We start from the raw sequence: 72,089 nt of genomic DNA, 5'->3' as shown, positions 1-72,089 counted from the left end.
TACCAAGCAGACGATTTACTCCCTGTGGGTTACACGGATTCGGACTTCCAATCAAATAGGGACAACAGTAAGTCTATATCAGGCTATGTGTTTACTTTAGGAGGTGGAGCCATTGCATGGAGGAGTGTTAAGCAGAAATGCGTCTCAGACTCAACCATGGAAGCTGAGTATGTGGCAGCCAAAGAAGCTGTATGGCTCAGGAACTTTCTAATGGACTTAGATGTGATTCCTGGTTTGCCCAAGATCGTCACAATTTATTGTGATAATAGTGGAGCAGTTGCAAACTAGAAGGAACCACGAGCTCATAAGGCAAGTAAACATATAGAGTACAAGTACCACCTGATACGAGACATCGTCAAGCGAGGAGAAGTTGTCGTCGCCAAGATAGCATCAGCAGATAACCTGGCAGATCCTTTCACTAAGGCCCTTCCGGCGAAAGCTTTTGATCGGCATGTGGAGGGGATGAGAATCAGATGTATGGCAACAGATATGGCAGCTTAGACTTTTAGTATAAGTGGGAGATTGTTGGAGTGTATACTTAAAAGTTTAGCTTTTGTACACATTTATAAAGAATCACATTGGTCAAATGTTTACATTTATTTGTTAAATGTAATTGTTCAATTAATTTATATAGTAGATAACATGGAGTGTGGAGTCACACTTAGAAGATCATGTTGTCGGTTCTCTATAAATTATAAATAGTTACTCACGACTAAGATGGAAAGGAACAAACCATCAGAATAGACGTAGTGTAATTAAGTATTAGTTTATCTTGACTAATAAATTACACTGATACACTTTAAGTGTATTGAGTAGGATCATTTAGGTAAGTTCTTTTTGTACTGACTTAGTAAAAGAACTAGACCTTAGTTATTATGGAAGTGTGTGCTCTTAATCCTAATATAATAACAAGCATGTATATTTAATATTTATTTCTTTGACTTATCAAAGGATGAGGTTTAGCTCGATAAATCAATATACCCGATAAGTTGAGAAATGATATTACTTATAGTATGTGTTGTTGATTATAGAAGGAATCTGTGTCCTAATTATCTAGGTTGAGAATGCCCCCAAGAGGAGCTCATAAGGATTGTCATGTTAAACCCTGCAGGTGGACCTAGTCCAACATGACAATAAAGTTGAGTGGTACTACTCTTGGAGCTAGATATTAATTAAATGAGTTGTCAGTAACTCACTTAATTAGTGGGCATTCGTAATCTTAAACACAGGGAGACTAACACACTCATGATAAGAAGGAGCCCATAATGTAATTTGGGATTGGTGCGGTAGTGCGGTAATAACTCTCTAGTGGAATGAGTTATTATCGATGAACTTGAGTTGTGTGTTCGGGGCGAGCACGGGATACTCAAGCTCATCGGAAGGCCAAAACCAATTTCTCCTCTAGGTCCCTGTTGTAGCCTCAATAAAGCCTCAAGTCCATCCAAAGAAAAGCATATCTTGGTGTCCAAGAAGGAGTCGGTTCATTGCTTGGTGACCAAGCAATGGCCGGCCACATATTCTCTAGAAGTGGCCGGCCCTTGCCTTGGGCAAGGGGACCGACCGCAATATTTAAATTAAGAAGGTTGTTTTTGAATTTTTAAATTTCCTCAGATATTTACAATTTGTAAAAAGAGAGATTTTAAAAATTTATAAAATTTTCCTAATTTAAATTAGGTCACAAGGTTTTAAAAGAGAGTTGTAAAATTTATAAAATTTTCTTTTAAAAAGAAATATTATTAGAGATGTTTTAAATTTTAAAACTTGGTTTTAAATTTTAAAACTTTCCTTTTAATATCCACATTAGAAAAAAAAAGAGTTTGTAAAATTTTATTAGAAGTTTTCTTCTTTTAAAATTTTATAAAAAATTTTTTTCTTTCTTTCCCTTTTAATAAGTGGCCGGCCACCTTGCTTGGTGCCCAAGCAAGGGGCCGGCCAAATAATTAAACATCAACAAATAGTTGATTAATTAATAAATCAATCTAGGATTGATTAATTAAAAGGAAAGAAAAATTAAAAATTAAAAGGAAATAGGAATGAGTCTAATTTTTTATAAAACTCTTTCCATAATTTTCCATTGGGAAACTAATATAAAAAGGGGGGAAGGGGAGGCCTTGAAAAAAAACATAACAATTGATATTGTGTTGTTGGAGATCATCAAGTGGCCGGCCCCTCTCCCTCTCTTCCCTTTGCTCTCTTTTGCTCCTTTGTGGTGGTGGTGGCCGAATTCTAGAGAAGGAGGAGAAGCTCTCCGGGTGGTGTTCGTCTTGGAGGATCGTCGCCCACACGACGTCCAAGAGGAGGCGAGGGATACGGCAGAAGATCTCGAGGTTTTTAGCATACAAGGAAGAGGTATAACTAGTATTTAATTTTCACATCATACTAGTTAATTTTTCTTTGTATAAATACCAAATACAAGAGGCATTCGATTCTTGTTTTTCGAATTTAATTTAGATGTTGTGTTCTTTTTATTTTTTCCTTGTGATTTGATTGTTCCTTTTGGTTAACCTAGAGTTATATAAGGAAATTAAATATTAACTTTCCTTAAAAGACTTTGTCTAGTCGGTGGTGGTTGCTCTCATATCCAAGAAGGCCAAGTGCCTCGCCATGCAGTACTGGAAGCCAATTTTGGAAACTAATATTTAATTGAATTTATAACCTAGGTGATTTGGATCAAACGTGTTAAGTTCCGCAGGAGATCTAAATCTAAACCTAAAAGAACATATAAGTTAAACTTGGAATCAAACGTGTGTAAGTTCCGCAGGAGATACAAGTTTAACTTAAAAGAACACATGGTAGCTAGGAAAGGTTCAGATCACGTTCAAAATTTTTGTACAGTGGAGTCATTGCGTTTTCTGAGTAGCAACCAACATTACCATTGCTGGCAAAACATTGGACAAAAGGTAGACAGTTAGCATGACCCTAGCCAGTGATCTCATTCTCCTGATCAACCTTGTGTCAGCTCCTGACTACAGTAGGAATCAGGTCGAGAGAAGGGCGACAATAAAAAGGGAAAAGGTAAAATTGATCCTCTAGGATGATTAATATGATTTTTGGAGATCTAACAGATGGTGCTTCCACTCGGGCTCGAAAGGCCCACAACCGCCGATTGGAAAGCTACTAGCTTATCTTGGCTCAGGGTATGACTAAGGGTCCTGTAATCAGCTTTGGGCCTAGTGATTTTGAGGGGTGGAAATTTCTTATGAAGATGTTTAGTAATTCGGGTTCTTATAGCCAACTATATAGTTAAATGGGCATTCATAGACATAGGCAATTCTGTTAACATCATCTTCAAAGAAGCCTTTGATCAATTACAACTAGACGGGGAGGAACTGCACCCTATGAACACATCTTTGTTCAGATTTATATGACATCAGCTGCAGCCTATGGATCAAATCCATCTTTTTGTTCACCTAGTTGAAGATCCAAGGAGAACCAGACACACACTTTTCCTAGTCATAAATATAGAGTTGGCTTATAATGCTAGATTGGGGAGACTAGCATTAAACACTTTTCAGGCTGTTGTTTCTACTTTCCACCCGATGGATAATCAAATTAAGGAAGTAAAGGGAAGTTAGCTGGCAACGAGAAAGTGTTATATTGATGTGATTCAGGTTGATTCTCAAAAAGCTCGCTAAACCCACAACACTTTCTTCCAAGTTACTAAGAAGATACCAATAACTCGATTTAAGGACGGTCACCAAGATGCGCAAATTCATCCTACCTAACTAGGAGGGGTCATTCAAGTCAGCACAGATATCGAGTCAAAACTCATAGGAGAACTAATTGCTTGTCTTTCACGCAATCACGATGTCTTTGCCTGGTCGGCTAGAGAAGTTACAGACATCTCCCTTGGTGATGATTCATTGACTGAACATGCTTCTAGGGGCTTAACTTGTTTGGCAGAGAAAGTGAAAATTTTGACCTGAGCAAAACCAGGTGATTCAAGCAGAGATGGAAAAATTGTATGAAGCCGGACATATATTGGAAGTTCAGCTCCCGACTTGGTTATCTAACGTAGTATTAGTATCTAAACTCGAAAGCAAGTGACGGGTCTACATCGACTTCCAGGAGCTCAACAAAGCATACTCGAAGGATTGCTATCCGCTTCCATGTATCAACCAAGTGGTGGACTCGACTTTTGGTTGTGAGCTCGTATACATGTTGAATGCTTATCAAGGTTATCACCAAATTCACTTAGCTTTGGAGGATCTGGAAAATGTTAGTTTTATCACTTCCAACGGAACCTTTTGCTAAATTATTATGTCATTCGGTCTAAAGAATATAGGTATGACCTACCAACGACTTATAGATCGGGTTTTTAAGTATTAGATTGAAAAAAATATGGAGGTATATGTGGATGATATCTTAATCAAGTCGGTACGAGTCAGAACACTTATATCAGGCATTGAGGAAAACTACTGCACCCTAAGACAATACGGGCTTAAGTTGAACCCCCACAAATGTCTCTTCGGGGTCAAAAGTGAGAAATTTTTTGGATACATCATTATTAAGGGAGGAATTGAAACTAATCTCACAAAAGTTCAAGCTCTCTAAAATATGTTACCACCTCGCAATCTTAAAGAGGCATGACTAGTCGGCTGCATTACAGTGTTGTATCAATTCATCTCCCATTGAAGAGTCTACCTTTTTTTAAGATATTAAGGAAAGCTCATAAATTATAATGGGATGAGAAATGTAATCAAGCCTTTGTGGAGTTGAAGAAATATTTATCTTGACTCACGCTCTTCTCTAAACCACTGGTAGGAGAAATGCTGTGGGTATACTTGTCAGCATCCAATAGGGCAGTTGTCGTGGTCTTGTTATGGCAGGAGGCACTACAACAAAATTGTTAAAAGATAATACTATAAAGACAATGATTTTAGAAGGAACTATTGTTAATTTGGTAAAAGACAATAATTTTTGACAAAATCTTCGTCTTTGAGCTTCCAAAAAAAAAAAAGATAATAGTTTTGTAAAAATCATTGTCGTTGAATGATTTTTTTAAAATCAGTAACGTATTTTACAATGATTTTCTAAAATTGTTATTTTTAAGCACTTTTTTAGGGTTACGACAATAGTTTTGTAAACTGTTGTATTTTTTATATTATTTTATATAGTCAAAGACAACGATTTATTAAAACTGTTGTCTTTGACTTAATTCTTTCACTTTTTTTCCCTTCAAATGTCGTGTTTTACTTTCGCTCTCCGAAAATTTTGGATGCGTGTTTTCCCCCCTTTAGTCTTCTTGAACCCTAGCCTTTTGTGTCTTTCTCCTCTCCTCACACGATCTCTTCACGTTTCCTCTCCTCACACAATCTCCTCTTCACGACCTCCTCACACGATCTTCTCCTCTCCTCACATGTTTGTGCCTTCCACCTCTCTTGACGAACCCCTCTCCTCAAAACTCCTCTCCCTAAAGTGATAGTTGTTTCCTCATACTTAGTCACCACTCCGAAGTCGTTGTCGATGGCCTAAGAAACCCTCGACAAATTGCTCCACTAATAAAGATTGGGATTCCGCAAGCACTTCTCGGTAAGTCCCTTGAATTTGAATTATCCTTATTCTACTGTCGCTTCTATATCCTCCTTGACCACTGAGCTCAATGCTCTCTAGATCCTATACCTCGGTGTTCTCGGTTGATATGGATGGAAAGAGCTGTTGCATGTTGTGGCCGGATTTGGGTGTTTCGTGGCTTGCTTTGATTCAGAGTTTAGATCTTTGTGGTTGTCTTTCTCCTTATCCATAAAGTTGAAGAGGAGCTTGTAACTTAGATTTTCTCTTTTTGTTGCTTGATTGGAGCTTCTTTTTTTCTTCTTTTATTGTGCCCTGTGTGATTTATTTAATCAACGAGCAGCTAGGCGTAATTGATATCCTATCACGGTTTCATGCACGAGTAAGGAACACACTAAGCTAATATCTCTAGATGTATTGCATCCAGAACAAGCTGAGACTGAGTTATTTAGAACATGTTGACTTCTATGTTTTATTAAGTGTCTTAGGAAAGTCCCAAAAGGATTTGATGGTGGTTATTGATTTTGGTTTGCTATGGGAGAGTCTTGGATTTGTGGTTTAATTAATAGGTTTTGGGATATCCCTAACATTCTGACTCTTAAGGCCTATGGGCAATTGTGCTGTTGCATCAAAAGATGCACATCTTAGAGGATAAATAGAATTTTACCATCTGATATATGGTTATTACAAATAAACTATAAAAAGTTTTGTGTTTGAGTAATATACAAATTTCAGATTGCATTTTACTATCATAACTTTGAGAACTTTGATATATTATATTGGCCATTTCTTGGATGGTTTCTACTTGAAGCTTTGCTTTTATAACTTTATGGCTAATATTGCTTCGTAGTTGTCATAATTAATATTAATTTAGCTACTTTTACTATAATAATTAAATAAAATTAATAGATATATTCTAGCATAATTCACCAGTATAATTTTATATTGTTCATATCACTGCTAATTTAATGTGTCGTATTTTTATAATTATTTTGAAGGATTTAACTCATTGTTGGCTGCTTAGTTGTACGAGTGATAAACAAAGATTGGAAGTCAACGAATAGGTTATCACATGAATATGAGATTGGGGTAGAGTCTTTCTTGCACTTTGCAACACAAAATGCTATAGATCCGAATGCAATACCTTGTCCATGTGTAAGATGTGATAATCTAAAGAAGAAAGATGTTGACACTATAAGGGCACATTTGTGTTGTAATGGTATAGATTTAACATATCATACATGGATTTAGCATGGGGAAAGATCTAAGATCGGGAACTTAATGAATGATCGAGTAGGCCAAGATGAACACAAATCTTTTGCCGAGGAACCTATAGATATGGTACATACTGCATATGATAGTTATGCTGAGAATCCAAACCAATTCCATAAGCTACTTGAAGATGTTGAGAAACCTTAATACCTAGGATGTACTAAATTTACAAAGTTATCTTCATTTGTCAAATTATACAACTTGAAGGAAAAATATAGTTGGAGTGATAAAAGTTTCACTGACTTACTTAGTTTGATCAGGGAAATACTTCCAGATAATAATGAATTGCCTTTATGTTTGTATGATGCAAAGAAAAGCTTATGTCTATTAGAGATGAATTATATGAAAATTCATGTTTGCCCTAATGATTGTATCTTATACCAGAAGGAGTATGACGATTTACCAATTGCCCTATTTGCGGGATGTTAAGGTGGAAGTTGGGTAAAAAATCTATGATAAATGGAGTTCCTGTAAAGGCCCTTTGGCACTTCTTACCTATTCCAAGATTTCAAAGATGGTTTAAGAATAAGGTGATATCTAAGGAGTTAACTTGGCATGTTGATAAAAAAAATTCGTGATGGATGCTTGCGTCATCCGGCTGATTCACCCTCTTGGAAAGTGGTGGATTACAATTGGTCAAATTTTGCTTCCGAGCCAAGAAATATAAAATTGGCCATATCAGCAGATGAGATTAATCCTCATAGTTCAATGAGTTCTGCATATAGTTGTTGGTCAATTGTAATGATCACTTACAACCTTCCTCCAAGGTTATGTATGAAGAAAAAATCTATGATGATCACTTTGATAATTTCTAGTCCCAAACAACCGGGGAATGATATTGATGTCTAGTTAACACCTCTAATTGATGACTTAAATGCTTATGGGATATAGGTGTTGATACATATGATGCATATCGAGAAGAAAATTTCTTGCTTAAAACAGTTTTACTATGGACATTCAATGATTTTCTATATATGGAAACATGTCAAGTTATATTGTGAAAAGATATCATGCATGTCCAATATCTAGTGAAGAAACATATTCAAGAAGCATAGTAGAAAAATGTCATATACTGGCCATAGAAGATTTCTTCCTAGAAGTCATCCTTATCGAAGGCAAAAGAAAGTATTTAACAGGAATCAAGAGTTTAACCTCACACTAAAACCATTAACTGGCCATGGAGTATTAAAAAGAGTTGAAAGTATTAATTATCATTTAGGAAAAATGAGTGAGAAACTTTAGTTAAAGGATGTTGATGAAAAGTCATGCTGGAAAAAGAAATCCATATTCTTTGAACTTGAGTATTGGAAACATCTACATGTTCGACATATTTTTGATGTGATGCACATTGAAAAAAATGTTTGTGAAAGTCTCATTGGCATGTTACTTGACATTTCAGGAAAAATAAGGGATGGAGTAGTAGCAAGACTAGATCTTATAGAGATGAATGTGAGGATTGATTTGACACCAAAGATGTGGGAGAATAGAATGTATTTGCCAGCAGCGTGTTTTACACTAAGTAAGGTTGAGAAAGGAAAATTTTATAATTCTTTGTTAGGAAGAAAGGTCCCAACAGGTTACTCATCCAATGTTAAAAACCTTGTATTGATGAAGGACTTGAAACTTGTTAGCCTTAAGTCACATGACTATTACACTTTGATGCAACAATTACTTCTAGTGGTCATCTGTGGTGTCTTACCTAAACATGTTAGAGATACTATCACTCAGTTGTGTGACTTCTTCAATGTGCTATATAATAAAGTGATAGATGTCTCAAAGTTGGATGATTTGCAAAGAGAGATTGTGATGCTATTGTGCTTACTTGAAAAATATTTCTCCTCATCTTTTTTTGATATAATGATTCATTTAATTGTTCATCTTGTATGGGAGGTGAAATTGTGTGGACCGGTATGGTATAGGTATATGTACCCATTTGAAAAATTCATGGAGATTTTGAAAGTCTATGTGTGAAATCATAATCGACCTAAAGGGTGTATAGCCGAAAGTTATATTGTTGAAGAGGCTATGGAATTTTGCTCATACTACTTGTCTAGTGTGCATAAAATTGGGATCCCATCAAGGCATTGAAGAGTACAACTCATAAAGCCTCTATCTGGTTCAGTAATTCACTCTGCTAGCCATGATGAGTTGCATCAAGCACATCATTATGTATTAGAAAATGATGATGATGTTGATCCTTATATCGAGTAATTTCTCTAACTTATTAATATTTTCTTGCACTTTTCTTACATTTAATTGGTTAACTTATCCCTAATCATTGCATCAGGAAGCACATGACATTTTTGAATGCAAAATTTCCTCATAAGGCTAAGTCCAAAAGGTGGTTACAAGATGAACATAACCGAACATTTATTAACTGGTTACGCAATCGTGTAAGTTTCATAACTATTGAAATATAGGTTTTTTCAAAGCTAAGTTCAAATTTTATCACATTGTGAAATATAGGTTGCAAGTGCAGTTGGTCATTCCATTAGTCAAATATTAGAAAGATTGAAGTGGATAGCGCGTGGACCTAGCAATCAAGTGTTAAAGTATTCTAGTTATTTGATTGATGGGGTTACTTATCATACAAAAGAACGCAATGATATACGAGTTGTTCAAAACTCCAGAGTAAGCTTAGTCACAAAGACAATACAAGTTGCTAGTTCAAAGGACAAAAATCCAGTTGTGTCAGACATGATATTTTATGGAGTCATTCAAGAAATATAGGAACTTGATTATAAAAAATTTCAAGTTCCAATGTTTAAATGTAGTTGGATTGAGAATAATAATGGTATTAAATTCGATGATCTTGGTTTCATGCTGGTAAACCTCAAGAGAATTGGATTCAAATCTAACTCTTTTATATTGTCTAGTCAAGCAAAGCAGGTATTTTACATTGAAGATCCTCAAGATCCTATATGGCATGTTGTACTTGCAACACCTACAAGGGAGTACATCGAATATATAAATGGTGATGAGTTGGAAAATAATGTAACCCACTATCAATGTTTTACAAGAGGGTTTCTATCAATGGATGTTGACGGAATAGATGAAAATGAACCACAATGTATTTGTGAAGATTGTGATGAGACTTGGGTTGACAATAAATAAGTGCAATCCTACATGGCATGAACCAATAGGTTTTTAGTCTTTTGACTATTGTTCATTAGTTGTGAATAAAGTTCAGTTGTATTGGGATAAATTTTATTTGAACATGAGACATATTCCTTTTTTTTCTGAATGGGAACATGATATTTTATTCCTTATTTTAACATGAGATTGTATTTGTATTGGGATAATTTATTTACCAATGCATTGCATAGTGTAATTTTATAAATGGCTAACAAGTTGTCAATGCATATAGGAATTCTGTCATTAGAGAACTTAACAAGATTCTAGAATTGTATCTCCTTAGTGTTTTGTGGAAACTATGACATCTCATGGAAAATAGAGTACAAGAATGTCAACGATTGCCAAGTCTAAAGAAGTGAATACTGTATATTCTATAAATTATGTAAATTTTAGAAATTCTGGTACAGTAATGGAATCTCTAGAGATCGAAACAACAAGAACTTCAAGAGGTCGTACTCATTTGGATAAGCTAGTTAGGCAAAGGGCCCATGGAATTAGAAAAGAAGTAAAATTCAATAAATTTAGACAACCAATAGGAAACTTTGCTGGTGAAATGCAAAGTTATATTGACATTCTAACTCAAGAAAAGGTTAGGATAAGTTACAAGACATGGAAGCAAGTTCCAAGTGGTGTTAAGGATTTAATATGAGAATCGATTAATGTAAGTTAGAATGTTTTGATAATTTTAATTACCTTTTTGTATGTTTATTCTCTATTTAATGTTATAGGTTAATCATTTTTTACAGTTGAATAATAATATTGGCCTAAGCTGGAAAAAAGGATGTTTGAATTCGACAAATAATAAGTGGTGGCAATATAAAGCTCTTCTCACTCAGAAGTTTATTTTTAGTAAGCTTACTAAACCGGAGAAGTTGAAAGAACCACCAAGTGGTTAAGGTATTATACGAGATGATTGGAGTGTGTTTATAATAAGTCGCATGTTTGACGACTTCAAGGTCAGATTTTTAATTTTCTATTTTCAATTAAGTTGATAACAAGCCACTATTTTAGCTTGAAATCAGATATATATGAAGAATGTTCAATTAATTAGAAAGTAAGTGATGAACAAAAGAAGAGAAGAAAGCAAAACTTATACCCCATCGGCTTGCCCGTAAAGGATATGCACATTTCATTGACGAAATATAAGGTATGACACCCTATATACTTTTTTTTGTTATTTGCTAAAAGATGCTAACAACAAGTACACCAATATAGAAAAGCTAGTATTTGGATTGATTTTGGTTGCTCGTCGATTAAAGTCATATTTCCTTGCTCACCTAGTCACCATCCTCACCGATAGTAATTTGGGTCGGGTGTTGACCAACCTAGAGGCCTTTGGGAGGCTGATCAAATAGACTACCGAATTAAGCAAATACAACATTAAGTATCAATCGAGAACTACTTTCAAAGCTCAAGCCTTGGCCCATTTCCTTACAGAGATACTTGAGCAGATGGCTAAGGGAACGAAGAAGGTTTATGTGTATGACTATTCCACTTGGCAAGGTAGCGGAGTCGGGATTCTACTAATATCCCCCCTAGAGGATATACTCCCTCTTTCCATTTAGCTTGATTTTCAAGCATCCAATAATGAAGCAGAGTCTAAAGCCTTGTTGGCAGGACTTCAGGCAGCCAGATAGGTGGGAGTTGTTGGATCGAGACGCATGTGAGAGGGGGTGAATTACATGGTTTTCAAAAACTTTTATTTTCTTTCTTTTAAAATCAAAGTAAGTAAGTGTAGCGGAAATAAGAATAGAAACAAAAAAAGGATAAGAATGCAAGTGGTTTTATTTGGTTTGAAGCCTTCGACGACTCTTACTCCAAGACTTGAGTCTCATAGACCTATCGATAAGTAAGCCAATAAATATATCCTTTGGAATCGCCGGAAGTGGGGATCGAGTATAAAGAAAATAGGAATAAGTGTAACACGATACACTTTTCCTTTTATAAAAAATAAATACAGAATTTAATTTTGTTACCCAACATTTTCAAAGATGATCGGTTTATGCTCGGTGTTGGATGGTTCCTCATCAGTAGTCAGACGCAACAACGCCATAGTGGAGCAATAGCAGGAAGTCAGGGCAGTTAGAACTTCAAACAGACGCATAGAAGCTCGTAGAAGAATTGATGAAGAATGCTTGGTCGAGCAACACTTTCATAAGGTGTGAAAGGCGCCTTCTATAGCCTTGAAGGCCCCTCCAATGTGCAAAATCTAATCTCAAACAGCTCACTCCTTATCATCGACGAAGTATATTTTTATCCATTGGAAGGGGTCTTCCATAGCATCGAAGACGCCTTCCATGAACAGTACTTAAGGCGCCTTCTGAAGACTTTTGTGCTCCCTTTGCCCTACAAAATATGTTTGTCCAACATAAAAATATTTAACCTACAAAATAAGGTTAGCACAATTATTGATATGATTAATTTATAACTTAAACCATGTCCTCCAAACTAGGATCTAGTTAGAGTCTCAATTTAGATTTTTGAAATAGACCTAAATTGGATCGACGCTTACTGTCCCCTCAACTGAGATGTGTCCTAATTTAGTCACTCTCCTCTAGTAACTTATCTTCACTTATCGAGTGGTGAGTTTCCTCTCCGACATTCAATCTGACCCACCAGGTCTTCCTGCCAAAATCGTACATCCGGACTTCCTTCCATCGAGAATCGAACATCCCAATCTCCTTCCAGGATTATACATCTGGATTTTGCCAATCAGGAATCACACATCCCGACTGAAATTCTTACCTGGTGTCAGATCCTCTTAATCCATCAAGTTAGTCAACCTTGCACACTCAATAAATGCATTAAATCATGATAATACCTAACTTAACTCACTTATCATTTTTTAAAATCTGAGTTAGACCATTAGTGTAAATTACATCGACAGGAGCCTCTCATGTCATAATCCACTTAGACTCCTAGTTAGTAGCTCAAGAAATAGTAAAAATTTTCAAGATAAAAAAATGAACGGCTATAGTGTTATGCTAATGCTTTTGGAGTGCTAATGCTTTTGAAAGACTCCAGACCCACTTTCAAGAGATTAGTCTTCAAAAACTCCTTGGGTAGAGAATTAGAAAGCAGATGAATTGATCAAACTAGCCAACACACTATCAAATTAAAGAACCGAAGATTGTGTGCCCCATGTTCTATTAATCTCATAAATTAACCAAATGACGAACCAAAGTACACCAGCCGACTAGAGGGTACCTATCATCGCCTATCTAGAGCAAGGAACTCTACACGTTGACTCCGAACAAGCCCAATTGCTTAAAAGGAGAGCTCCCCGATTCACTATGATTGGGGATGTATTATATCAGAGGTCATTTTCCCAACCTCTCCTCAAATGCCTTGACCAGGATGATGATGACTATATTACGCGAGAAATTCGCAAGAGCATTTGTAGAGATCATACGGGTGGAAGAACATTAGCTCAGCAAGTGCTACTAGCCGGGTACTTCTGGCCGACTTTATGAGTGGACACGACTCGATTCGTCATTGCTTATCTTTAATTAGAAACACCAGAACCTCTCTCATCGTCTAACCGAATTCTTAAAAGCTTCTATCATGGTCTATCCCTTTGATCAATGGGGCATGAAAATTGTGAGGATATTTTCCATCGAGCAACAGCAAAAAAAAGTTCCTTCCGGTAGCAGTAGACAATTTATCCAAATGGATGAAAGCTATACTATTAGTCTAGATAATTCAATAGGAGATCATTAGGTTCTTGTGGCAAAATATCATTTGTCGATTCAATTTGCCTTACAAACTTATTTTAGACAATGGTAAACAATTCCAGGATCGCCTACGAAAAGAGTGGTGTGAAGCCTTTGACATTTAACAAGCTTTCACATCAATGACATATCTTTCGAGCAATGGTAAGTCGAGATGGTCAATAGGGAGATAGTAAGGGACTAAAAATTAAATTAGATCATGCCGAAGGAAGTTGGATAGATAAATTATCCAATATCCTCTGGGCTTATCGAATGACCCCTCGAGAAAGTACTAGAATGACTCCATTCTATTTCGTCTATAGTATGGGAGGCAGTCATTCCAACAGAGATTGGAGATGAATTTGTCAAAAGAAATATTCATGGGCAAGACAATGATGAAATATGTCTTTTTGACTTGGACATGATTACGAAAACTAGGGAGAAAGTCGTCACATGACTCATCACATATCACCAACGGATGTGCTTTAACTACAATAAAATAAACGGGTTATCCCTTGTTCTTTCTATGTCGGAGACCTAGTCTGGAAGAAAGTAAAGCTAATAGGGGATGTGGGCAAACTAGAACCCCAATGGGAGTGTCCATTTTGGGTAATCAAAAAGCTTGATTCAGGAACATACTACCTTGCAAATTCAAGCGACTAGAGGCTGGATTGACCATGGAGTGCCAATCATTTAAAACCTTATCATTCCTAAGAGCTTTATTATATCCACTTTATAACAAAAATGAAAGTATCTTTTCTCAGATGAGTTCTTCCCAAACTCCCAGACTCGCATATAGTCAAGGTCGAGATTCTTTCGGCTGTGATATCAACCTCCCCTGTAAAAGAGTCAAGTATATATTATATCACACGTATCCTTTTTAGGGCCTAAACTCCCTTGACTTGTACATAGTTAGGCTTGAAATCCTTTCGACTACTATGCCCAAACTCTACTAACTTGGACATAGTCGGGGTCGAGATTCTTCTGATTACCATATCAATCTCCCCCTACAAAGGGGTCAAGTATATATCACATTGCTCATGTTCTTTTCAAAGCTCAAAATTTTTCGACTCATATATAATCAGGGTTGAGATTTTTCTGCCTGCGATATTAACCTCCCGCTACAAAGGGGTCAAGCATATATCGTATCATCCATGTTCTTTTTAGGACCCAAACTTTCTTAACTCAGATATAGTCAGGATCAAGATCTTTCCAGTTGCGATATCAACCACCTATGTAAAAGGGTCGAGCATATATCGTATCGCTTGTGTCTTTTTTAGAGCTCAAACTTCCCTGACTCAAACATAATCGAGGTTGAGATCCTTCTAGCTATGATATCAACCTCCCCTTGTAAAAGGGTCGAGCATATATCGTATCATCCGTGTCATTTTCAAGACTCAAACTCCCCTAACTTGGGCATAGTTGGGGTCAAGATCATTCTGGTTGCAATATCAACCTCCCCCTGCAAAAAGGTCGAGCATATATCGTATCGCTCGTGTCCTTTTTAGGGCTCAAACTCCCTTAACTCAAACATAATCGGGGTCGAGATCTTTCTGAATGTGATATCAACTTCCTTGGTACAAGGGGAGTCTACATCATATTGCCTGTCCTTTTCTAAGATATAGCTAATCCTTAAAATTTTATAATGCTAGTCAAGAAGATGAATCAAGAAACCAAAATGCTTCATTGATGGCTAATTACAATAGTAGATCAGTCTAGGGGAGGAAAAGGAAAAATTCAGGTAAAATTTGCCACATCTTCAAAGATCCTGTCTGAGATCTTTAATAGTTTAATGGTCGGAAGAGGCTTGTCGGTGGGCAGATAGTCATACTCCAGTAATTGTTTCAGGGCATTGTCCATACCATATCATACCATTTAGGCAAAACATGTGCCGACTGATAAGAGCTCAAGTGTTGTACAATGAGTATATCAAATTATAATTAAAGTTGTCAAATCCTTCTATACTAAAGTAGTATAGAGATAACTCAGGTTGTCTCCCAAAGAATGTAACTGTAAGTGATAAACTTAAGATCATATGATATTGCATATGATTTTTTATATGAACATGGGGGCTTTGGAGTTTGGATTCTAAGACTAAGAAATGAAAAAACAATGCATATAATGAAATCTAACCTTAATAAATGAAAGACAATGCAATTAATAAAAATCTAATCTAACTTAACTACGATTGCAAGGAATTGAAAACAATTTAAAGTAAGCATGAAACTAATATGGAGCTAAACCTAATCTATCCTAACCTAATTGCATCCAAATGAAAACTAGAACTTAAAGAAATTGGAAGAACAAGACAAAGAAAGAATTAAACAAACTAAAGTGTATCAAATTAAGCTTAACTAATGGTTTAAACAATTCATCGAAGATGTTGTGTGCATGAAAGTATTTAAGCATAGTACGTGCAACAAACATGGAGAATCAAGTTCAATACAAGTTTTCAATCACAGTTAGGTTGCATTTGGTGAGGGATAATCAGCTTGTAATGTAATCAAGATTATATTATAAGATTGATTACTTTATTTGGTATAATTTTAAACCTGTAATGTAATGTAATCTGGATTACAAAAGATAATAAACTTTTATAATATGGATTATAAAGCTAATAGCATGTAATCTGGATTACATTCCAACCTCAGATTTAATATGCTAAATATACTCTTAGTCCATTTCCTACACCAATTGGTCGTCGCCACTGCCAACCGCTGGCTGCCCGCCGCTGCGGTCGACCATCGTCAAGAGAAGTCACATGATATTTTTATCATTTTATAATAATATGAATTGCATTCCATATAAAAAATAATGAACACCAAATAAAAGAATGTAACCACTTTTGTAATCAAAGATTATATTTATACTATACCACTCTTTCACCAATGTAATAATGTAATATTAATTACATAACATTACATTATAAATTTTATCACATTACAAGCTTGATTACACTACACCTAACCAAACGTAGCCTTAACAAACACCATAAACACAAAACATCCTAGGAAAACCCAACCCATCAACTTCTCTTACGAATGGACTGTGGTTGGGATGGAGATTTGACCTTCCTCTTCTAACCCGAGGAGGAAGGGGGCTGATGATGCAAGGGGGCTGCTCTCTCCTCTTCTAACCTGAAGAGGAGAGTGGATTCACTAGAGAGCTCTCCTCTTCTAATTTAAAGAGGAGAGTGGACTGCCAGATGTGGAGAGGAAGCGGCTTACTCATCTTCTAACTCGAAGAGGAGGATGGAGCTTGGAGTTGGCCATGAGGTTAAGGGAGGAGAAGAGGAGCTTCAGGGTGGCGTCTGACTAATATCCGTTAGAATTGTCGGACTCCTGTGAGAAGGGGTGTGGATAAGAAGATGGTGAGATGGAGAGGATGAGGAGGTGAGGGAGAGCTCCGACCGGCAGTTGTGAAGAGGTGGACCGTCGACTGTGAGACGAGGAGGTGGAAGGAGGAAGAAGGTGGCGTGAGGTGTTGGTGTCGACGGGCGATGTCACGTGAGAACAAGCTATGTGAAGATGTAGAATCCTAAAGATCGCCTCAATTCTTGAACCGGTATAGGCTTAGAGTTGAGCCGATCAATTCCTTCAAATGGACCCTCTCCTCTTAATCATTGAACCAAGTGTCAATTGAACCTAAACCAAATCTAAGATAAAGGAAGTGAGTCGACTTAAAGTTGCCTCTCTATTGATGTGAACCATCTCAATTCTTGGACAAACTTTCCTCAACCCTAGCATTGGGTTCATTTTGTTTGATTAAAGCCTTAATCCATGGTTCATTTTCAATTCCCTACATAACCATATTTAAATTATGAGAATTAATACCAAAAATGTAGAAAAATTACAATAAAGGCCGAAATAGATTCTTACTCATAAACATGAAATTAAGCATATAATAGGGTAAAAACATCAAGTATATGAGCTAAAATAATGTGTCAAAATACTAGTTATCACTGACCATATCATAAATTCCTCAAATTTGAGGAATTCTTTTTTTAATGGACCAACGCTCGTCTTCTCCAACATGATACTCTTAGAGCGGCCGTCAAGCCCTTCAACCGATCCCTCTAGACCTCGAGGGTTGCTTGTAGTTCAACCTTGGAAACTTTTAGTGCTTTAATCTCTATATAGTTGGTCTCAACTTTAGAGCGGGTAGTCTTAAGCTCACAAAGTTGGGCTTCAGCTAATACTTGGCCAGATCTCATCTCTTGATGCATAGGCTTCAATGCTACCTAAAGCTCATTCTCGACTCTTGCCAGAGTATCCCCCATCTTATGGTGAGCGGATTCCAACTCACGCAGCCGACCCTTGGCCAGAACTTGATGTAGGTCCCACCCGATAAGTTGGCTAGAAGGGGGGTTGAATAGCCTGCAAGTTAGAAATTCAAATTTCTTACTACCAAATTTAGCAAGGAACACTCATTAATTTTAAACAAATAAAAACATGAATAAGATAGAGAAGAGACAAAAGATTTTACTTGGTTGACAATCAGGAAGGTTGTTAATCCAAGGTATTGTAAAGCGCACTAAAAGAACTCTTTCGTGAAGGTAGAGTAGCCTCTTATAAATTGACACTTCTACAACTCCTAGTTCCTTGGATGCACAGAGCCCGTTGACTTGTTTCTCGTGTCATCCTTCTTACTAGCTCTATCTTCCACTCAACTTCTTCTGTTCCTAAGTCCCTACACACCTAGATAAAAATGCTTAAAATCGCAGAGCCTAACTTAACTCGATTGATCACATCAAAACCAACCTGAGGTCCTTACACTTTGCTGCACTTAGCCTCCTCCTGAGTGACCTTTAACTCTACCTCCTAAAAGTTAATTCTCTTTTGGTAGGCTTCTAATTCATCCTTGGTGGCTTTAACCTTCACTGTGTCCTCCCCTAGTTTGGCCTCTTCTTTTGCCGCCATGGTTTTTAGGTTCTTTATCTCATTCCAATTTCTTTTCCTCCTTGACTCTAACTCCTTGACTTGAGATTCAAGAGAGTCAACTTGCACTTGCAACTAACTCACCTTGTACTTGGCCTGAATGTTATCCGCCTTCCCACTAGCTATGACTTCTCTTAGTTGATGGATTTTATATAAAGCTGAGGCTGAGTCCTCCTCCAATTCCTTTAGTTAGATGAGCCTCCCTTGCGATAAGGAATCTTTTATTCTAGATGCATCTAGTTGATCCTCTAGCTCCGCCACACGAGTATGCATCTTTCAGTGACCTTACCACATTTCAAGGAGCCACTGACTAAAAATAACCACCTGGGGCATGTGGTGAACCCTGGTCAATAGGAGATCGTCGGCTAGATTTTTGAAGGAGAGGCCCGCTGCCGTCGCTTCATCATTCACCCACTGCTTAGCCACAGGGCTAGTAAAAGTCAACTCTAATTGAAGGTCTTCTAGGGGTTTCTTGTCCTTGGGAGGTTCTTACGCCAGCCGGGGTGATGCCTTCACTCATGGTGGGAAGAGAGCGCCTAATAAGTGTATTATCGGGGTGAATCAGGGGAGATGGTCTAAGGGAAGGCGTGATGAACTAGTCTTGGATCTCTGGGCTAACGGGAGAAAGTTGGGATTATTGCCTCAATAAGGACAGAACCCATTGGATGTGACAGGCTGCCCCCACTAGATCTCTGGTCTCAACAAAGGGCATCGACAGTTGAAGGAGTAATGGAGAAGGGTTGCTAGGGGAATCCAATTCTCACTCAAGAAGTCTATGAATGAAGAGGAGAGAGGGAATCTCGAGCAGGGGATGGAGAGGACTTATGATCAGCTCTTAGTGAGCGACGCCTTTTCCAGGTTATTTGCAAAGGGGTCTCGGATTTCCTTGGAAGTGTCAATTCAATGTCTATTGGACTTGAGTCACCTCTATCAAAACTTGCTTTAATGCGGGTATAACTTCTTCTAAAGGTGCCAGTTCAACATCTATTGGGACTTGAGGAGTTGCCTCTACCAAAACTGGCATTGAGGTAGGTGCAGTTTCTTCATGGATTTCCACTCTCGTCAAGTCAACAATTTCGGTGCTAAAGCCTCCAACTTGGCATTAGTCAGCCTAATTGCCTTATCCAAAGCAACTTTCAATATGGTGAAGGTTGTAAAAAAGGATGTATTTTTAGTTAGAAAGCAAAGTTCGAAGAAGAGAAAAGGGTTTACCAAAAGAAAATTGAAGGAGAGTTGGAAGGGGGCTCAATCTAAACATATGAAGTAGCTCCTCCTCTAGTAAAGAAGTGTTGTCAAACTTCAAGTCCTATAGTTGCTCGGATGCACAAAAGTAGCCTTGTACTAGGTGATTATTTTTTACAAAGGGGGTGCCAGCAAGTCATGTTGCCATTGAGTTGGCCAAGACACTGGACCCGGAGGTTGAACGAAGAAAAATTAAGGTTTCCACCCCTTATGGATGATGAGAGACCCTTAATCAAACAATGACCTACCCAGGAGGAGACAAAGAATACTCTGCCCTCCATTTTTTTTAGGATAAAAGAAATAGTGGAAAAGGTGATTAGTCATGAGAATTCGATACAGGCAGAATAAAATAACTATTTAGGTTAAGATACGGAATGAGTTGAGCCTCAACTAGGACGAAGAAATGCAAAAATATTGAAACACCTCGGTGAAGAAAATAGGAATAGGATAGCGTAACCCACTTATCAGATGACTTCGGAAGAAGGTTACACATCCTAAAGGGGGACGATCAGGATGGTTGTTACCATTAGGGAGTATTATGACATGGTCGGTCGGAATCCCAAAGGTGACACTTATTTGAACTAACGAAACATTACTAAAACTAGATTCTCCAAACTGGTACCAAGGAGTAGACAAAGATCCGCAACCATCACAAGACCAATACTAAGGTACAGGAACTGGCAAGGAAAGGTGAGACCAAATATAGGCTGGTAAACATTCAATAGCAGGAAGACGAGGGACTTACTCGAGGATAGAAACACAAAGAACTTGAAGTGAAGACGAAGAAGATCTACATATACACAAACAAGGGTTTCACAAAGTGACAACAACCCTCGCAATCTTATTTTTATAGTTGGGTGTCTGATTAGGACCCTTGGATCCAGACCATCTTGAAAGCAAGAGAAGATCACCTACTACTCGATCAAACATAGATTCCAACAATTTCTAATAATCATTATACTGAGATAGATAGTCAGTCTTCCCTGCTAAAGGTCACCTTACATTAATATGATATAACCTCGGAGATAATGACATCCTCTAGGCTCAGGAGTCGAAGATGATAAAGCATGCCCTACATTTAATGGGTGTGGCTGCAATTAAAGCATAGATCTTAATAAAGGATGCACCCTAGATTTGCTCTTTGTAACATGTCAGAAGAATCAGGAATAAAAGAAAGATGTCTTACCACATTATACTAGTCGAGTCAGTCAGACTTTTGTCTCTTTTGACTAGACTTAAGGGGATATTAGTGATACAGGGGTAATCAACGAACGCCACACAGCTAAAAAAGTCAACAATCTTACCAGGATGGCAAGCAAAAGTTAAGGAAGTTGTGCATGCTCTCAACTCTTAGCCCTCGACTCCTGACTCTCGACTCTCGACTTCTAGCTCCCAACTACTGACTCCCGGCTCCTGACATCGAATTCGGTTTTTGGACTCCCTTTGGCTAAATCGAAATGACCTCAACTATTAAGAGTTAAAGCAATGAACCATTATTCATGGGGGACGTGGATAACACAACCATTATCGTGATAACGTCAGAAAATGCAGTTATTTACTCTGAAATAAATAGGCTGTAATGATCATTTATTTCCGAGAATGTGGTCACGGTCGTACGAAGAGGTATGCACACATCATTCTCACAAACTCTTAATATTGTTCATCTTCATCTTCTTTACTTCATCGAAATCCTAACTTGAGTATCAGCGTGACATCGCTAGGGAATTCCCTGGTTGTCCCTCTAACCTCTCATCCTTCGATTTCTCCTACACAGGCCTCGACAGATCTCTTTATGGTCTTTGTATAACCTGGCGATTGACAGTCAAGTCTACACCGACGCCTACTCATCAATGATTCACCCATCAGTATTCTCAGATAGGTGATTACAGTCAACATTATTATACAATCACCAACAAACTGACCATCAGTATTCTCAGATAGATGATTACAATCAACATCATTATACAATCATCAACAAACTGACCATTAGTGTTTTCAGATATGAACAACATGCCTTGTACCAAAAATATATATATATTTTTTTTGAATTGGGGCTCAAATGTTAATGGATTAGCTGTGAACCAATTTTGTCAACGGGATGGATAAAATGGGAATTAGAGGTGCCTTTTAGGAATGATGAAAGTTAGGTGCCCTTTTGAAAATTCGACAATTTTAGATGCACTCTTTAGAGAATTGGCGTAAAAGCTTTAGCCCAACTTGGGCATTAAATGCGAAGGAACAAATAACAATAATTGTAGACTTGACGCCATACTTAAAGTTCCTGTTCTTTGTCAATCATCAGGTGTTAAGTTGGTTGGGTTGACAAGAGGAAGGTAGGACCTCTGCCACTTGGCATGGCTTGGGAAGATCGAGGGGGCCATGGCTCAGCCACCTCATCAGATTGGGTCCATTGGTCTGTTCCTGTCTCCCCCCGTCTGTCCAAATCTCACAACAGAAGGTTGTTATCATATTATGATAGATGAAGACATGGATGAAGTAATAATGAGACCAACAACTTGAAGCCTCTGTCCTATATATTAAACCTAACCAACGTGCCATGGATATTTTATTTGGATTATCTTGAATATTGGAATGTTAATTAATCTCAAAAGTTTTGAACCAAACAAGGAGGCAAGCATCAGCCTTAGAAGCTCAATTGGGTTTTATTATACTGTCAGTGATTTCATGTACTATTGAAGACTAAATGTGGATGAGCTCCATGTTACAAGTGCTAATTGTAATGTTTTTTTGTTCGTAGAACTGAATACAGGTACAGCTACGTACAGGAGCTTGGAGTTTATTATTGCTCAAGCATCGGATTTCCGAGTGTATTGATCAACTCTGCTCCATGATCTGCAAGATGAACAGAAATAAGTATTTAGACATACTGGCCGAGATTGACTTTAGCATGGCCAGAAGAGAGAGCCGGAACTCATGGCTTATTATTGCAAAGTAGAGAATAGTCCAACAAGTGAATAATGAAGAAATATTCACCTAAACAAAAGAAAAGAAAAACTTGCATCATTCATCTAGCTCCTAGTTTATAATCTCTTGTTCTTTCAAAATAAGGCTCTCTGAATCTACTCCTATATGAGTAAGAATGTTAACCACTTTGACATTAGAATAAAGTTTAAAATTCAGGTTTAACAAAAATGTAAAATCGCCTAAAATAAGTCACATTTAAGCATAGGGTTGAACTTAAAGGGAGTAGGATGCATGCAAAATTTGGAGTTTGTTAACGATACTAAAATTATGGTAACTCTTTCACAATAGCTTAAGTGCCTGCTACAAGGGTTGATGCAATTTAATATGATATAAAATTTGATCACAAGGTTTTGAGCTAAACCCAACCTAATCGATTCCAATGAGACACTAGGAGTGAGTCGAAGTAGATATCAAGCTTTTCATAAAAGATGAAGTTTTGGTGCTAGCTGACAAACTGAAACTCACATACAACTAGACAACATTATGACTTGTTAGATGGTCATGAGGTCCAAGTCCAAGTGAGCCGATCTACTGGAGTAGGAAAAATTGTCATAAGGATCAGAGTACAGGGAGGTGGTTCCTGATTTGGTAAGACTAGAACAGAGCCATATCATTCTTCATTCTAAGACTTCAATATGTTGTTGGCAGCAGTGTCAATGCCAGTTTCTGGTGAACCTTGACGGGCAACCACTGCCATGTAGTGGAATGTAGGATCACTATTTTGGAAATGATTGCTACTGAGGGGTTCAATTGAGATTGTAGATCTGCATCAATGAATAGGTGAGCTGGAGTATCAGATTTGCATGCATGGTTCCGTGCAGGAGTATCAACAGCTTATACGGGAGATATACCGGCTCCACACGATGAAATTATTTGGTGACGGGGTTCTATTGGGTGGTAAAGATCCTGTAGCAGTATCTTATCTATGGCAAAAAAGTGATAACGCTTACCCTAGGTGGCCCAATATCACTGGCCTCATGACTAGATACAGGCAGGTAAATCATGGAGGGCTTCGCCGAGCAACAGTAGCACATGTAAGGGGGTGAGGTAACCCACAGTGCTTCTGCACCCACTGTAGACCCAGGCTTCTTGTAGCAGCATCCTAGCTAACAGACATAGCGGAGATAGAGACCCTTGAACCACTCAACTTTGGAAATCTTAGGCAATTTGGAAGATAAAACTCTTATTTTGGTTTCTTTCCATATCTCAACTCCCAGCACATATGTTCCCTTCTACAAGGGGAATTCAGACCAATTGGATATACAATGCACCTTTTGTAACACAGCTGAGAAGATGGTAATCATCTTGTTGGTGCACGCTCCTCCACCCTCAAGGGGGTGGTTTGAGTTGCACAGATTAAACACATATCCCCAAGACATATCATTTGCAACCAATGTAGGGAGGATTGGTTCAACCACAAAGACACTGCACCAATCTTAGAGCTAGCAATGATGTGGGTTTGGAGTGTGTGGAACAGAAGGAATACTCTGAAAGTTTCAACAAGAGTTCGTTCATTCAAAATATTTTACACTATTGCTTAGACTATGCCAAACTTCTCAAAAGAACCAAGCTCCTTGAGTTATAGTACATACCAAAACCTCCCATTCCTATGAATCAGCAAGAGGAGCAACAACTTGGCATAGATAAGAATCAGCCATCAGGTTAAATTCACCTCTAGAATAAGATCGTTCGAGTACCAAATTCCATTTTACAGCAAATTGCACACAATGGAATGACGAAAGAACAGTTCCTGCAACCCTTTTCTGCCTGGGTTATCCAGACCGAGTCAAATACCGGCATCAAATGATACGATCCTGAGTTTACTACTAAAACAGATGATCCAAAGTAAAACCAATCATGAAACGCGAAAAATTTGTCCTGATTTCTATCTAGATCCAAAGAAGAAATCCCGCCAAAGATCAAGAAATTTCAACCCACAAGAAGCAGCTACGAATCAATCGAAAGGGGGAACCGGAGCTACCTATCGCTCGAATAAGACGGAGGCACTGAAAGGAAACGGACTGAGGACGAGGCAGGCGGCATCGGGTCTAAAAGGAGAGCGCCATGGCGTTGTAGATGAAGGCGGCGGAGCAGAGAATGGCGGCGACGAAGGAGAAGATCACGAGAGCAAACGCGAGGGAGATGCAGGCGACCGTCAGATCCATCGCCAGGAGCAGCAGACGGAGAACGATCGCCATTTCCTTGTTTCCTCCTCCTTCTGCTTCCTCTCACTCGCCGCTGGAGAAGCACGGAGCTTGATGGAGGGAGTCCAGCTGAGTCGAAGCGGCCACGTGGGATGCGACCTGGACAGATATTAATGTCTTTTTATTTTCTTTTTTAACCTAACATATTCAACAATAATAATAATTTAATTGAATAAAAAAATTTAATTTAAAAAATTAGAAATATTAATCAATTTTTTAAAAAATATTCACAAATTACTGTATTATTTACTACATAATAAAATAATTTTATGTTGAAAATATCATAATTAAGATCAACCTTTTATTCCATTAATTATGAGGATATTTGTAGGGTAAAAATTAAAAGGACATCTTTACATTTATTTATTTGTTATGAAAAAGTGTTTCATTTTGTTATTATATTTTTGACTTTTTTAAATTGTTGTTAATTTTGATGTAGATCATAATTGTTATGTAATTTCAGAAAAAAAAAATATTCTCTTTATATAGGCTTGGGATCGACTATGTGGGATCGCTGATGATAAATTTTATCTTTTTTTTACTATTAAAATTGTTATGTAATTATAATTATACAATTGAAAGAATTATGATCTCATAGTTATTATAACATAATAATAAATTATTTATATTGTAATAGGTATAATTTATAGTTGTTATGATATGATGTTAACTTATATTAATCAATGTTGACCAATATTGATAGTAAATGAAATGTCTATACCATAAGAGTTTTGAATTTTAGGTGCTACAACAAAATATTATTAGGATTGCTTATAGTCAAAGTATCTATATTGCTATAACATAATATATGATGCATATGTTGATCAAAGATAAGTGTTATGAGTTTGTAGCAGCTAAAAAAACATTAAAAATAAAGACATAGTAAAAGAATAAAATATATAGTGACAAAATCGAATGCCCCTTTTAACGATTTCAATAAAAAAATGACATCCTTTTAATTTTTACTAATGTATTGTAGTTGGATAAAACCTCTTCATAATAAATGAAAAAGAGTCCTAATAAAAATTAACTTTCTATTTTTATCCATAATTCTTTACCTTATCCTATTTTATTATTAATAATATTTTTTTTACTGGGCAAAATATTCTCTGAAGTAATATTAAAAATAATAAATTTAATTAATCTCATTAGAGCATGAGGTGAGTGTTATCCTAGATTTTTTTAATGTATTTTTTATTATTTTATAAAAAAATTCTTTAAGATAATTGTATTCAGCGGAAATAATACCTTAAAAATGGTTTAGATGGTAATGCACCGCCTTCTCTCGTGCCGGAGCATCGTTAACGAGGCAGCCCGTGCTCGGTTCTCACCACGAACCAAAGACGAGTAGCGAAGGATTCGCAAGAAGCTTTCTTTCCTCGGAACACATCCGCAATCGCTTGCTCTCAGGTAGAGTTTTTGGTCCGTTCATGGTCTGCAACTTTGCCGTCTATCAAGCAATCGCCCCTTTCTGTTGCATGTGTCGCTTACTTTTTGCGGCTCAGAATTTCTAGGGTTTTTGGGGTGCTAATGTAGTGCAAGTGTCGCTGCATTGAATCTCCTTGCTTTTTTTTTTTTTTTTTTTGCATTCATCGAGTTCTATTATCTTGCATTGTGAAAAATTGTGAACTTTGTTCAGGAAGAATGGAAGCGTTGAAATGTACAAATCAGATTTAGTGCAAACTAGTTTTTTTTGGATGTAGGAGAGGACTAAGAAGTTGTCTTCTAGAAAATAGGATTGGCTGAAAACTTAGTTAATCTCAACTATTTGGGTTGGAAAAATGTGAATAAAAACACGATTTGTGGGTTATTAGTTTAATTTTACAGAGGAGGTGTGAATTTAAAATCCGGGTTACACCAATCCAAGGATTCTGGTGTGAATGTTATGCATGCAATGGATCATGGCCGTGGCATATATAATGTGCCCATAAATCAGTCCAAATTTACCAAAAATCTTTCTCTTTAATGCTCACATGTTATTACACCTGTATGTCATATGGCATTGTATGAACATACCACGTGTGATTGTACGTGCACACCAATTGCCACTGCAGTTCCATGGCTTTGCATGCTTGCCACCAAGTATGACCCATGTCTTGCAAGTTAAAGTCCATATGTGATTGTTGATGACACGTGCATTTGCATGTGAATCGGACCAGGACTCCAGAAGAGGGCATTCCTTTATAAGGGGACATAAGCAAGCATGAAAGAGAGGCAGAAGCAAGTCTGTGAGCCACGGAACAAAGCGAGCAAATTTTTCTTCATACAGAAGAAGGAAGAGAGCAATTGTGAAACAGAGAAGAGAGTCTCTTCTCTGTAATCCTCTCATTTGTCCTCTTTTAGTTTATCTTATAATTTTTTATTTCATAGATATATGTGATAGTGTTTAGAGATATGTTCAATTCGTCACGTCAATCTTTGCTAGATTGTGTTCGTGATCTCGTTGTTTTATCTTAGAAAATAGATGTCTAAGCATGACGAATTTATTTTAAAGAGACTGTCTAGCTACAAGACTCAACGTTTTTATTCCTCGGACGACGCTCCTCACGTAACTCGGACTCAGGCTCTAAGTTTGTTCAGCGTCTGTCTCGAACCTTCGACATCAGCTTCATTCGGTACTCGAAGTACTTGTCGACTTGACAACTAGGTGAACCAGCGTCTCGATAAATTCCCTCTCCGACTCGGACTTGGATAACTCTAGACAATATTAGCGATCAACCTACTTAGCCAAACCGACAGTTTGAGATTATCAACTCAAGCTATCTTGATAGATAAGTAAGTATTGTTCCTCCGGTAGATTGTATCCAATAATCTTAAAATATATTCGTTCTGTTTAGATGGCGGCAAAAGATGTTGAGATGCAACAAACTCAACTTTTGTCGACCTCCTTCGTCCCAATTGGAAATGTTCCAATCAATCATGGGAAAAGTCAGAGAAGTTCACTAGGTTAAACTTCAAGCGGTGGCAACAAAAGATATTTTTCTACCTGACCACATTGAACTTGACACAGATCTTGACTGAGGAGCCTCCCAAATATACTAAGGGTGTAAATGTTGTGAAAAACATCACTAAAGTCGACAAATGGAATCCTATGTCGAAACTACATCCTCAACAGTCTTGCCAATTCGCTGTACATTGTGAACTGTGAGAATAAAATGATAAAGAAATTGTGGGAGTCTATGGACAAGAAATACAAATCGAAGGATGCTGATGCCAAAAAGTTCATTATTGGTCATTTCTTGGACTACAAAATGGTTGCCTCCAAGTCGGTAATCAACTAAGTATAGGAGCTTCAGATGATCTTACAGGAGATTCACTCAGAAGGCATGATGCCGAATGAAACCTTTCACGTGGCAACAACCATTGAAAAGCTGTCTTATGGTTGTAAGGACTTTAAGAATTACCTAAAACATAAGCGGAAGGAGATGACTGTAGAAGAACTCATTGAAAGAATTCGAATTGAGGAAGACAACAAGAGTTCATTGAGGAAATGGTTCTTTTATGCTATTTTAAAAGTCAACGTGGTTGTGTACGGTCAAGGCTTGAAACAGAAGAACCTAAATCTTCCAATATGACACCAAGAGGAGACAGTTTCAAAAAACAATTCTCTGGAAAATGCTACAACTGTAATTGAGTTGGTCACAAAATTTCGGAGTGTAAAAAATTAAAGAATAAGCAGGAGCCCAACCTAAATTAGGAACCAGACATAGACCTCTGTGTCATGGTCTCTGGAGTAAACCTGATAGGTTCCAATCCACAACAATAGTGGATCGATATCGGTGCCATCAGACATGTTTGCTGCAACAAGGAGCTACTCCATAACTTTGAAGAAGTTAAAGATGGGGATAAGCTGTTCATGGACAATTTAGCAATCTCGGATATAAAGGGTCAAGGGAAAGTAGTGCTAAAGATTACCTCTGACAAGGAGCTAACTCTGAACAAGGTGTTGTATGTTCTAGAGATTCGAAAGAATCTAATATCCGGATCGCTTATCTGCAAGCATGAGTTCCACATTGTGTTTGAGTTAGACAGGGTTGTGCTATCCAAACATGGAATGTTTATAGGAAGAGAGTATGTAAATGATGGACTCTTTAGGCACACTGTAATGACCATTCGGCCTAAGATAAATAAAATTGAAAGCTCTTTTGTGTATATGTTTGAGTCTTCCAGTTTGTGCCATAGTAGACTAAGACATATTAACTACGATGTATTACGTAGATTAAGTAACATGCAAAGCATATCTACATTCCACTTTAACTCGGAATACAAGTGTGAAACTTGTGTTGAAGCAAAAATGATAAGGTCTTCCTTTTAACACGTTAAAAGAAGCACTGAACCACTCAGTCTAATTCACACCGACGTGTGCAATTTTAAAGGTTCACTGACACATGATGGGAATAAACACTTCATTACTTTTATATATGATCACACAAAATACGGTATATGTATATCTTCTCTAAAGTAAGGATGAAGTTTCAGAGAAATTTATTCTCTTTAAGAGTAAGGTTGAAAACCAACTTAATAGGAAAATTAAGTTGGCTCGAAGTTACCGAAGCAGTGAATATGTATCACCGTTCACTGAGTTGTGTGCTGAACAAGGAATTAGACACAAAACAACAGCTCCCTATTCTCCTCATCAAAATGGTATTATTGAGTGAAAGAATCATACTCTGAAAGAGATAATAAATGCTCTTCTATTGAGTTCTGGACTGATAGAGCAAATATGGGGGAAGATGTGCTCATTGCTAATTACCTTTTAAATAAGGTGCTCAGAAAGAAAATAGAAAAGAGCTCGAATGAGTTGTGGACTAGAAGACAACCATCATAGACATACTTGCAAATATGGGGGTGTTTTGTCAAAGTGTTGGTTTTGATCCGAAGAGGATTAAGATAGAGCCAAAGACTGTTGATTGCATATTTTTTGGATATACACATAACAACAGTACTTATAGGTTCCTTGTGTTTAAATCTCAAATATCGGAGATACATAAGAACTCAATTATTGAATCGAGAAATACCTCATTGTTCGAATATGTGTTTCCATATAAGACTTAAGAGGAAGCTAACTCCTTAAAATATACATGACACACAAGAAGAAGAAAAAGAAGATGAACCAGTTGAGGTTGAACTCAGATGGAGTAAATGAGCTCGGGTGGAAAAATCATTCAGAATGGATTTTATCACTTTCACGTTAGAAAGTGATCTCTAAAGTTATTTAGAAGCAGTAAGCTGTTCTGAGAGACCTCAATGAAATGAGGCAGTTGCATCTAAAATTGACTCTATTTTACAAAACCACACCTGAAAACTTGTGTCTCTTCCTCCCGGAAATAAACTACTAGGTTGCAAGTGGATTTTTTAAAAGAAAAGGAAATAAGATGACACGATTGATAAGTACAAGGCTAGATTGGTAATTAAAAGTTACCGACAATCAGAAGACCCTGGTTACTTTGATACGTATTCTTTGGTTTCAAGAATAGCTTCCATTAGAGTCTTGTTAGCTATTGCCACTCTATGGAATTTGGACATACATCAAATAGATGTAAATGCCGCTTTTCTTAAAGAAGATTTAGAAAAGGAAATCTACATGGAGCAACCTGAAAGTTTATAACTAAGTAAAGTCACTATATGACTTGAAACAAACTACGAAATAATGATATGAAACGTTTGATATTGCCATGAAGGAAAGTGGATTTCAGATCAATAAATATGATAAATACGTCTACATGAAAAGTATATGACTATTTCAAGTTATGTCTATATGTAGATGACATCTTTATCATTAGGAGTAATGATAAGATAATCAAATTCACTAAAGTTATGTTGAATTTAAGATTTGATATGAAAAAAATGAGCCTAGCCGATGTGATTCTAGGAATTAAAATTCTTAGAACAACAGAAAGACTTTTCTTAGTCAGTCCCATTATTTGGTTAAGATTCTTGAGAAATTCAACTAGAGTTATACTACATTGGCATGGACTCCGATAGATATGAGTTAACATCTATCTAAAAATCAAGATGAGAGTATCTCACAGATTGAGTACTCCAAGGTGATTAGAAGTCTGATGTATTAATGAATTGTACACAACTAGACTTAGCTTACGTAGTAAGTAAGATGAGTAGATATATGAGTAATCTAGTGTTGAGCACTGGAAAGGGATAATAAGAGTACTAAGGTACTTGTGGTGTGCTCGTGATTATAGACTGCAATACACGAGTTATTCTGTTGTGATTGAAGAATACAATAACGTAAATTGGATATCAAACATAAAAGATTCTAAGTTCACAAGTGGATATATATTCACTTTAGGAAGTGCAACAATTGCTTGAAAATCTTCTAAGCAAACCATAATAACTAGATATATAATGAAATTTGAATTTGTAACTCTGGACAAATATGGTGTTCTTAGAAGATGTTCCAGATAATCGAAACCTGTGTCGACAATTTGCATACATTGTGATATTTAATTTGCAATTGGTCGGGTATAGAGCATTTATATAATGGTAAGTCTCGATATATACGCCTTAGACATAATACCATTAGACAACTATTCTCGACGGGAATTATCACTATTGATAACCTAGCAGATTTGCTAATTAAAGGATTAAATAGAGAGTTTGTTGCTAGCTTATCGTGAGGAATGAGCTTAATGTAAGTGTCGATGCCAACTATAGGTGCAAAGGAAACCCAATCTATACTGACTAGAGATCCCAACACCTAGGTTCTAACTGCACTGAAAGGCAATCACTGGGAATGACCCGATGAATTAGTGATTAGATGAAGGGTAAGCATTCTTGCTTTTAATGATCGCAGTGGAATAATAGGAAATACTCTCAAAAGATCACCTATGTGAGAAAGAAGTGGGGTTGTTTCGAAAAGAATTGGAGGTATAATTCTTAGTACTTCTTATAAAATCAGGCGTGTTCATGACCAAGAAAAAATACACTCATGAGATCTGAGCTATATTAGGGAGAGTCTTGAGTGAGATTTGTCCATAATTACACAAACGACAGAACATTTCAAAAATATCGCATCTACTGATTAGCCAATGAGCAAATAGATTTTCAAAGGGTAACACCTATCTATCCTATACACGACTCAACTGCCGAAGGCTATTACATACTTTGTTTCCATTCATGTGGGGATTGTTAGAAAAATGTGAATGAAAACACGACTTGTGAGTTATTAGTGTCACATCGATTGAGTGACATTACAACTGATTGATTTTGCAGAGTGGGTGTGAATCTAGGGTATGGATTGTACCCAAGGATTCTTATGTGAACGTTATTGTATATAGTGGACCGCGGCGGAGGCATATATAATGTGCCCATAAATCAGTCCAAATTTGCCACAAGTTTTTCTCTTGTATGTTCGCGTGTCATTGCAAGTGTATACCATATGACATTGCATGAGTATACCACGTGTGGTTGTGCATGCACACCAATTGCCACTTGCCGTTCCATGGCTTTGCATGCTTGCCACCAAGCATGACACATGTCTTGTAAGTTGAAGCCCACATGTGATGGTTGATGACATGCATTTGCATGTGAATCGGCCCAGGAGAAGGCACTCCTTTATAAGGGAGCATAAGCAAGCATGAAGGAGAGGTAGAAGCAAGTCTGCCACATAACAAAGTGAGCAAATTTTTCTTCGTACAGAAGAGCAATTGCCAAACAGAGAGAGAGTCTCTTCTCTATTAATCCCCTCATTTGTCCTCCTTCATTTTGCCATGTAATTTTTCATTTGGCAGATATCTGTGATAGCATTCAGATATATGCTCAGTTTGCCATGTCAATATGTGCTAGGTTGTGTCCGTGGTTTCACCATTTTATCCTAGGAAATAGACGTCTAAACGCGATCTCTTAGCACCGCCAGAGGGGGTGAATCTGGTTTAAGGAGACTGCCTCGCTGCAGGATTTGTGATCTTTGTTTATCGGGCGATACTTCTCACGTAACTTGGACTCAGGCTCCGGGTTTGTTCAGCGTCCATCTCGAGCCTTCAACATCAACTTCATTTGGCACTCGGAGCACTTGCCGACTTGACAATTAGGCGAACCAGCGTCTCGACAAATTCCCTCTCCGACTCGAACTTGGACAGCTCCAGACGACATTGGCGATCAACCTATTCAACCAGATCCACTACTTGAGATTATCAGCTCAATCCATCTTGCCAAATAAGTGTTGGAAATGTGAATTAAATAAAGAGGTGGAGATGAAGAGACTCTATTGTGCATGAATTTTTAATTCAATATTAGAAGTCTCTTGACTTTATTGTTGGTTTAAATTATGACACACGTATTGATGTTGTAAATATATGCATAGGGAGAGACTCTCTGACGCGTAGGTGCGCAGGGGTGGGTGCAAATCCATGGCTCAGATTGCATTGAACTAAGGTTGACTCGTGTGCGACCACGACCTGCACATGTTGAATGTTGGACCGATAGAGGCAAGATTTGCTTAAGCGAATAAATAAATATTTTGCCACATTTGTTTTTGCTGCTAAGGTGAAACAGATGAATTAATTTCAATTAATTCAATCCAATTGAAACTGTCGACAATTAATGACAATAAATATTCATTAATTCATTCAATTGAAACTGTCGATAATTAATGACAATAAATAACTATTAATCGATCCATTTGAAATTTCTGACAATTAATGGCAATCCATGACCATTAATCAGTCATTTATTACGGCCAAATGTTGAGCCCCTATATAAGAAGTTCAGATCTTAAGCAGAAAATATAGACCGAGAGGAAGAGTAAGAAGTGAATCTCTATCCACCCATGTTCTTCCACAAAACTCTCTCAGTCGTGCATTTGTTTTACTTAATTACTTGTGATAGCACTCAGGTGCATTCTCAGTTCGCCACGAACAACAAGTGCTTGATTGTGTGCGTGGTTCTGCCGTTATATTCTGGGAAATAGACAACCGAGAGAACCTCGACGCACAACCGGAGGTGGGGGGAATTTGTTTCAAGGAAATGCTGATCGCAAGCCTCAGCATCTTACTTGATGAATTCCCTTCCCGACTCGGCAATCGATTCCCGATTTTGCTATGCACCGTATCGACTTCGCGACTCGGACCACCGGAAGCTTGGCAGAACCAGCCTCGTTTGCAACATGAGATTATCCGCTGAGGTCATCTTGACAGATAAGTTAGAATTGAATTTGTGTAATTTTAATTTAGTTAATTCCCCAAAATCTCCGACAGATTGTCCAACAATCTTGAAATAGATTTGGTTCTGTCGAGATGGACACTGAACAAAGTATTGAGATGTAATAGACTCAACACATGAAGGCCCCCTCCGCCCCGATTGAAACTGTGCCAATCAACCAGGGAAAGGTCAGAGAAGTTCAATGGATTAAACTTCAAGAGGAGGCAACAAAAGATGCTCTTCTACTTGACCACACTCAATCTGGCTTGGTTCTTGACTGAAAATCCTCCCAAGCATGTTGAAGATGCTGATGCTCATACCATCAGTATAGTGGAGGCATGGACTTATTCTGAGTTCGTTTGTCGAACTTACATCCTCAACTGTCTTGTTGACTTGCTGTACGTTGTGTATGGTACGAAGAGAACGACTAAGGAACTATGAGAGTCTTTGGACAAGAAGTACAAGATAGAGGATGTGGGGGCTAAGAAATTCATTATGGGTCGATTCCTGGACTACAAGATGGTTGACTCCTAGACAACGATCAGCCAAGCCCAGGAGCTTCAGGTGATCTTGTACAAGATCCACTTAGAAGGGATGGTTCTGAGTGAAACTTTCCAGGTGGTTGCTATCATTGAGAAGTTGCCTTCTGGTTGGAAGGACTTCAAGAACTACCTGAAGCACAAGCAGAAGGAGATGAACGTGGAAGAACTCGTGGTTAGACTTCGAATTGAAGAGGACAACAAGAGTTTGGAGAGAAAATTGTTCTCTTATGCTAATGTGAAAGCCAATGTGGTCGAGCATGGTCAAAACTCGAAACGGAAGAACCCCACTTTAAATAAGATGATGAATGCTCTTCTATTAAGCTCTAAACTGCCAGAGTTCATGTGGGGGGAAGCTGTGTTAACATCTAATTACCTTTTAAATAAGGTGTCCCGGAAGAAAATAGATAAGAGCCCTTATGAGTTATGGAATAGAAGACAACTGTTCTATAAATATTTACGAATATGGGGTGTCTTGGCAAAGTTTTGGTACTTGATCTAAATGGATTAAGATATGACCAAAGATTGTTGATTGCATATTTATTGAATATGCACATAACAGTAGTGCGTATCAATTTTTTGTGTATGAGTCACAAATAACGGATATACATAAGAATTTGATAATAGAATCGAGGAATACCTTATTCTTTGAGCATGTGTTTCCGTATATGACTCGAAAGGATGCTAGCTCCTGGGCATATGAAACACATGAAGAAGAAGATTATGAGGAACCAGTCGAGGTTAAGCTTAGATGGAGTAAAAGACCTCGAGTGAAAAAATCCTATGGAATGAATTTTATCACTTTCATATTAGAAAGTGAGCCCCATAGTTATTCAGAAACAGTAAGCTCTTTTGATGGATCTCACTAGAGAGAGGCAATTGCGTTTGAGATTGAATCTATCTTGCAAAATCATACTTGAGAACTTGTGGATCTTCCTTCAGGAAATAAACCACTAGGTTTTAAGTGGATTTTCAAGAAGAAAATGAAGTCATATGACACAATTGATAAGTACAAAGCCAAATTGGTAATCAAAGGATACCGACAATAAGAAGACTTTAATTATTTTGATACGTATTCTCTGATGTCGAGAATAACTTCCATTAGAGTATTGTTGGCTATTGTAGCTCTATGGAACTTAGAAATACATCAGATGGATATAAAGCCAGTCTTTCTAAATAGAAATTTAGAAGAGGGAATCTACGTTGAGGAACATGAAGGGTTTTCTGTGCCAGGACATAAAAATAAGGTTTGTAGATTGATGAAATCATTATATGACTTGAAACAAGCATTAAAGTAGTGATATGAGAAATTTGACAATGTCATGAAGGAATGCAGATTCAAAATCAATGAATGTGATAAATATGTCTACATGAAAGCCAAAATGACTATGTTATCTTGTGCCTATATGTAGATGACATACTTATCATTAGGTGTAATGATAAGATAATCAAATTTACTAAAGATATGTTGAACTCAAGATTTGACATGAAAGACATGGGTCTAACTAATGTGATTCTAGGAATCAAAATTATTAGAATAGTAGAAGGACTTGTTCTTAGTTAGTCTCACTGCGTGGACAAGACTCTTGAAGGGTGATACTATATTAGTACGAACGCCGATAGATACGAGTCAACATCTATCGAAGAATCGAGGAGAAAATATCTCTCAGATAGAGTATTCTTGAGTGATTGGAAGTCTGATGTACCTGATAAGTTGTACATGACTAGACTTAGCCTACGCAGTTAGTAAACTGAGTAAATACACGAGTAATCCCAGTGTTGAGCACTGAAAAGGATAACAAGAGTACTGGGTACTTGAGGTGTACTCGTGAATATGAACTGCACTATACGATATATCTTGCTATGATCGAAGGATACAACGATGCGAGTTGGATATTTGATATAAAAGACTCTAAGTTTATGAGTGGATATGTATTTACTTTGGAAGGTGCAGTCATTTCATAGATATCTTCTAAGCAAATCGTAATAACCAGATCCACAATGGAATCTAAATTTATACCTCTTGACAAATTTGATGAAGAGGCTGAATGACTATGACAATTTTTAGAAGATGTTCCAAGATGGCTAAAATTGGTGTCGGTAATCTGCATACATTGTGATAGTCAATCACTAATTGGTCGGGCACAGAACTATTTGTATAATTGTAAGTTTAGATATATACGTTGTAGATATAATACCATTAGACAATTACTCCTCACAGAGTTATCACTGTTGATTATATGAAGTTAAAGGATAACCTAGCGGATCCGCTAACCAAAGGATTAAATAAAGAGTTAGTTGCAAGCTCATCACAAGGAATGAGTTTGATGTCGTTGTCAGTGATCAGTGCAGATGACACCTAATCTATGTTGACTGGAGATCTCAAGAACTAGGTTTAAAGGGACAACTAATTTGCACTGACTAGACACACTGTGGGGGATAACCTAATAAAACAGTGACCGGACCAGAGTAAGCCGATGAACTTTTAATGATCAAGAAGAGTAGATGATTACTCTCGAGGGATCACCTATGTGAGAAAGAAGTGGGGCCGCTTCGAAGAGAATTGAAGGCACAATTCTTAGAGCTTCTCACAGAACCAAGTGTGTTTATGGTTAAGAACGAACACATTCGTGAGAGCTGAGTTGTATCAATGAGAGTCTTGGGTGAGATTTGTCAATGCTTACACAGATGGTAGAACGGTTCAAGGACATCATGTGTTAGCCAGTATGCAAATAGATCTTTACAAGGGAAGGTTCAAAGGGTAAAACCTACCTATTCTATACTAGACTTAACTGTTGAATGCTATCATATACCCTGTTTTTTATTCATGTGGGGGATTATTAGAAATGTGAATGAAATAAAGAGGTGGAGACGAAGAGATTCTATTGTACATGAGTTTTTAGTCCCATATTTGAAGTCTTTTGGCTTTATTGTTGGTTTAAATTATGACACATGCATTGATGTTATAAATATATGCATAGGGAGAGACTCTTATGCACAGGGGTGGGTGCAAATCCAAGGGCGGGTGCAAATCCAAGGGCCTAGATTGCACTGAATCAAGGTTGATTCGTGTGCGAGCACGACCTGCCACGTCGAATGCTGGACTGGTCGATGCAAGATTTGTCCAAGTGAATAAACCAATATTTTATCAAGTTTTTTTTACTGTTCAGATGAAACAGATGAATTAATTTCAATTAATTCACAATTAATGCTAATAAATGATCATTAATTCAAACTATCGGCAATTAATGATAATAATGGTCATTAATTCATTCAATTGAAACTACCGATAATTAATGATAATAAATGACCATTAATCGGTCATTTATTACGGCTAAAGGCTCAACCCCTATATAAGGAGCTCAGATCTTGAGCAGAAAATATAGAGCGAGAGGAAGAGTAGGAAGCGAACCTTTGTCCACCCATATTCTCCCATAAAACTCTCTCAGTTGTGCATCCGTTCGACTGAACTACTCGTGATATCACTCAGGTGCATTCTTAATTCGTCACGAACAACCAGTGGTTGATTGTGTACGTGGTTCTGACATTGTATTCTGGAAAATAGACGACCCGAGAGAACCTCGAAGCACAACCGGAGGTGGGGTGAATCTGTTTCAAGGAAACCGCGTTGAGCGCAAATCTCGACATCTTACTCAGTGAATTCCCTTCCCAACTCGATGATCGACTCTTGAATCTACTACACACCGTATCAACTCCGCGACTTGGACTACCGGAAGCTTTGCAGAGCCAGTCCCGTTGGCAGGCTGAGATTATCCACTTAGGTTGCCTCGACAGATAAGTTAGAATTGATTTTGTGTAATTGTAATTCAATTAATTTTTTAAAATCTTCGACAAATGGTCTAACAATGTCCCTCTGGTATATTGTGGATAGAGATCCAACAATTTGAACTTAGAAGGGTCAACAATTCTGGGAATATTTCAAATCTCCAGGTTAGGACATGAAAGAGCATTTGCAATTGACATGGTTGTCATGCCTGTAAAAAAAATTCAAGATGATACCTGAAACAGACAAACAAACCTGTCAAAATAAGCTTGAAGTAGGCCAAGCATTCAATTCGGTTTGGCCGCTTCTGGTGAGACTTTCATGTGCTTGCTTGTTATGGGAAGCTTTATATTAATAATTTACACCTGCAAGAGATCTCAACATCGTACGAACACATTTTACTTTTATGGTATTGATCTAGGATCTGACCCGAAAGCAACCCACTTCATCCGACAAATTTTCGTCTGTTCTCGTACACCTGGTTCAATAATGCAATCAGACCATTTTCCATCACTACTCTCGGCTTCATAACGATTCACTTCATCATGCAAGAGTGAGTTTCGTTGATGGAAGGATGTTGTTAACCACAGATCTCTTTGTTCATGGATCAAAATTGCATTCTCTCTTCATTGTGTCAGGTTTTGGGTTGTGGAGATCAGGATGCTACCATTCATCGGTTGTTATTGTAGTCCAGTGATAAAAAATAACCATAGTTATTTAATATTCTCTCGATTTGTTTATCAATATGTTGGAATGAATAACTCATCCGCCTTGCTTGTGTAAATGAATTGTATTGTTTTGGTTAAACCAAGTTCTTACCATCTTGATCTGTCAATGTGGTGGATCAATACTGACGTTTGTTAGACACATTTGATATCATTGCATAGATAACTGGATGGGGATTTAAATTAGATGCAATTCAGTAAAACAGACTAATGTTGATGCCGCACAAAGTGAAAATGAGAAAAATTGTGAAAACGGCAACATGAAAACGACATGTCCAACGTTCAAGAGATTTTGTAGCTGATCTCTTGCAATCAAGATATCTCTGCTTCTTCTTGAGAACAATCAAATTTTGCTGGGAGACTCTTGAGTTTCATTTGGAGCGTAGTTTCTTCATTTTTGAGGCGCCTATTCTCTTGGATAATCTGATTGCGCTCTCTCACCACGTTGTTTAACTCATTGAGAAGCTGGTGGTTTACTGATCGGAGACGGATGACTTGTGAGTACAATTCACCGAGATGCTTTTGTTTTCTCATCCGTGATCGGCGAGCTGATTCTCTGTTCGATATCATCCTCCTCTTTTTCCTTTCTTCAGCTTGGACTAGTTTGTCAGCACCACCTGGCTCATCTGAAATTCTGCCGATTCCAAGATAAGAAATGGGAACGCTCATGCCATGCATCTCTGGCATGGTGTGTAAGTGTTCAGTAAAATGAGGTCCAAACAGACAGCTAAAGTTGGAGGAGGTAATACTGTCTTGATGCATATTGTAGTGGGCTCTGAAAGGTGAATTTGAAGGTGAAAGGTAGCTAACGCTGGCAACTTCTCCGGAATGCATGATTATGGTATTTTGCTTAGAATAGGCAGAAATGAAGGAGGGTAAGGAAGATGAAGATGAAGATGTTGGGATGTTTAAGGAAGGGGACAGAAGTTTGCAATGGTTGGTGGCTTTATTTATAATGCACTGGGTAGAGAAGGGGGGGGTTCTATCTAGAACACTTTCACACCTTACTAATGAGTGAAAAAACATACGTACGTACATCAGTGTGATTACTCTCCAACCTGATAGATATTCAGCTAATGGATTTACGTTTTCTTTTATGTATGGGGTCACCATTATAAACTGTCTGATGGTCATCAAACAGTGATGTCAAATTCTGGACCATCATAAACATCACAACCTCATGGTGCTGTTACCATTAAGGTAATTTCTTATTGGCTAACAGTGACAGGCATTTGGCTAGGCAGTGGGAGTACCAGGATATTGGCGTCATGGCTTTTTTAGTTTATTTATGAATTATGAATGATGGATCATGGCAGTTCTAATACATGCAACTTGTGTCCTGGCCATAGAGGGAGATAAGGATCACATCTGAGATTAATAGTGATTAGTATTAGGAAATAGAATTCCTCTTACAGGCATGTCAGAAGCTTATGCATTAGAGGGTACACAATCGAAGAGGAGGTAGATTGAAATTTAAAGATGTGCTAGGTTATTTTATCAAGTGAGAATGATTTTATTTGCATGATGATGCAACGGAAGTCTCTTTCTACAAAGTGAAGGAACAATAAATAGTGACAAATGCACCATTATGGACCCCATCAATTTGAAGAGAGCGAACAATTATGCAACAAGTGTCTAGTCTCTTAAATAAATATTGAGCCATTTAAAACTACATAAAGGAGTTTCTCCTAATGGCGCTGCATTTTTCTTTTCTTTTCTTATCTTTTTTTAATTTTATATGCTCGACAAGGTTATCGATATTTTTTAACATCTAATATTCAAACTTCGAAGTGCAACCCAATGGTTTTTATATTTGCATCTGCATACTTGTAAAGCACAAATCCTTTCATTATTGATTTTTTATTTGTATATATTGTTGTTGAGATTCATGTATCATAATTTTCTAGTATACCTACTTTCTTCTGTTCAGATCATCTTTCTTATCCATCGGTTCAATTTATTTGCGCAGGTAATCATTGTGTAATTACCTATACACTAAAAAAAATACAAAATAATTTCTAGTGGCATCAGTTCTAAAATTCCCGGCGACTGATTGTTCGAAAATCTGAACCTGTGGAATCCACCTAACTTATATTAGGACTATCACTTGTTAATCATGTGGGATAACTCATGACATCACCATGATATTTTTTATCCTTGGGATCACTGCCAAGTTTTACATATTAGATTGTTTCTGGTGTCAATTAAAATTTTTCTGTGACTTATCCTCACACCCTGAATCTGATGACTGCTGGATATAAGTATAGATTGTTTCAGAGCATGTCAAGTGTCATTACCTTGCATCTTGAATCTGTTGACTGCCTGATTTATAATAGGACTTTTGTTTGTCATCATACTCACTTTGGATAAGTTTGGATTCATGGTAGTATTTTTTTTTTTTTTGAAATTGAATTTCATATTATTCAAACTGATTTGACAGCATTACATGCAGGATCAAATCTTCTCCCTTCTGGAAATGGTGCTACAATAAGAGTAACCTCTTTCGTCATCGGACAAATATGTGCAGGTTTGGCAAGTAAGTTCATGGAATGGTAAGAAGAAATTAAATTATAAGTTTTTTCATATGTTGGTGTGTTGGTGGGTTAAATACATTACCTAGTGACTTTGCCAGTCTTCTTTTACTTTAGCATCTGACAATGATCCCCATTAAAATGCATGCCTTTGAAATGCCATTGATTTTATAATTGTCAAATTGCTTTGAGGGTCAGCCAATAATTCTTGCAACAGAGGTCTTTGTATAGAATAAATTCCATCTGCAAAAGCTCAGACGGTTTGTCTGATTTTGTTTTGCAGCTGATTAGTAGCCTAAGATGCCGCTAGAAGAGAAGAAACACTAGTATCTGTTTCAACTTCTTTGCAAAAACTGAGCAAGAGCCTTATATTAATTTTCTTACTCCGCCATTTAACGATGCTCCTCTTGCTGGAAAGTTAGAGGTTGAACAAGTAGTTGAACAGAAACTCCACTGTGCGTGTGTTCATCACCATTTGCATTATTAGGCATTCAGCTGATGGTATCTTACACTTTCTCTCAATGCATCATTTTGTCTCGTATGCTTCGACTCGTGGTCCTCATAAATTCCATTTTATTAGTTTCTGGATGAGAGTCGAGGAAAAAAAAACCCATCTACAACCACAGATATCTGCTTTTCTCTTATTGTCAAACTATCTCCATCCATGTCTGATTTGTAGAGATTTATGCCACTCATCCAATTCCTGGCCTTCAGGAGAAATGATTGTGTAATTTCAAATTTTCAAAAATCTCTATCCATTGCTTGGATGGAGGGCAAACGTATCTTTGTGATTACTTTGGCTTGCGATCACTGCCAAGATTTCTCTGTCTTTGTTTTTCCATAACATGTTCTTGCCCACGGGGCGACCGCTGAAAGGATCATAGAGAGGGGAAGGATATATTTCTCGCTGCTGTGGTCGACACATGCCCACGACTTTCACTTCTTTCCTGCTCTCTTTGGAACACCAGAACAACAAACTTTGGGCATCTTTATGTCACATTTTGACTCCATTTCTACCTTTTAAAGGCACTGACCTACCCATTCGATTCTTGGGAGACCAATATATATGTATATGTATATTGTGGAAGGCCATGATGTGAGATTATGCTCTTGTTCTAGCAACTTAAGGGATGCCACAGAGATAGCATCATGGATCATAGATAGTATCGCCGTTTCTTAAATAAATTATATATTGATTTTGGACATCATGATCAATTTGCAACCAGACCGACTGTGGTTTTGATGCATTCTTGTGTTTATGATTGATTCCATTCTTTCCATATGGTATTCCAATGAGAGGGGGAGTTGGTGCGGCCACAGTTCATATTGTCCATTTGAGGTGCTGTAACAGGGGTCACAACGATCTCGAAAGATCATTCGATTGAGGTGCCCTAACACGGGTATATATATATATAGCATTAATTTATTTTCCATTTATTTTAAAATCAAATTTTGTCTTTGAGTTTAGAGATTAAGTTATAATATTAAATATAAATAAAAATATACAAAATGTGCTAGGTAAGTGGCGCAGCATATCAAATTCTAAATTGGAGTTAAATCAATTAGATTTTATCTTTTGGGTTTGGGAATTAGATTATAATGTTCAAGCAAAAAAAAAGTAAATACTTACGGGGTACAATATACTAAGGGTGTCAATTCGAGTGGGTCGAGTTAATTTTTTTTTAACCCAATCCGAGCCCGATTTGAACCCGAGTTCAACTCAAAACCTGTAAATCCGAATCCAAACCCGACTCGGATAATCCGAAAATATGATTCAAAATGATTTTTTTTACTATTTTCCTATAATTTTTCACTTTTATCTCAATACTCAATACTCCATTATTATCCTACAAATATGATATTAATATACATAAAATCATCATAATTTTCAAAATAAAATTTGATTTAACTAAAAAAAAAATCCACTAAACCCTATATTTAGGTCAACCTGGGTCAACCCGAATTTGACCAAACTCGAAATTTTTTAACCCTCCAACCCAAACTCAAAAATGTCCAACCCGAACCTGATTTTTTTCATGTCGACTTGGGTTGGGTCGTCAGGTCGGGTTCATTTTTGACATCCTATAATATATAGTATTTAGGGTGTGTATTTTTTTAAAAAAAGTTTAGGGTTTAGAATTTAGGGTTTAGTGTTTAGGGTATAGTATTTAGGGTGTGCAATTTTTTTAGGGTTTAAGATTTAAAATTTAGGATTTAGGGTATAATATTTAGGGTGCATAATATTTTTTAATCCAAAATTAAAAAAAAAATAAAAATAAATAAAAACGTAGCTTGTGTGCACAATGTATATATATAGTTTTGTTATCCATACTCCTTATCCTGCATACATCGTGCACATCCAATATATTTTTTCGATTAAATTTTTTTTTTTTTTTGCTTAATCTTATGCATAAACTCCGGACCCTAACATATTTTTTCAAGTGAGCAGGCTATCATGAGGGTGCCTCAGAGCGTGCAAAACGATATTTTTTTTAAGCTCCCGGTTATGCTGATAAGATTTTGCTTTTAGAATTTAGGAGTTAGAATATAGTATTAAACATAAAATTGTTTAAATCGAAAAAAAATTTAGGTGTTCACGAGGTGTGTAGGATAAAATGTGCATGATATCATCTCTCTCTCTCTCTATATATATATATATATACACACACAGATTTGATATGTTGAACGACGCTTTGTGCGCGACTGTGAGCGACGTGTAGATATGGCGTTGCCAGCTCAATTTCGCTACAAAAAAAAATGTCATTTATTCTCTCTCCCCTTCCGCGTTCTACTCAAAACTTCTGCGTGGGAAATTTTTCAAATTAAAATCTTCCTTGCCGCTCTCTCTCTCTTGCTTCCATCGTCTCCGTCGTCCGTTGGATCTTGCGCTCCCATCAGGAAATTTTCACCGGCGTCTTCAATTTCACAGCTGTTGTAAGAGCTTACCACCTCTCTCCATTCCCAATAGTAATTCGTTTCATTTTAAGTTATTATTCCCCACCGTTATGACATACATATATTAGAAGGATTAATGCTATAACGTTCAAGGATGATGCCGGCTACAAACGCTTGCAGGCTACAACCACGTCTGCGCGTTAGCTGCTACACGTTATAGCAGCTACAAATGTGAAGTAGCCACTTGGTAAGTCATTTTTTTGGTAGCTACATTTACTAGCAGATATTACCCCTACAAATATTTGTAGGTTCATGTATATCAACTTGGTAAAAAATTATTGGAAATTATTTTTTTATTGATGCAGCGCCTTTGCTTCGTTTCTAAACGTTGCAGCAACTACTTCATAGCTACTACAACTTATAGCTGGTACAACTTGTAGCAACTAACTTGGAATGACGGTCGTAGAAGGAAGGAAGGATTTATTCTACGACGTGCAAGATCGATGCCTGCTATAAATGCCTGCAGCCACTTGGACTTTTCTTTGCTGCTATAAGTTATAGCAGCTATTTCGATAGTTAACTGCTACCCCCCTTGTAGCAGTTAACTGCCCAAGTAGCTGCTACAATATGTAGCAACTACTTCGACAGGTAACTGCTACACCTTGTAGCAGCTAACTCTCCATGTAATTGCTACAACTTATAGCAGTCGCTTGGTAAGTCATTTTTTTACTAGCTATATTTTCTAGCATATATTAATCCTAAACATACTTGCTAAAAAATTATTTAAAATTATTTATGCTGCTGCAGCGCCTTTGCTTTGCTGCTACACATTGTAGTAGCTACTTCGACAAATAACTGCTACACCTTGTAGCAACTAACTTGAAATGACGAAGCTGCTATAAGGTGTAACAGTTATTTATTCGTTTACGCTCAACAAGATGTTACTATCTGGGGTGTTATTCAGCCACACAAGACATAACCTAACTTGGTTGATCACATCAAAACAACCACGGGGTCCAACAATCTCCCCCTTTTTGATGTGCATCAATCCAAGTTCAAGTTAGAGAAAAAAAACAGATAAGTAGTAATTTAAAGAAATTACTAAACTAACATTTTAAGCATAAGGATTGCAATAATAGAATTTGCAACACTAAGTAAACAAAAAAATATTATCTTGTTCCTAATAATTTTTTTTAATATTATCTTGTTCCAAAAAAAATTTAAGTACTAATTTTTTAAAAATATTAACTCCCCCTAAACTTGTTCCTATCTCTCCCCCTTTAATCACAGCAAAAAATGGGGTAGGAATTTTTCAAAATAAATTCTAAGTTAACAAAGAACTCTAACTTTTAGGCAAATTTAAACAAAGTATTTTTTGAGAAATTTTCAATAAATGTTTAAAAAAACTTGTTAAAGCATTATTTAATTCTTATTTTCATGCTTTATCAGTAAGTTAATTAAATATTTTATTTTAATATTTTGACTTTCAGACAGTGGCGAGACACTAGACCTTCTTGGTTATTGGAACAACAATCACTTTCTTAGACAAAGCCTCATAAAGAAATTAACTGTTTAATTTTTCTTGCTGAAAGTGCTAACTTACAAAAATTTAATCTAGTAAAGATTTTGGAACCCAGTATAGATTTCTTCCTACCGGGTTAATCAAAAATTTAGGGGGTACATAATTTCTGAGAACTTTTCTAAGTTGTCCTTGGTAATGTTTAATATACCAATTTAATTTATCATAAATTCTAAGTTTTAATTTTTGAAATTTATTTAAGCATGCATGATTATTTTTCAATTTTTTAATTTTAATTTTTAATTTTTCATTTTCTAATTATAGATTATCGTATATTTCTAGAGGGCATGCTTTTACTAAGTTTAACTTTAACTCATCATTTTCCTTTTCTAATTTAACTAAATCTTTAGTAAGCACTTTAATGAACTGGAAGGACTGCTTGGGAGTTAGAGCACGTACCTTACTTATCTCAATTTCTTATGCTCTTCCTTCATCGCAACTTTCTTCTTCTGATGATCCTTCCCCTTCATCTATGCCCATTTCTGAGCTGGTCACATCTTCTTCTATTTGATGGTTGGCCATCAGTGCTAATCCCGAGAAGACTTCGACTTCAGATTCGGGGGATGAAGATTCATCAAAACAACCACAAGGTCCAAAATGTTCATTCACTTAAGGTCTTAGAGTCTATATTTAGATCAAAATGATTGATCCTTTGTCAACACTTATCATAAAATATTTATGTGCAAGATTATGAGAGTTGTAATGATGCCCTCATAATAGGTATGGACATATAACCAAGAAGTTAAGGGTTACCCCTTAGATCTTGGTAGTCATACTCTCACTATAGATATATAAGTATTTGAAATGTTAGAATTTGACATCCTTATTGACATGAACTACTTAGTCACCTATTGTGCTATAGTCAATTGTCGAGCAAGGATAGTAACCTTGCAGTTGTCGGACCAACCATCTTAGCAATTTGTCGAAACTAACGATGAAGGAATATTTTGTTTCAGTACTATAAGCCAAGCAATTGCTATATCATGGATGTCAGAGGTATTTGCTTATTAGTGTAGTTGACACTAATAATTGAACTTTGATTTTGATGAATGACAAATGGTTAAAGTTAGATTCTATGTGATCTGATACTTTTACCAAGTGTGAAGGAATTGATGGGTCAAGAGGACATGATATCAGGCTGAAGCCTAGTTAGGTCTAAGGACTTGATAACTGACACAAAGTCTAGATATGTCAAGGTGTGACCTGATATCTAGCAGGAAGTTTAGCTGGGTCTGAGGGACTTGACATTTGGCTGAAGTCTAGTTGGATCTACGAATCTGACAACTGGCAGAATACCTGGTGGATCAAGAGGCAAGTCAAGTGACTGTAAATGGTAAGTGAAGGTAAGTAACTAGAAAAGACTGATCTAGTGAGGATGACTCCTAGTGAGACTATAGGTGTTGGTCCAGCTTAGAGTAATTTTGGAAGTCTAAGTTAAGACCATGACTAGATCCTAGTCTTAGTACGACAGGATCTAATTAATAATGTTATGTTATATTGTACTAACTCTATTTTGTAGGTTATACTTTATTTTTGGAATAATGTATTTTGCAGGGGTAAAATGCATAAAAAATCCTCGGATGAACAGTGCCTGGAGTATCTCGGAGGTGCGAGGATGCTCCTCAGAGCTGCGCAGAAGCGCCTTGGACCTAGCGGAGGTGCCTTGGACCCAATGGAGGTGCCTTGGACCTAGCGGAGGCGCCTGCGTGTAGATAAACTTCGAGAATAGAAGTTTTCTGCGTGAATGTGCCCTAGAGCACGTTGTAGGTGTTTTGGAGTGTATTGGACGTGCCTCGGAGGGTGCTTAGAGGCACCCTCACAAGAATAAAGACCGAGGGTTTCGAAGATGATATAGGTAGAGGATTTCGAGATCGAATTTGAGGTTGGAGGCTCCTCAGATGAGGTTGAAGGTACCTTTAACACTCTTTAAAGGCCCTGTTCGACCAGCAGCTTGGACATAACTGACGCACAAGCTCTTACGACTATTTTACTGCTACAACTTCGCGCTGCTGCCGTGCTATGATGACTTCTAACCGTTGTCGATAGATCGACACCAACACACAAGTGCTTCAACTTCAACATCATCGTGTTGGGTAACATTTAATTACAAGTCATTTACTTTACTATTTTAAAGGAAGTGTAGGGTGATATACTGTCCTATTATTATTCTTTGTACTCGATTACTCTACTGGGAGTTTACCAGTAGAGGATTTTAGTGGATTGCCTATCAATAGGTCAAGAGACCTGAGTCTTAGAGTAAATGTCGCCGAAGGTTCCGAACTAAGTAACCGACTATGTTCTATTTTTTTATTTAGTTTTAATTTTGCTGTGCACTTTGTTTATAAAATTGATAGAAGAACAAGTTTTATTTTAATACACGTGATTCACCTTCTCCTCTCACCTGTTCATTGATCTTACATCTGCTACCATTGATAAGATTTAACAAGGATAGTACATCACTTTGCTCGAACATTTGTATAGTACAAGAATATCTAGATGTTTCTAGATGAACTCCTTAACTTACCACCTGCAATGTAAGTTGAGTTTGTGATTAAGATACTTTTGGGTTGGCTCCAATATCTATGACCTCGTGACGCATGACCGCAAAGGAACTAGATGAATGAAAGTTGTAAGAGTTGTTTGATAAAGGATTTATTCTTCCCAATGTCTCTTTGGGGAGTTTCCATCTTCTTTGTTAAGAAGAGAGATGAATTGTTGAGATTGTCTAGCAAGTTCAAACAACTTAATACATAGATCATCAAAAATAAATATCCTTGGCCATGGATAGAGGATTTGTTTGATGAACTCAAGGACACATATGTATCCCTAAGATCGCATTAAGATTTGATGGTAATTAGCTTAGAATAAAGGTTGCAGACGTATAGAAGATGACGTTTTTCATACGGTACGAACATTGCAAGTCCTTGGTGATACTGTGTGGGTATACCAATGCTCCAGCCACGTTCGTGGATTTGACAAACCCGGTGTTCTTAGTGTATTTTGATTGACTTTTCATCGTTCATAGATGATATCTTGATATATATTCTACCATCCCTGTGACCTGATTTGGAACGTGAAGATGAACGATGCCCGAAAATTCTACCATCCCCGTGACCTCGGTCAGTTTTTGCGTTATCTTTTCTCTTTCAGTTATATGATCTGCCCTAGTTCCTCGATTGAAGACCTCGTGTCGATCGACCGAGCGTATATTATCCGAGCCACGGGCTCGATGTCGAAGACCCCGTGTCGATCGGCCGGGCGTATATTATCCGAGCCATGGGCTCGATGTCGAAGACCCCGAGCCGATCGGCTGAGCGTATATTATCCGAGCCATGGGCTCGATGTCGAAGACCCCGAGCTAATCGGTCAGGCGTATATTATCCGAGCCACGAGCTCGATGTCGAAGACCCCATGCTGATCGGCTGGGTTTGAGTTATGCTAGAAGACGGTAGAGCGGCGACCTTAAACCCTGGCGTCATCGGCGGTCGAGCGGCGACCTTAAACCCTGGCGTCATCGGCGGTCAAGCGGCGACCTTAAACCCTGGCGTCATCGGCGGTCGAGCGGCGACCTTAAATCCTCGCGTCATCGACAGTCGAACGGCGACCTTAAACCCGTGTCTTCACCGACCAACTTATTAGAGCATCAGATGTTACATCTTCCCCGTTCGGGGTTGGGTGATCGTCACCGGTCTCGGGCCAGCTTCGGGTATTTTATCTCCCTCATTCGAGGTCGAGCAGTCTTCCCGAGCATTTATCTCCCCCGTTCGGGGTTGAGCTATCTCCGAGGGCCACAGACAAGAGTATCTCTGTAACACTCATAGGATCTCTAATAATTCATATAGATTATGCATGATCAAAATGGATCTTATGTGGATTTTCAAAAAAATATAATAAAGAAAAATAGAACCAAAAAGAGGCATGGCCAAGGTTTGAACCTTGGGCCGCTTGTTAGATGCATGAATGTCATAACCAGTAGCCCCAGCAGGGGTGTGCTGTTAGGAAGGAAAGGGACAAGATAGTTAAAGGTAAGGAAAGTGAAGGTTCTCTTCACTAAGAAGGAGAAGTTCAAGTTTTCTTCTTCTTCTTCTAATGAAAAGAGCGTTTTGCTTTCTCCCTTCATTTAGGATGAGTAAAAAAAAAAGGGAAGGAAAAGTTTATTTTTCCTTTTTCCTTTCATTTGGAATAAAAGGAAAAAGGGAATGGAAAAATTCATTTTCTCTTCTTCCCTCCTCTTCCTCCTCCTTCCTCTCTCCACCGAACCCTAAGCTCCCTCCTTCCTTTGTGCCGAATTCAAGCCAAGAGTCCTCTCTAAAGAAAAATTTCACAAGGCAAGGTCATTTTCTTAGAGAATCAAGCGAGAGGAAGTAAGTATTACCCTCACCTGCAATACAAGTAGCTTCCACGTTATATAGATATTTTTAAACCTAGGATCTTACCTTGTAGATTTTGGCCAAGATAAGGAAATAAGGTTAAGAGGCCATCTATGATTTCTAGAAGTTTTCATGTTTTATGTGGCTTAAAATCTAGATCATGCTCTCTTGAAGTTTCGGCCATGAAAGAATAAAAGGATTAAGGGAAAGTTAGAAACCTAACTATGCTTGCTTATGATCCCTTATGATGTGTAACCCATTATATGTTGTTTGTTTAAAAGTTTTTCATGCTATTTATTGCTTAGGAATTTAGATTCATGCTTGTAAACTTTCGGCCATGAAAGAATAAAAGGATTAAGGGAAAGTTAGAAACCTAACTATGCTTGCTTATGATTCCTTATGATGTGTAACCTATTATATGTTCTTAGTTTAAAGTTTTTCATGCTATCTATTGCTTAGAAACTTATATTTATGCTTGTCAGGTTTCGGCCAAGAAGAGATAAAGGGGTTACAGGAAGTTTAGAAACTTAACTATGCATGCTTATGATTTCTTTTGATGTGTAAATCACTATATGATGTTAGTATGAAGTTTTCATGTTTTATGTGGCTTAAAAATCTAGATCACGCTCCCTTAAAGTTTCGGTCGTGAAAGAATAAGAGGATTAAGGGGAATTTAGAAACCTAACTATGTTTGCTTATGTTTCCTTATGATGTATAACCCATTATATGTTGTTAGTTTAAAGTTTCATGCCTTATATTGCTTAGAAACTAGCACCAAACTCTTAGGGTTTCGGCCTAGAAGAGATAAAGGGATTAGGGAAAATTTTAAGACCTAAACTATGCTAGCTTGTGATTTTTTATGATGTGTAATCCATTATATAATGTTAGTTAAGGTCTTCATGCTTAAATGTTGCTTGAAAAACCTAAAAACCATGATTGAATGTTTCGGCCAAGGTTTGAGAATTAGGGTTAGAAGCTCATTTATACTGACTAAGAGTCTCACTTGTTAGGTTGTGATCTAAGTTTAAAGTTCATGCTTAGATGTTGTTGAGAAAAAAACCTAGAACCATGACTTGTAAGTTTCGGCCAAACTAAGAAAGATAGGGTTTATGTTATGTGCACTTCATGCCATCATGTTATGATTCCTTATGATATGCTTTATGTTATGTGCACTTATGCCATCGTGTTATGATTTCTTATGATATGCTTTATGTTATGTGCACCTCATGCTATCATGATATGTTTATGAAAGACTTATGTAAGATGAAAAGCCTAAGAGATGCTTACCTTAAGTTGGGATCAAGAGCACTCTTCATGATATGACAAAGAGATGCTTCCCTTAAGTTGAGATTAAGAGTTCTCTTCATGATATGACAAGAATATGATATGCCATGATATGACAAGAAACATGATATGTTATGATATGAGAAGAAACATGATATGCTATTTTACTTTTGTATGGCTTGTACCAAGGGTAGGCTCCATAAGTGCCCCTAGGTCGATGGTTTATGAAACGGGCCTAGTAAAAAGGATGGACTCCTAAGTTGCCCCTAGGTCGATGGTTTATGAAATGGGCCTAGTTCCTAGTAGGTTCAAGATTAGCTACATTGAATCTATTTAGGATGCGCACATTTATGTATGTATGTGGTATAAGTCGGGCCCTCGTGTTGAGATTATGTTTAAGTATATATATGATATATGTTTTCAAAAGGACATCTTGCATATATTCATTTTGTGATACATGTTTTCAAAGAACATCTTGTATCTACAAGTTCATGTTATATGGTTTCCTTTATGCTTATTTAAGATGCTCTTGAAAATATGTCTATGATATTTATATGATCATGTTACTACTATATGTTTTTGCTCTCACATGCTATGTTATGATTTTATGTTTATGCTCTCACATGCTATGTTATGATTTTATGTTTATGCTCTCACATGCTATGTTACGACTTTATGTTTATGTTCTCACATGCTATGATATGACTCTATGTTTATGCTCTCACATGCTAGGTTATGACTTGCCAAGTGAACATGTTAATACTTTATGTTATGTATGATTTACGGTTTTTGTGAGTAGGAAAGGAACTTACTAAGCCTATGTGCTTATAGTTTTATGTTTCCTTGTACTGCAGAAAAAGGAAAAGAGTGGCTAAACTAAGAGGAGTAGCAGGAAGGGCAAGAATGTGTGTGGAAATGGTATGGTGGAATAGATCCCTTTGTGTTTCAGAACTTATATATATATGTCTTGACCTTTCATGTGAACTATGTTTAGCTAGATGCTTTGCTAACTGCTTGAACCCGCATGGTTAGCTTATGCACTTATGTTCTTTTGTTTCATGTTGGTATGCTTATGATATCATGAATTGTGTTTTAAGTAGTTGATGATAAATCAAGTTATATGCATGAATGCTAGTACATTCACATGTTATGATTGAAAAGATTAGCATGTCAAGCATGTTTCTATGTTATATGATTATATGGTTCACATGTCATGTTTAGCCCATATGCATATGATCAAATTAAATTTTAGACAACCCACTTCCGCTGCCATGATTTCATATACATATACATGTATGTATGTTTTAAGTAAGTTACCCCGTCCCTTCTTTAGTAGTAGTGGAGGGGCGGACATTACAGTTTGGTATCAGAGCATGTCTGTCTTTCCACTACACACACATCAAGCCTACATCCTACCGCTCCAAGTAAGAATTTATATGCCTACTCTATTTCTTTTTATGTATGATAAGGAATGCTTTGATTTAAGTATGCATGTCTACTCTATTTTTAATTATGATAAGTCACAGTTTTAGTCTGAGTATGCATGATGGTAGGGTAGGAATGATGATAACCTTATGCTAGCCTGATTAGGAATAATGATAACTTATGCTAGCCTTGTTGTTATTTATGAAGGTAAGCATGGCTAGAAGACGCAATACCAGAGCTGATGAGACAGTAACTCCACCTGATCTGATGTATGTAGTCACTGAATTTCAGCGTCAGGTCACAGAACAACAGCAAGTGATAAATACCCTGATGAATCAGCAGGGGAATCCTGCCACCCCACCAGGGAACCAGAACGTGATGCCAGTTATACCTACAGCTGTACCAGTACCACCAGCACTTGTACCACTGGTAGGCCCAGCCCCACTGGTTCGACAGGAGGCGTACCTGATTCAGTGGCAGAGGCTGAAGCCGGAAGTTTTCTCTGGTAACTGTGATCCATGGGACGCCCAAGCCTGGTTCAAGACTGTGGAGAGCATAGTAGAGCTATTGGGCTGACCTTAACACGAGAAAGTCAAGTGTGCATCGTTCTGCCTTACGGGCGATGCCAGAATGTGGTGGGACAGAGTTAAAGAGAAGAGAAAAGTAAATCAAATGAGATGGACGGACTTCGAGACTGAATTCTTCGAAGAATTCTTCCACATGCGTGTGACAAACAAGCACTACGATGAGTTCACCGAGTTCCGACAAGGTGACCTACCAGTTAATGAAGCTGTGAAGAGATTCAACCGTCTAGCGCGCCTATGCCCAGAGTTGGTCAGCACAGAAAGAGAAAGGGTCAGACTTATGCTGAAGATGCTCAGACCCGAGATAGCTCTGAATGTGACCGGCAGAGTTAATAGACCACAGACTGCCGAAGAGCTAATCACCAGTGCTCTGATCACCGAACACTATCTGAAGGCACTGAATGAGGGCAAGAGCCACACCCAGTCAGGAGGGCAGAAATCTCAAAGCACCAGAACCGGCTAGAAAGGAAACCACAGTGGCAAGAGAAAGCAATGGAACGACTCTAAGGACGGTCCAGCAAGCAAGCAACTTACGTTCCCTCAGTGTACCACATCTGGGAAGAAGCATCCGGGAATATGTTGTATAGGCACAAATAGGTGCTACAACTGTGTATTGGAAGGACATATGACCAGAAACTGTCCTACCCAGATGCAGACACCTTCGCAACAGTATGTCCAGAACAGAGGTGTTCCCCCACAGCTACACCAGATGCAGACTGCTATAGAAGGGACTTTGATAAGCCAAGGGAGATTAGAAGCTCCGCCAGTTACGACGAATGCCAGGATCTTCTCCCTCACCAAGGAAGATGTGGCGAATGCTTCTACCATTGTCACAGGTCAGATATTTATTTTTAGTCAGTATGCTACTTTATTATTTGATACTGGGGCAACACACTCGTTCGTCTCTACACCTTTCACAAGGAAGATAGACATGCCCCCACAAGCCTTAGATCGCAAGTTCTTAACAACCCTACCTTCGGGAGAAGTGATGTCATCTATTCATATGCTGCGAGCTGCGAGCCGCACCTATCAGAATCGTAGACAGAGAACTCTATTGCGACTTGATAGTGCTCGACATGCAGGATTATGATATTATATTGGGCATGGATTTCCTGAGCAAGTACGGTGCTTCGATTGAGTGCCGTAATAGAAAAGTGATTTTCCGGCCAGAAGCAGAGCCGATATTTGAATTTATCGGAGAGCCAAGGAAAGAAACTAAGAAATTCTTATCAGCCTTAAAAGCACAGAAGATGTTAGACAGCGGATGCACTGGGTTTCTGGCACATGTGGTTGATACAAGCCAAGCGGAGGACCAGAAGCTGGAAGATGTCAGAATTGTATGCAACTACTTGGAAGTATTCCCCGATGAACTACCAGGGTTGGCCCCCGATAGAGAAATTGAATTTGAGATCGAAGTGATTCCTAGTACTAAACCGATCTCTAAAGCACCATACCGTATGACGCCAGCTGAATTGAAGGAACTTCATGAACAGCTACGGGAGTTACTCGACAAGGGACTTATCCGCCCTAGTCACTCTCCATGGGGAGCTCCAGTACTGTTTGTGATAAAGAAAGATGGGTCTATGCGAATGTGCATAGACTACCGAGCATTAAATAAAGTGATGATCAAGAACTGGTACCCTCTACCACTGATTGACGACCTGTTTGACCAGTTAAAGGGTGTCACCGTCTTCTCTAAGATTGACCTGAGGTCTGGCTATCATCAAGTAAAAATGAAACAGGATGATATACCGAAGACGGCTTTCCGAACAAGATACGGACATTTTGAGTTCATAGTAATGCCTTTCGGAGTGACGAATGCTCCTGCTTTGTTTATGGACCTGATGAATCAGGTATTCTCAGCATTTCTCGACAAATTTGTGATCGTCTTCATCGACGATATCCTCATCTATTTGAGAACCCAAGCAGAGCATGCCGAACACCTGAACATAGTTTTGCGGATTCTTCAGGAGAAGCAGCTGTATGCGAAATTTTCTAAATGCGAGTTCTAGCTTGATCGAGTATCATTTTTGGGTCATGTTATCTCCAAAGACGAAGTGATGGTAGACCCAATCAAGATTGAAGCTGTGAGTAACTGGAACAGGCCAAAGAATGCCAGTGAGATCAGAAGTTTTCTCGGGCTAGCAGGCTATTACCGAAAGTTCGTAGAGGGTTTCTCCAGAATTGCAGCCCCTATGACAGCTCTCACCAGGAAGAACAAGAAGTACGAATGGACAGACGATTGCGAGAAGAGTTTCACAGAATTGAAAAGGAGACTGACCAGTGCTCCAATTCTCACTCTTCCGGAAGGTAACGAAGGGTTCGATATGTACAGTGACGCTTCCAGATTAGGACTCGGAGCTGTACTCATATAGAACGGCAAGGTCATTGCCTATGCCTCTAGGCAACTCAAGGAACATGAAAGAAATTATCCCACTCACGATCTGGAGCTAGCAGCTGTGGTCTTTGCTCTCAAAATATGGAGGCATTATCTATATGGAGCTCAGTGTAGGATTTATACAGATCACCAGAGTCTGAAATATTTCTTCATACAGAAGGACCTAAACACGAGACAACGCAGATGGCTCGAGCTAGTCAAGGACTATGACTGCGAGATTTTCTACCATCCGGGAAAGGCGAACAAAGTGGCCGATGCACTCAGCAGGAAGTCCTGAGCCACCCTAGTTATGGGACAGTATGAAACAAAAGTACCCGGAGTTCTTTTTAAGTTCGAGGGCGAACTTTTATGAGGTATGGGTGATTGTAACACCCATAGGATCTCTAATAATTCATATAGATTATGCATGATCAAAATGGGCCTTATGTGGATTTTCAAAAAAATATAATAAAGAAAAATAGAACAAAAAAGAGGCATGATCAAAGTTTGAACCTTGGACCTCTTGTTAGATGCATGAATGTCATAACCAGTAGCCCCAGCAGAGGTGTGCTGTTAGGAAGGAAAGGGACAAGATAGTTAAAGGTAAGGAAAGTGAAGACTCTCTTCACTAAGAAGGAGAAGTTCAAGTTTTCTTCTTCTTCTTCCAATGAAAAGAGGGTTTTGCTTTCTCCCTTCAATTAGGATGAGTAAAAAAAAAAGGGAAGGAAAAGTTCATTTTTCCTTCTTCCTTTCATTTGGAATAAAAGGAAAAAGGGAATGGAAAAATTCATTTTCTCTTCTTCCCTCCTCTTCCTCCTCCTTCCTCTCTCCACCGAACCCTAAGCTCCCTCCTTCCTTTGTGCCGAATTCAAGCCAAGAGTCCTCTCTAAAGAAAATTTTCACAAGGCAAGGTCATTTTCTTAGAGAATCAAGCGAGAGGAAGTAAGTATTACCCTCACCTGCAGTACAAGTAGCTTCCACGTTATATAGATATTTTTAAACCTAGGATCTTACCTTGTAGATTTTGGCCAAGATAAGGAAATAAGGTTAAGAGGCCATCTATGATTTCTAGAAGTTTTCATGTTTTATGTGGCTTAAAAATCTAGATCATGCTCTCTTGAAGTTTCGGCCATGAAAGAATAAAAGGATTAAGGGAAAGTTAGAAACCTAACTATGCTTGCTTATGATCCCTTATGATGTGTAACCCATTATATGTTGTTTGTTTAAAAGTTTTTCATGCTATTTATTGCTTAGGAATTTAGATTCATGCTTGTAAACTTTCGGCCATGAAAGAATAAAAGGATTAAGGGAAAGTTAGAAACCTAATTATGTTTGCTTATGATTCCTTATGATGTGTAACCTATTATATGTTCTTAGTTTAAAGTTTTTCATGCTATCTATTGCTTAGAAACTTAGATTTATGCTTGTCAGGTTTCGGCCAAGAAGAGATAAAGGGGTTACAGGAAGTTTAGAAACTTAACTATGCATGCTTATGATTTCTTTTGATGTGTAAATCACTATATGATGTTAGTATGAAGTTTTCATGTTTTATGTGGCTTAAAAATCTAGATCATGCTCCCTTAAAGTTTCGGTCGTGAAAGAATAAGAGGATTAAGGGGAATTTAGAAACCTAACTATGTTTGCTTATGTTTCCTTATGATGTATAACCCATTATATGTTGTTAGTTTAAAGTTTCATACCTTATATTGCTTAGAAACTAGCACCAAACTCTTAGGGTTTCGGCCTAGAAGAGATAAAGGGATTAGGGAAAATTTTAAGACCTAAACTATGCTAGCTTGTGATTTCCCATGATGTGTAATCCATTATATAATGTTAGTTAAGGTCTTCATGCTTAAATGTTGCTTGAAAAACCTAAAAACCATGATTGTATGTTTCGGCCAAGGTTTGAGAATTAGGGTTAAGAACTCATTTATACTTACTAAGAGTCTCACTTGTTAGGTTGTGATCTAAGTTTAAAGTTCATGCTTAGATGTTGTTGAGAAAAAAACTTAGAACCATGACTTGTAAGTTTCGGCCAAACTAAGAAAGATAGGGTTTATGTTATGTGCACTTCATGCCATCATGTTATGATTCCTTATGATATGCTTTATGTTATGTGCACTTATGTCATCGTGTTATGATTCCTTATGATATGCTTTATGTTATGTGCACTTATGTCATCATGTTATGATTCCTTATGATATGTTTTATGTTATATGCACTTATGTCATCATGTTATGATTCCTTATGATATGCTTTATGTTATGTGCACCTCATGCTATCATGATATGTTTATGAAAGGTTTATGTAAGATGAAAAGTCTAAGAGATGCTTCTCTTAAGTTGGGATCAAGAGCACTCTTCATGATATGACAAAGAGATGCTTCCCTTAAGTTGAGATTAAGAGCTCTCTTCATAATATGACAAGAATATGATATGCCATGATATGACAAGAAACATGATATGCTATGATATGATAAGAAACATGATATGCTATTTTACTTTTGTATGACTTGTACCAAGGGTGGGCTCCATAAGCGCCCCTAGGTCGATGGTCTATGAAACGAGTCTAGTAAAAGGGATGAACTCCTAAGTTGCCCCTAGGTCGATGGTCTATGAAACGAGCCTAGTTCCTAGTAGGTTCAAGATTAGCTACCTTGGATCTATTTAGGATGCGCATTTATGTATGTATGTGGTACAAGCCGGGCCCTCATGTTGAGATTATGTTTAAGTATGTATATGATATATGTTTTCAAAAGGACATCTTGCATATATTCATTTCATGATACATGTTTTCAAAGAACATCTTGCATCTACAAGTTCATGTTATATGGTTTCCTTTATGCTTATTTAAGATGCTCTTGAAAATATGTGTATGATATTTATATGATCATGTTACTACTTTATGTTTATGCTCTCACATGCTATGTTATGATTTTATGTTTATGCTCTCACATGCTATGTTACGACTTTATGTTTATGTTCTCACATACTATGTTACGACTTTATGTTTATGTTCTCACATGTTATGATATGACTCTATGTTTATGCTCTCACATGCTAGGTTATGACTTGCCAAGTAAACATGTTAATACTTTATGTTATGTATGATTTATGATTTTTGTGAGTAGGAAAGGAACTTACTAAGCCTATGTGCTTATAGTTTTATGTTTCCTTGTACTGTAGAAAAAGGAAAAGAGTGGCTAAACTAAGAGGAGCAGCAGGAAGGGCAAGAATGTGTGTGGAAGTGGCATGGTGGAATAGATCTCTTTGTATTTCAGAACTTATATATATATGTCTTGACCTTTCATGTGAACTATGTTTAGCTAGATGCTTTGCTAACTACTTGAACCAGCATGGTTAGCTTATGCACTTATGTTCTTTTGTTTCATGTTCGTATGCTTATGATATCATGAATCGTGTTTTAAGTAGTTGATGATAAATCAAGTTATATGCATGAATGCTAGTACATTCACATGTTATGATTGAAAAGATTAGCATGTCAAACATGTTTCTATGTTATATGATTATATGGTTCACATGTCATGTTTAGTCCATATGCATATGATCAAATTAAATTTTAGACAACCCACTTCCGCTGCCATGATTTCATATGCATATACATGTATGTATGTTTTAAGTAAGTAACCCCGTCCCTTCTTTAGTAGTAGTAGAGGGGCGGGCTTTATAATCTCCACTGGTTTCGGACCAGAATGGATCATAGGCTCTACGCCCGTTCGACTCACGACTTTCGTTTTTGTGTGCATTCGATTTTGTGTGCAATGCGTCCGCTCTCCTCACGACTTTCGCACCCATGCGCCTTCGACTCATGGGCTACACTCTAGTTCAATTCATGTGTGATGCGCCCGTTCGGCTCACAACTTTCATCTCTACGCACTCGATTTCACGGGCTATGTTTCCGCTCAGTTTTCGAGCTCTACTCCTGCCCAGCGCTGCTTCGCCTCTCGCTCGGTATTTGTTCAGGCGCTCACTCGGCGTTCGCCCGATAGTTTGCTTAGTAGTCGCTCGACCTTATTTTTCATCTCGCGGTCGACACTTTGGTTGCCCGGTCGCATTTTACGACAATCCGATCGGCATTTTACGATCGTCCTGTTGGCACTCTCCTGGCTGCTGGTTTAGCGCTCTCGTAGTCGTTCGACCGATATCGCTCAGCCATCCGTTCGTCCATACACTTAGACTACTCGGTTGAACGCTCGACATTCTCTCGATGGTTTGGTCAGCATCTTGTGGTCGACTAGTCGATATTTTCTCGGTCACCAGTACGGCATCGCCCGCTCGGTCGTCAGGTCGGCATTTTATGGTCATCATGTCCGACATTTCCTGATCACACTTCACAGCCATCCGACCGACATTTTTTGGGGGTTCGTCCTTCCGATCGTCCGGTTTGCATCTTTGCGGTCGCACGCTCAACATCGCTCGCCTACTTGTTATCCCACGTGTCGCTCGGTATTACTCGTTCGCTCGTCCGCTCGGTGCCATTACCATTTCACACTATACTGTTACTACAGCAACCACTCGAGTATCATTATACGATGTGTTCATTGATTTGACTCGATTATTGGGAGTGATTCAGTTTTGCGATAGACTGTCCAGTCAGTCGGACTCGCGCCTCCTTCGACTAGACTTGAAGGGGAGGCTTGTGATGCGGATGTATTGGGGGACTTAGGTGGAATTAAGGAGATGGAAGAGGGCATTCTTATCATTGGGCAGGTTAATTAGGGCTTTAAGAGGAAGCACTATTCACCAGTGAAAGAGGTCCGTTTCTGGGTTTGGTCCGCCGCCGCTAAAGAACCTGCTTCCTCTTTACTCGTCGGCATCGATGTCGATCGCCGGCCACTCCTCTCTTCTCCCTCCTTTCCTCCGGCATGCACCTCAGCGCCGGCAACAGGAGGAGAAGTCGCCGCCGAGCATAGTGGGTGCTTGGGTTCTCCGCCGCTACCGAGCACGCGGGGGAGGGGGGGGCTGGTTCGTGCTTGTTTCCGCCGCCAAAGGTTTTCTCCCTCTCACACTCTCCGCCGGCGTCGACGAAGCCGCCGGTGCTCCCCTCCTCCTCTCTTCTGCTCCCCTTTCTCGCCGCCACTCTTCTTCTGGCCTGTCATGCCACTGCTGGCCATTTTGCCCAACTCTTCGAGGATCGCCGGGCATGACGCCGGTCGTACCAGCGCTGGTCAGCGCGCGCGACCTAGTCACCTGCCTTATCGCCGCTGACCTCTACCTCGACTTCATCGGCTACGATCTCCAGCTAGCTCTCGCCGAGCTTGCCCTCTCCGTCGTCACCTTCCTAAGGATTCTCCTCGGCTTTCCCTCTCCGCCACCTCCTCCTCTCGCCGGCGCTGAAGTCACTGAGGAAGATCACCGCTGCCTCCAGTGGGCGTCACCGCCAGCAGCTGTCGCTGCCTCCTCTCATGGTCGTCGCCGCCGCTTACAGTAGCTACCGCTGAGTCCAGCGGCCGCCGTCGGGTCCACCGGCCAATGTTGCCCCTCGATGTCACATCCAGCGACAGCCACCATCCATCCCCCGGCCGCTTTCGGGCGAGGAGCTAGCCCTTGACCCATCATGGATCCGGCCTTCGGGCTACTGCCATTGCACTATCTCTATGACTTGTGTTCGACCCTGTGTGTTGTGTTTCGACCACCGAGCCGCTGTATTTTATATTGTTATTATGATTGTATATTACTAGCATTATCCAGCCTGCGTGTCGCGTCCCGGCCTGCGTGTCGCGTCCCGGCCTGCGAGTCGCCGTGGTATCCCGGCTTAGGAGCCGTTGCTATATTTCTATCGGATCCATGCTGCACCGGAGTCCATGTCATCACCCCCAGAGCCGGCTCTTCAGCTGCCTCACATTCGTCCACTCTTCAGGGCCGAGACGACTCGAGCCGCATCGCGACCAGCTCACTGACCCATTCGAGGGCGCCCCCGCCCTCCGGGGGCCAGGGTACGTCACTGTACTTATCTTGCATTTTGTTAGTTGTTCTACTATTATTCGACCACTCATATATCCGTGGGATCCGCCTCGAGCATTGGGGTACCAGAGACCGGGGAGACTCGGTCGCTGGCTGCAAGTAGCGTTGACCGGAGGGCTTCGGATGACTTGGTCAACGTAGAAGACAGCTCACCACCTGGGTCAGAGAGATGCGATCAACATTCCAGACACGTCATTCCGGCATCCCCGTCTTCCCAGATTCCCGATAGGATCAACACATTTTGGTTATCAGATTTCTCGGATAGGAGGTTTATTGCAAAAGGCATTTTCATGGATCCTTAAAAAGAAGTTGTAACAAACTAGGAAGTTAGAGCACTTACGGGTGTTTGTGGTTTACTTAGTCACCTTTTTGGTCACACGTATCAAGGAAGCACCAGTTGGTAATCAACACCTCAAATTCTGAAATAGTGAATGAGATTTGAACCTTAGATCCCTTAGTTATCCGTTAGAGGGTCTAACCATTACACCAGTGCCCTAGGACTAAAAGTCGATTTTAGAAACGTAAATGAGACTTCGCGATTTTTGAGGAAGATTGTGTGTTTCTGAGAAACACCCAATTAAAGAAGACCTACACCGAGAAACACATCGATCATGATTCATGGGTCATTTGATAGATACTCGTATGTATCAAGACCTAAAGTGTTCCTACTAGTAGAATGGTAGAAAGAAGGATATTGCAGATTTTGCAGCTCGATGATTGGTGTGTCAAGAAGTGATGACAGAGCATCAGAGTGATACAACGGAAGCGTTGTGAGCCTATAACCCATAGAGAGCGTCAAAGACCAAAAGACTTACTTTCGAAGAATTTTTGTACCTGAGTAGAAAAGGGAACATAGTACAATGGACTTTGGAGGGTGCACGATTCAATTCGACTAGTCGTTGATTGATTAACCAAGTTCATCCATTTTCTACTAACCTACTAGACTGACCCTTTGGATCACTTGGTGGAGTCCCAATGAGTCATGTGTACAGAACTTCATTTTGGTATAATATTTTAGACATGCAGATGGATGGAGCACACCATTCACAAACTGGAGGATTCACTATGAACATGCGCAAAAGACTTTGGTGGCAGCTAGAAGATTATTTATACATAGTGGATTTTACCCACAACAGTTAGCTAGACAACAATATGGGAGTAGTGGAAGCATGATGGGTTCATAACCCACAGAACAAAGATGACATATTTTAGAAGTATATCAGGTAATATATCAGGGATCCTAGACCATTATAGAGGTTTCGAGATACTAGAATGAACTAGTATAGGGGTGTACTGTTTAGTTGTTACCCTTAGATAATGATACCTTAATATTATAATTTGAGTAGTAAATTTGGGACCAAATTTTTTATTAGTGGAGGAGAATATAATATATCAAAAATATATAGAAGGATTAAAATGATTAAAATTAGACATAATTAAATTTATTTGGGAAAATAAATTTATATTGGTGAGAAATTAAGAGAGAAATATGTTTATATGAATTTATAGAAATTACTATTTTTTTTAGATTTTAAATGAGCCTTTTTATATTTTATAGGATGTTTAAAATATCTAATTTAAGTTAGGAGTTGATAATATCAATTAACCTAACTTTATATTATGAAACCTAAGTTTTTTAATCATGGTCGCTCTCTCTCTCTCTACCCCGTGCGCCTACAACCACGGCGTCCACTTCGGATTGTCGACACCATCTCCGTTCACGCAATAGGAGACGCTTGTAAATGTGCCTGTCTCCTGCCCCAATGCCATCGTCGGTCGTTGCTCGGTCCATGCGACCCAGCGAGTGGTAGTGGCCATAGGTCGTCGCCATCCATGCAATAGACGACGCCTGGAGTCGCGCTCGACTCCTGCCTTGACGCCTTCTTCGACTGTCGTCGACCGTCATCCTATCAACATTAGTTGTTGTGTGCCCGCCCGCCGGCGCAACTCTCTGCCCACGTGAATAAGAGCGCCTCGGTGTTGCTGCATTGACTACCCATGGCCTTCACCTCAACCACCATGGGTAGTGAAGATAATCGCTACTGCCTTCCGAGGTCCAGTCACAAGCGACCAATAGCATGGCAATCCCTTTTCGATTGGTGGCATTGCCTTTGACCCTTGACGTCGGCATTTCTTTATGCCACCATACCACCACCGGCCACCCGAAGCTGGCCGACCTTGCCAACCGTTGTGGGTTGCTTCTGGAGAAGGAATGCCACCGCCGATAGGGTAAGAGTTTGGTTAAGGTTAATTTTGGTTGATTTAAACCTTGATTAATAATAGTTAGTAATATATTAATATGTGGATTAATTAAATTGTGGATTTCCAATTAAGGGATTAGTTAATCAGGTTAATTGTTGATTAATTACATTTGATTAATTAATTAATAATATGTTAGATTAGGATTGTCCTCATGCTTTGATTAATTAATGATTAGGCGTGTTAATGATCTCATGTATGGATTAATTCATATTTACATGCAGATGAATGAAATTGGATTAAATTGGGCAATTAATTTGTGATTAGCTAGTTAATGAACTCTTAAAATCATGTTTGATTAATTGATAGGTTCGTTAAGGGTTGGTTAATAAATAATTAGGTTTGATCAATGAATTTAAATAATTGATAAATTGATTTAATTACTAGATTGTTTATTGAATAGTTGATTTACAATAAGTTGATTAAAATTGGGGTCGAGTGAATTGAAGTTGCATGTAATAATTAATGATAGAGTTAATTTAATTAGAGTCTCCATGTTTTAATTAATGAAAGAGTTAATTAGATTAAAGTTGATTAATGGTTAGATTAGATTCAATTATTTACAGATTCATTAAATGGGTTGATTCATTGGTTATAGATTTTTAGATGTTCTTCATGTATTTATAGGTAGATCTGTGATCGAAGCAGACCCTCTGATTTGAAGACAATTAGAACCATCTATATTGAGGTGGGTAGTTCTTGCTTTGAACTCTATAGTCTCTTTGATCTTAGTGCACGATTATTTATTATTATTACATGTACATGATTAGGCAACAACTACTTACTTACCTTATATCCACTATATATTGTTATTGCATTTGATCTTTCTTGCTTGTCCTTATTTATTTGTCGATATTAATATCTATGCAGTTTTGTTGTTTTCATACTCGAATTGGTTATATATATAGGATATACTATTGGTGTAAAGAGCACCAGACGATCGAATCTGAGTTTTGATTATGGTGAAAGGTTTAAAAGTTAAGATGTCTTGTGATCTAACCAGTGTGTTTGAGTTTGCAGGAAAGTCCTAAGTGTTTTTAGGCAGAAGTCCTAGTGGATTCTATTGGGGAGGATCGTGCAGCCGGCTAGAAGGGGGGTTGAATAGACGACGTCCCCAATTACTCGCTTCCTACGTATTCGTTAGTGCGCAAGCGGAATAATACAATACAAATACGAATAGAAAGCTAAAGACAAAGAAAGGAAATGCAAACCAATACACGTCGATGTAACGTGGTTTGGAGATAACTTGCTTCTACTTCATGACTATCCGTAAGGTGGATGATCCCTCAATTCATCGGTGGATTAGTTCTCGGAAACTCCGGCTAGCTCAAACTTCCTTGTGGGTGGAGAAACCTCACCACAACACTCACCAAGAACACTTGGACACAAGGGAAACCTTGAGCACTTAGTGACTACTAATTAGGCTTTAACCAAGCCTAATTTCGTCACCTTGACCGGTCATCCCAAGGTCCTTCTTATAGAGCTTGGAAGAAAACAACCCTGTTGTTTTACCGTTATCAGTCGACTGTTCCTTGCACCAGTCGACTGGTGTCAACCCAACGATTCTCTACCAGTCGACTGCTACAGTGCGCCAATCGACTGCTACAATGCATCAGTCGACGGCTGCAGTGCATCAGTCGACGACTACAGTAACTGCTACAGTTCCGTTGGCTGCTATAGTACTGTTGTCTGCTACAATACCCGGTTGGCTGCCCCCCCCCGGATTTTTTCCTGCGTACAATCTTGCATGCACTCGTACCTTCATGACTCACTTGACTCTTTTTTGCAGCCTTGACTTCTAGCCTTCAAGTCTACTTCTTTTGGCTCTCGTCTCTCGGATGCATCCAAGCCCGCGGCTCGTCCCCAATATCATTCTTCGCGTATGCCTTGAAGTCACTTCCCTCGGCCCTTGTCCTTGCTGCCTTGTCCACGGTCCCTCGGATGCTCCATCCTTCACCAGACCCAAAGCCATCAAGCTGAGTCATATGTGTATCATGCAAACTTGCACACTCACATACACATATCAAATAACAAGGGTAAGCCTAACTTAAACCCTTTTCCCAAACACCAAAACACATGGTCACACGGACCATTGGGATTGCTCCAACATATTCTAGGCAGGTGGAAAATCCTAGGGAGAGGTAATCCTAGGTTCTAGGGGCTAGTAATCCTAGGTTATGAAAAGTCTTAACTGCAGCTAGACAACGAAGTCCTAGTCCGGGGGATTAGTAAAGTCTTAGCAAATCGAGGACTCTAGGTGAAAATTCTGGGGGTCATTGACACCAGGTGAACGACTGGACGGGTCGGGAATCAGACATCTAGTGGAAAAGTCTTGAAGTCTCGAATGCTGAGAAAAAGTCCAGATGGTCTGTAGGACCGGTCTGGCGAAATGTAAACTCTCCTAAGAGGAGTAGGTGAGGACGCGTTCCCAAATAGGGAACAGTAGACGTCGGTCCGACCTAGAGTTTCAGTGAAACTCAAAGTCATGATTGGATAGTCCGAAGGCTATCAAAACTTATCTTTACATGTATCTGATCACTTTTATTCTAAATATATTTTATAGGAAACTAATAATTTTACAGGTTCAGATTTTGCCCTGTTCGGTCAATCAAACATCCGGATCAGTCAACCAAACCCTCAAGCAAAAAAAAATCAGATAAGCAGCGGCTTGATCGGATTTGACCAAGGGATCGATCAACCGAACCTCAGGTTTAGTCGATTGAAAAATGGATAAGCAATGACTTGATCATACCGAGTTAATTGGATCATATAAGCCAGCTAAGATAGCGGGATTGGTCGACCGAATGGCGGGATCAGTCAATCGAATGATGGCTTTATCCGAAGCGATAACATCTGGACGGGAAGTTGGGTAGATACAGAAGGTTCGGTCAGTCGATCAGGAAGGATCAGTCGACCGATCAGCATCGAGTCAAAGACTGATCCCAAAATCAGTGGATCTGAATCAAGTCTAGCTCGGCTATAAAATGGGGTTCAACTAGCAGCTTCGGAGAAAGACATACAGACATCATTCAGAACTACTTTAGCTCTTGCGCGCTGCTCCGGAACGATTCGACAATGCCCAAACGCTACTTCGACAATTGATGAACGATTGTTAATTCTATTATTGTTGGTAACTTGTTTTTATTACTATTGTACTTTAAGTTTGTAATCATTATTTGAATTATTAGTGATTGCTCAACGAAAGCGATCAACGATCGTGGGCCTTAGAGTAAGAGTCGTTAAAGGCTCTGAACCAAGTAAAACTCTACCTTGTTAGCGTTGCTTTTGCTTTCTTCTATTTATTCCACTGCATTTTACTTCGAAATTTTTAAATGAACGAAAAATAGCCACAAGTGATATTCACCTTCCCCCTTTTTAGCACGTCTTGATCCTACAATTAGTATCAAAGTCCGGTTACTCTAAATTGGTGAAACCACCAATCGAGCAGGGGGTTCCTTTTTGAAAAAGAAAATTGTATATCATTTTTATTTTTCTGAATTGTACGCCTTTTATCTTTTTCCCTCCAATTTTTTTTTTGAAAAAATCATTTTCATTTTTTCATCATTAGTTAGAGTTGGTGAAATATCGCATTTAACAAAATTTATCATAATATTTATTATTATTATTTTATTATTTTTCTTAAAATTAGTGAAATACTCTTATTTTATTTTTCTCCAGCACTACTAATCCAAAACCAAGTCTTGGGATATTTGTCAATTTTTTTGTGCAATATTTTTCTAAATAATCCACCAAGAAGGCTACATCATCGCTCACCCACCTCTCCTCTCCGGCGAGGATTTTGGTTACTAGAAGAGCCGAATGGAGTACCACCTCAAAACACAGGTGGAAATGTGAATAATTATTTAGACGAGATTCACATACCCCATCGAAGATGGAGCTCTTGTTCCTTGCGACAAATGAGACGCACCAACCTGTAATTGTTGGATCGAAAAGAATTTAGATATCTCCACAATGCCATGATATTGTCCACTTTGGGCTTAAGCCCTCATGATTTTTCTCTTGGGATCTACCCAAAAGGCTTATTGCCAATGGAGATATCTAAATTCTTTTCGATCTTACAATTGGTATCGAGCCTGGACTGCCAGAAGGTTTAATCACCGACTGTGCACAAGAGCTATGATCTGATTGAGTCATGTGGGTACAATATTGACCTCGAACAAAAAAAGGGGGGCTCCTATGTTCGGATCAAGAGGACAAGACACCAAGCAGGAAGTCCTAGTTGCGACTAGGTAAGGAAGTCCTAGTCGTTGGGGTTGCAAGGTTACAAAAATAGTCCCACATTGAAAACACATGGAAAAGATCATGGGTTTATAAGAGAAAAGATATCTCCATTGGCATGAGACCTTTTGGGGAGAGCCCAAGAGTAAAACCATGAGGGTTTAGGCCCAAAGTGGACAATATCATGCCATTGTGGATATATCTAAATTCTTTTCGATCTAACACTAGTAGGTCGGGTGGACCGAGGGGCATGAAGACCTGGTGGGTCGATGATCAGACGTGGGAAGCTTGTGGTCCTTTATTTGAGGGGGGGATTGTTGGGGTTGCAAGGTTGCAAACATAGTCTCACATTGAAAACACATGGAAAAGATCATGGGTTTATAAGAGAAAAGATATCTCCATTGGCATGAGGCCTTTTGGGAAGAGCCCAAGAGCAAAATCATGAGGGTTTAGACCCAAAGTGGATAATATCATGTCATTGTGGAGATATCTAAATTCTTTTCGATCTAACAGTAATAAGATTGAAGCTGATGCAAAGGTAACCCAGACTCTTCAATGTGGCTTAACCAAAGAAGAACTAACGGGGTCGGCTCCTTCAACAATGCCAAAGAATTGTTGGAAAAACTAATCGAGTTGCACGAGGGCACCTCCGACACTAAGGTAAGTAAACACGACTTGATTTTAAATAAGTTATACAATATTAAAATGCAGGACAGTGTGTCATCAAGTCAACTCCATGCTCGAATCCAAGATCTGCTTAATGGACTACACACAATCGGTGAAAAGGTAGAGAATCGTGACATTATTAGTTACACACTTAATGCTTTTTCAAGGAATACTTCGTGGGCATCAATGGTAGACGCTTACAAAGTATCTAAGGATCATTCATTAATTAAATTAGATGAGCTATTTTCAGAATTTGAACTTCATGAACAGACTAAAACATTGCCGGTTGAGAAAGGTATTACTTTGGTCACAAGTATAAGCAGAACGCGGAAACCAAAAATTAAGTGCCGAATCGAACCTGAGTCCGAAGATGAATCAGACTCAGAAGACGACGACGAAATTACCGCTGAGCTAGTGAAACTGGTACGAAAAATATACAAAAAAAAAGAATGTGACTCAATTGAACATGAAGGACAAGTTCAAAGTCACTTGCTACAACTGCAACAAGAAGGGACATATCAAGTCTGAATGTACAAACCAGAAGCAAAAAAAGAAGGAAGGTCTTAAAAGCCACATGGTTCGAATCATCGGAAGACTCCGACGAAGAACACGAGAAAGTGAGCTTCCTTACTCTACTGGTACAAGCTTACGTTGCCGAAACTGAATCCGAGTATGAAACTGGAGCTGAATCAGAAACTGAGTTCAAAAGAAGCCATAAATCTGTATCCGTTTTTGAAGGGCCAAATAATAATGTAAGTTCTCTGGTTGCTAGTGCTCAAGTAGATGATCTACATAATTTAATTTCATATTTATTAAGGAATTTGGCCAAATCCAATATTCGGGTCAAGTCACTCCAAAAGGAGATAACAACCCTTAAAGAGGAGACTAACCTGAGCTCTTTGACTGAACAAGTTCAAGATAGAACTTCAATTCAAGTCCAACAACTTGAGAAAGAAAATTCTAATTTAAAAACTCAAGCCAAAGAACTCAAGGACTCATTGGAATGATTCACTTTGAGTTCCAAGAACCTTGATTTAATTCTTGGAAAACAAAGGGTCATATACAATCGATCCGAACTCAGATATAAGGCCAAACAAAGATTCAGATCATACCTATCTTTAGTAAATTGATCAAATAAAAACTTAATTAGTTCAAATATGAGTCTCCAAGTTTAACCTGAGTAACAAGTTGAACTTAATCAATATTGGATCCCTAAGGATTAAATTCATTATCTTGATAGACCTTATCGAGGCTATGATCCAGAAGGAGCCAATAAAAAGACCATTTTCGTTAGTGAGTAAACTTGTTTGATATTTGATTTACTTCTTTCCTTACACATGTTTAGATTAGGATAAATAAGGACTCAGACTTGATTGACACTTGTTTAGTTAAACCAAGAATTTTCAGAAACAAAATTAAATATTTAATTTATTTAAAAGGCTTTGTCTAGAAGTAGTTGTTGTTATAATATCCAAGAAGACCTAGTGTCTCGCCACAACTTGAAAATCAATTATTGAAATGAATGTTTAATTGACTAGCTATTAAACCTTAGTCTAACTCATATGTAAATCAATCCTTAGCTTTTGAATCTAAATTGAAGATAAAATTAACCATCTCACAAAACAGGTAAGGTTCCCAGATTGACAATCTAGAAAAGGGTGAGATGAATTTAGATTTAAAATTAGTTAAATAAATCTTTAACCTAACTTAATCAACGAAAATATAATTCAAATTAACCTAAACTTAAACAAACTTAAAACGAATCTTAATTAATTTTTAAATTTCAAAATCTTAATTATTTTTAAATTTTAATTTCAAAATATTAATTATTTTTAAATTTTAATTAATTTCACATTTTAATTTTAAAATCTTAATTATTTTTAATTCTTAATTAATATTAAAATCTTAATTAATTTTTTAGTTTAATTTCAAAATATTAATTATTTTAAGATTTTAATTATTTTCAAACCTTAATTAATTTTTAAATTTTAATTTCAAAATCCTAATTATTTTTAAATCTTAACTATTTTTAAATGTAAATTAATATTAAAATCTTAATTAATTTTTAAATTTTAATTTAAAAATCTTAATTATCTTCAAATCTTAATTTCAAATATTAATTAATTCTTCAAATTTAATTATTCAAACATAAATATTCTAAAATATTTTAAAATTCAAACTCAACTCAAACTTAATTATTTTAAATTTCTATTTATAAATTCAAACTTAAATATTTTAAAAATTTTAAATTCAGACTTAATAATTTTTAAAATTTAAAATAAATTTTAAAACTAACTTAACTTCATCTCACTCAAACTCATAAGATGAACATATTTGATAACTTAAAAAGAGTGAGATGGGATATCAAGAAAATAGATAATAACTTTTATGTTTTTTTTGTTTCTCACTTTTGGACTCTAGGACCCTTAAATTTAAATAATTTAGTTAAAATTATTTTTAAGGGAGAGTGAAAGGAGTTAAGTTAATTTTTTTTAAAAAAAAAATATTTTCTCAAAGTTAAAGTATTTTTCTAAAATTTTAAAATTAAAAATCCTTTTAAGTTAAAGTATTTTTTTAAATCTCAAAATTAAATATCTTTTTAATTAAAGTATTTTTTTTAAATTTTCAAAGTTAAATTTTTTAAAAGAAAAAAAAGTAAGTTTTTTTAAAAGGTCAAATATTTTTTAAAAAGGAAG

The 72,089-nt window shown here is 38.0% G+C and overlaps 1 protein-coding gene and 1 long non-coding RNA gene across 3 annotated transcripts; one reads left to right on the top strand and one right to left on the bottom strand.

Moving 5' to 3' along the window:
• Positions 1-22,447: 22,447 nt before the first annotated feature.
• LOC122022991 lies at positions 22,448-25,813 on the bottom strand. Its single transcript, XM_042581096.1, has 3 exons — positions 25,798-25,813; positions 24,774-25,095; positions 22,448-22,660 (listed from the first exon to the last, which is right to left on the bottom strand). Exons 1-3 carry the CDS (start codon positions 25,811-25,813, stop codon positions 22,615-22,617), a joined length of 384 nt encoding a protein of 127 aa, XP_042437030.1. The 3' UTR covers positions 22,448-22,614.
• A 459-nt stretch (positions 25,814-26,272) lies between these two features.
• On the top strand, positions 26,273-52,806 carry LOC122025181. 2 transcript variants are annotated; one of them, XR_006123613.1, is made up of 3 exons: positions 26,273-26,406; positions 41,653-41,736; positions 52,714-52,806. It is a non-coding gene; the product is annotated as an uncharacterized LOC122025181 (long non-coding RNA). The 2 variants fall into 2 exon arrangements; XR_006123614.1 differs by lacking the exon at positions 52,714-52,806 and adding an exon at positions 42,015-42,386.
• The last annotated feature ends 19,283 nt before the right edge of the window (positions 52,807-72,089 follow it).

Source organism: Zingiber officinale, chromosome 9B, assembly GCF_018446385.1.
Source record: "Zingiber officinale cultivar Zhangliang chromosome 9B, Zo_v1.1, whole genome shotgun sequence".
Classification (NCBI taxonomy): domain Eukaryota; kingdom Viridiplantae; phylum Streptophyta; class Magnoliopsida; order Zingiberales; family Zingiberaceae; genus Zingiber; species Zingiber officinale.
This window is presented reverse-complemented; position numbering and strand designations above follow the sequence as displayed.

Bases quoted from the DNA above. Each gene is read 5' to 3' on its own strand.
- LOC122022991 (XM_042581096.1), bottom strand. The intron at 22,661-24,773 runs GTAGCTCCGGTT...TTCATCTTGCAG, and splicing joins CCGTCTTATTCGAGCGATAG to ATCATGGAGCAGAGTTGATC.